The sequence below is a fragment of the Pseudorasbora parva genome, chromosome 22 (assembly GCF_024679245.1).
Source record: "Pseudorasbora parva isolate DD20220531a chromosome 22, ASM2467924v1, whole genome shotgun sequence".
In the NCBI taxonomy this organism is placed as follows: domain Eukaryota; kingdom Metazoa; phylum Chordata; class Actinopteri; order Cypriniformes; family Gobionidae; genus Pseudorasbora; species Pseudorasbora parva.
The window spans coordinates 6,762,580-6,834,668 of record NC_090193.1 but is presented as its reverse complement, the minus strand read 5'-3'; the positions used below and the strand labels follow the sequence as shown (position 1 = coordinate 6,834,668).

Genomic DNA, 72,089 nt, shown 5'->3' with positions numbered 1-72,089 from the left:
AAGATTAACAATTTTTAAGTGTTTAATGACAGTTGAAATGACTTAAAGGGATAGTTCACCCAAAAATGAAAATTATCCCATGATTTACTCACCCTCAAGCCATCCTAAGTGTATATGACATTGTTCTTTCAGACAAACACAATCGGAGTTATATATGGAAATGTCCTGGCTTTTCCAAGCTTTTTAATGACAGTTAATGGCAGCCCAAAATTTGAAGCCCAAAAAAGTGCATCCATCCATTATAAAAGTAATCAACCCAGCTCCAGGGTTAATAAAGGCCTTCTGAAGCGAATTGATGGGTTTGTGTAAGAAAATTATCTATATTTAAAACTTTATAAAGTAAAATATCTAGCTCTCACTAGACCGCCTTACGTATTCAATTTATGGTGAAAGTGCCTATTTACAATTTATGGTGATGTCTGACATCACACCAGTTACACTTTTTCCATAAGTTAGATATGGCAGGCGGTCTGTCGGAAGCTAGATATTTTACTTTATAACATGTTAAATACGGATATTTTTCTCACAAAAACCCATTGCTTCCCTGGAGCTGTGTGGATTACCTTTATGATGGATGGATGCACTTTCACTTTTGACTAAAATGCAATTTTGTTTCAAATGTTGCTTTAAAAAAAACTTCCGCATTCAAGTGTTGAAAAAAAAAGGATACATGAAGCTACAATTATTTTTATTTATTATTTAAACGGAAAGCGTTATATATATATAAAACAATAATTATGAAATACTTATTTTTAAAGTGGGACAATTTAGTCCCAAGCAGTATTGAAATAGAACACTTACACATAAATAAAGTACAACTAAATAAAGTATACTTAAAATATATTTGAACACTTAAATAAACAATAAAATGAACTTGAAGTACACTTCTTTTTCGTAACTTTTGCTATTTTTTAATATAGCATCCGATTTGTCTGAAAGAATGTCTTATACACCTTGAATGGCTTTAGGGTGAGTAAAAATGATGGGGTAATTTTCAGTTTAGCATGAACTAACCCTTAAACATCCAAGTTGATTTTACTTTTAAAATTTAAGGGAGCACATTTTTTTACATGCTAAAGTAAGTGTCCAATGTGCTGAGGTTATATGACAATCCTGTAGTATGCTACTGTTTTAAATGTTTATCTTTACATATTGGATAATGTATTGCATAATGTTTCAGACTAAGTAGTAAACCGTCTTTGGTCAGACTTGTGCAGTAAGCAGAATGCTGGTATTCCAGCAGAGGCATTTTGATGAACAAATGCAATTTAATAAAGCATACTTTTAGGCGGTATAAAAAAGCATTCCATGTTTTACGATTATATGATTATGATATTTGTTCTCTTCAATTACATGTTGATGTTTCAAAAAAGTGTGCACAATGGTGACACACCTACAGGTGGCAGTAATGCTCAGGATAAACATAAAAGCATAATTTCACACTTTGTAAATCCACTGTTTTAGATACGAAGAGTCATTTTCTAAATGAGATCTCTTTCTTTGCAACTGCAAACAAATGTGCTGAAATGTTGTGCAAATAATTTGAGATGACATTGATCGCTTCAGCCTGAAATTAGACTGTGCCTTCAGCCAGAAATAAAAGCGTCACAGCAGTGTGTATCTGCAGCTTGATCCAATGAATGAGCCGCGTGGCTGATCAAAGTCCGAGTATCTTGGTCCAGCGTGGAAGTCTATTTTGTGCGTTAGATCTGAGCTTCAGGAATCTAAATCTCTTTGAAGCCTGCGCGGACTGGATTAAACATGAACAAGCGATGGACTTTATTATCCTGACACAAGACAAGAGTTAATAGTGGATTATCCAAAACCTGTTATTTGTCCTAGGCTTTCAGCTCAGTTTTTCATTTTTAACACAAAGATTTCTTTCCAGTGGAACTATTTCATTTAAATATGCAAGAAAGTCAGTAAAAACACTGATGGTCATCTTGCAAAACATGTCCCATAACAGTTCAAGTTTGTTAACGTTTGTAATAGGTATGCCCTCATACAGTTAATGTCACGTGAATGTGACCTGCTTTCTATAAATAGAAATGTGCGAATAAAGTGAGTTCCGGTTCAACAGAGAATACCGAGTGATGTGTGTGCATTTTTCATAGTTAAATAAAGTTACCGGTTATTATCCACACAAATGGCTGCGTCAACAGGTTATGGGCCCAGGAGAGAAGCAGGTAACCAATGGAGCAGATTGTCTTTCGACGGAGATGAAAAGAACTATGAACTTTGGGAAACAAAATTTCTAGGCCACCTGCGTTTACTAGGCCTAAAGGACATGATTTTATCAGAGCCTCCCGCACGTGGTGCTGATGGAGAAGATAAAGATGCCGATAAAAATGAGGAAGCATATGCTGAATTGATTCAGTACCTGGATGACAAAAGTTTGTCTCTTGTAATGAGAGATGCAGCAGACGACGGTAGGAAAGCTCTGCAGATTTTAAGAGGTTATTATGCTGGTAAAGGAAAACCGCAAATAATCATCATGTACACAGAGTTAACATCACTACAGAAAATGGAGAATGAGAGCGTCACGGATTATATTATTCGTGCAGAAACCGCAATCACAGCGCTGAGAAATGCCGAAGAGAGTCTCGGTGATGGACTGTTAAGTGAAGGACTGTTAATAAAACCATTTGCAATCCACATCACACAAAAGTGATGAAAACATGACGTTTGCAGAGTTCAAAACCAAGCTGAGAAGTTTTGAAAGTACGGAAAAGTTTCACACCAGCGCGAATGATTATAACATGATGAAAGCCTCGGAACAGAGTGGGAGAGAATGACTCACGGACTCGGACATTACGCGCTATAACTGCAATCAAAAGGGGCATAGAGCCTGTGCTTGCCCGACTCAAAATCGCACAAGGTGTGGTGTAGGTCCTGCAAAAGTTCGACACACAAAGATGAAAATTGCAGGTGTAAAAAGAGAAACATTGTAAAACAAGTGATTGATACAGAGGACAATCACAATCACACACTACGTTGAGTTGACTGAGGGGACCAGAGCGAGCGGTGTGGCGCTGAAAAGAGGTGATGCGGAGGTTTATTTGATTGACAGCGAGGGACAACAGGTGAAGACGACGCTGAGGAGCGCGTTGTACATACCATCGTACCCGTAGGACATCTTCTCTGTTAAAGCAGCAACGATGAATGGAGCTTCGATCAACTTTCAACATGGATGTGATGAACTCATTCACAAGAATGGTATCAAGTTTAACATAAAAGAATACAACAGACTCTATTATCTGAACACTGTCAACGAGAACAATGATAGTTGTAACGGATATTATGACATTCAAACCTGGCACGAGATCCTAGGCCAGTGGTTTTCAAACCTGTCCTGGAGGACCGCCAGCCCTGCACATTGACTACGTTTACATGGACAACAATACTCCGATATTAATCTGATTAAGACAATACTCTGATTAAGAGGCTACCATGTAGACAGCGATTTCTAATTACCTTAATCTGATTAAAGTCATAATCTAACTGACCATAAATCGGATTAAGACATGTGGAGTATGCCTATTTTAGTCGCATTATCGGAGACATGTACACACCTTAATCTAACTATTAATGTCGTGACGGAGATTTCGCCGCATTTTGATCACTGCATCCTTTCTATATATATTTTTTTTATTTTTGTTGTAATTATTATGCTCATTGTAAAAGTAAAATACAATAAGTTTGTATCTGTAATCTTGAACCAGATGGGTCATTCAGTGAACGCCTGTGGCTCGACGGCAGGAAAAACAATCCAAATAGTCACGATTTTTAAACCTTTTTCATCATTAATCAAAGCTATTATTCTAAATGTAGGCTGTCAATAAGGAGGAAAAAGGGGCAGTGTCTCTTCAAAAAAACAGAAAGAGACAATACATAATATTACAAAAATAAATCAACGTAAATGTATATAAAACATTATAAAAACCATAAAAACGCATGTTTTGTTATACTTCTTAATGTATAGTAACACTGTCCAACAGCGACACCCGCAGGTGAACTTACAGCGGGTTTCCTGAGCCCATAAAATTAACACACCTGCCAAAGTCACGCTATGATTGGATGTTGGAGAACGTAGCGGCCATGGGGACGTAATGACGAGCCATAATCGATCTATGTTCTATAACATGTAAAACGGGAACATGAACGGAGTACTCTAAAAGCAACTCATGGAAACACCTTAATCAGAATATTGTCTTATTTAGAATAAGGTCAATAATTAGATTACTGCTGTCCATGTAAACGTAGTCATTTTGTATGTCTCCTTTATCTAACACACCTGATTCAACTCATGAGCTCATTAGTAGAGACTGCAAGACCTGAAGTGGGTGTGCCAAATATGGGAGACATATAAAATGTGCAGGGCTGGGGGTCCTCCAGGACAGGTTTGAAAACCACTGTCCTAGGCCATTGCAATTATGATGATGTTTCCAAATTGCAGGATGTTGTTGAGGGAATGAAGCTAAAGGGTAAAATTGACGAATCTAACCTAAACTGTGAAGTTTGCACACAGGGTAAATTTGTTCAGAGCAGAAACAGGGAACCTGATACATGAGCTTAGGCTGCACTTGAGCTAGTGCACACCGATCTAGCTGGTCCTATTGACCCAGAAGCTAAAGACGGTTTCAGGTATGCTTTGGCATTTACTGACGATTACTCGGGAGCAGTGTTTGTGTATTTTCTAAAAGCTAAGAGTGACACTGTAAAAGCTACTGAAAAGTTTTTCGCTGATATAGCCCCTTATGGGACTATCAAGTGCATTAGATCTGATCAGAATTTACGGCAAAAGAGTTTCAGTATTCTGTATTAAGCCGGGTGCACACTGTGCGATTTTGGCCACGATTTGGCCGTCTGGGACAAATTTAGCAAATCCTAAAAGATTCCTCTGATCCTAAGCTAAAATCTGACGTCTTTGGTCGTTAGTTTGACATGTTCACCGGCAGCCGATAAATGAGCGCTGCGATCAAATTTTACCTCAGACGAAATTCTGGCAGTGTCAGAAGATTTGGCACACAATCCTGCAGTGTGACTTCTCCTACGACGACAGTCAAATATCTCCGTTTTTCAAGACAAACTATGACCAAAACGAGAGCTAGATATTTCTTTATAGTCAGCATTTCAGCCCCGCGTGTAATGCAGTTCACTGTCACCGGGTGAGTTTTCTTGCGCACGTCCGTATTTAGCGCGCCTTCACTATCGTGCAGTCTGACATTAATGTCAACTGAGATCTTACAGTGTGATATGGCGATCACGTTCATACAGTCTGACAAGGGACATTCGCAAAGGATTTTGAAAAATCGCACAGTGTGCAGGACCCATTAGACACGAGACCTCAGCACCATATTCACCCCATCAAAATGGGACTGCTGAGAGAAATTGGAGAACCCTGTTCGAGATGGTGAGATGTATGCTCCTTGAGAGCAAGCTACCTAAGATGTTGTGGACTTATGCAGTAATGACTGCCGCAGTAATTCGCAGCAGGTGCTGCAATGGCAGACTACAGCAAACCCCATACTATGCTCTGACAGGGAGAAATCCCGATATTTCAAAAATGAGAGTGTTTGGTTCCGCATGTTACGCACACAAGCAGGACAAAAAGAAACTGGTTGCACGATGTGATGAAGGAATCTTTGTAGGTTATGATGAAAAACAGTCCTCCATACCTGGTCTATTATCCAGACACAGGAAAAGTTATCAGACATAGACTTGTGAGATTTGTTACAAGGAGTGTTACCGAACATCAGACACAGACTGAGATTTCGATGTCGGATGGTGATTTCCACAGGGTAAGATATGTATCCTTACAGTCAAAAGAGAATGTGACTGATCAAACCCCAAAAGAGACTCATGAACCTCAAAATGAGACAAAAAATCCGGGTAGTGCTCAGATAGAGGGAATTGACCCTCTAGAGGGTTTATCCTAAGAGAGATAGGAGAGCGCCCCAATATTTGGCTAATTATGTTTCCGATGTTGAATGTGATGATCAGAATGTGTGATATACCACAAACGTTCAGGGAAGCTTTGAGTTCAAGTGAGTCAGAGATGTGGGCTAAGGCCATGAACGAAGAAATTGACTCCCTTAAGGAAAATGACACATTTACCCTAACTACACTACTAGTAGGTAAACATGCATTGTGGGGTAGATGGGTTTATACTTTCAAAAATAATGCAGATGAGACAAGCATACAAGGCCAGATATAGCAAAAGTCTTTAGTCAAGTGATGGGAGTAGATTACAAAGAGATTTTCTCCCCAACATCAAATATCACTTCTGTCAGCCCGATCTCACGTATAAATAGTACGAGTGTGCAATCTCGTGGAATGTATACGCCAAAATGAGTTTTGCTGTGCATATGGTACGCGGTTTTTCGCGTGCATATGATACGCACTTTATGGCGTATTATACGTACAACCCCCCCCCCCCCCCCCCCCCCCCCCCCACCCCACCACCCTAATCCTACCCAAGAGCGTGATATATACACGCCATAAAGTGCATATCATTAGCCTGGATGCCAGCCGAACTTAGCCCATAGGGTCTATATATCACATAATAGTCGCTTCAACCCGACATAGAAAACAACCCGCAGAAAAAACGCGGACTTGGCAACACAGTGCAGTTGAGCTCTGTTGACATTTGACAATGCGTTGCTTCGTTGCTCTGATTGGTTGTAGGTCTATCCAATTGATGTCTTTCCTGGTTCGGTTGAAACGCCCCATAATCACAGCCCAATGGAGCATCAGACTCATGTTCTGACTAGAATTGAGCATGACCATGTCAGGCTAACGTATCAAATGCACGCAAAAAACTGCGTAACGTTTGCACGCCAAAATTGCCGCATCCATTCCACGAGATTGCCCACTCGTACTATTGATACTGTACGCATTACCATGAGGTCGTGGTGCTTCTGTGGGTGCCTTGATGGAAATTGCGGCAAAATGTGACGATGTAAAAACTGCTTATCTGCATGCTCCAATTGACAGAAACGATGATTTAATGAATTGCGTGAAAAAGATGCTGACGGCAAGATTCAAAATGAAAGATCTAGGAAAACAAAAATATTTCCTAGGAATTGATTTTCATCAAAACGAAGGAGTCATAAAAATGATCTAGGAGAGGTACATTTTAAAGGTACTGGAGAGATTTCATATGTTAGACTGTAAATCCAGATCAACACCATGTGAGCGAAAGCTTGACTACAACAGTGATGGTGATCCAGTTCATTCTAAAAGGTACCGTGAGGCAGTAGTTTGATCTATCTGATGACCTGCACTAGACCAGACATAAGTTGGGTTGTGAGTAAATTATCTCAATATCTGTTTGATCCAACTGAACAACACTGGTCTACAGTGAAACATGTGATTAGCTACTTAAAATGTACAATTGATCTTGAACTATGTTACAAGAAAAGTGAAGACAAACTCAAACTTGTGGCATACAGTGATACAGATTGGGCATCCGATCTAAATGACAGGCGGAGAACGACAGGTTACTGTTTTAGTCTTGCTCAAAATGGTGCTCTGATTTCCTGGAAGTCAAAGAAACAGTCCACAGTTGCTTTGTCTACATGTGAGGCAGAGTATATGGCTTTGGCCGCAACCACACAGGAAAGCATGTACCTTGTACGGTTGTTGAACAGCATGCAAAAAGGCTGTCTGTTGGAGCCAGTACAAATCTTTGAAGATAACCAAGGTGCAATCACTCCGTCAAAGAACCCAGTATGTCGACAAAGATGCAAACATGTTGATATAAAGTACCATTTCATTCAATCAGCACTCAGTGATGGTAAATTGACAATTGAATATTGCCCCACAGAAAAAAATGGTGTCTGATGTTAGAACTAAACCAGTGACAAAGTTTAAACTAGTGTAATGTGTAATGTTATTGTAATGGTATACTGCACAGTATGAGAGCATGTGGGAGTGTTAACGTTTGTAATAGGTATGTCCTCATACAGTTTGTCACGTGAATGTGACCTGCTTTCCATAAATGGAAATATGCTAAATAAAGTGAGTTCCGGTTCAACAGAGAATACCGAGTGATGTGTGTGCATGTTTCCTCCGTATAGTTTAATAGAGTTACCGGTTATTATCCACACAAATTGCTGCGTCAACAAAGTTCTACTGTCTCAAACATAATGAGCATCCCACCGTGACATTATAGGTGTGTCACTGAAAGAGCAACTCATTTTGACCCAACATTACATTTTAAAAATTGTCATTCTATCTGTATCAGTCATGTCAGTCCTGCAAGTAGAATAAATGGAAGTTGTTTGGTCTAATTAACTAAAATGCATATTTTCATCCAATATATGAGTGTTTTTTTGTGATTTTTCAAATATTAAAGGGATAGTACACCCAAAAATGAAAATTCTGTCATTAATTACTCACCCTCATGTCATTCCAAACCTGTAACTTTCGTTCTTTTGTGACTTAATATACAATCATTGATGAACATTATAATTAAGAAAACTATATGAGCGGATTAAAACTGAACATTTGAGACGATTTACTAAAAGTCTACTATTAGACCACTGAGGAACTCAAATATAAGCAGCGGATACGTATTTATTCACTCATGGGAATAATCTCGGGACTAATAATTTTTGACAACAATTAATGCAAATATCGTTCAGAATTTCGTAGAATTTCGTTCACTGATCTGTTTGACCTGGTTATGGCCTTGCTTTGAAATAGTCTATTATTTTAAATAAAAATAAACACATTTATTATTTCAGTATTACATAATGATTTAATTTCTATTGGCCATATTTATTAGTACACAATTACCATCACACACCTGTTGGTAATAGATAGGTGCGAAGGACGAAGGATAACCAAATCCAAAAATCTCAAATATATTGGCAATAAAAAAAAAAAAACATGAGTAAGCAAGAGAAGCCATGTTCATGTTCAGAAGAAACATTAATGTTGAAGAACTGTTAATAATAAAGATTGAGAATATTTGATCAGTTGTACTTTTTTTTTTTGTGGAAAATTTGATGCGGCCCAGCCTGACCCAGAGTCTACCTCCTGCGGCCCCCAGGTAATTTGAGTTTGAGACCCCTGCTCCAGAAGTTTGCGTTCTGCAAGTAAATGACGCCTCATGGTTCCATCCCAAAGAGGTATGAAATCACTCTCACGGACGTTTTCCAGGACCGTTCCCACCTGGCCTGTCTGAATTCGTGCTGCCGAGTCTGTAGCCATTTTCAAAAAGCATCTTAGGACACATCTTTTCCAACTGCACCTGACTAATAAAGACTAGTACTTAACTATCAAATTAAATTGTCTGTTTGTTTGTTTTTTAGAAAAAAAAAAGGGAGAAAAAACTGAGACTTTTTACAGCAATTGCAGGTTGTTGCCCTTGTTTGTTTCGTTGCTCCTATTGCTCTCTCCTTTTTGTAAGTTTTCAAAAAATCTCCGCTTTGGATAAAAACATCTGCTAAATGATTCAATGTAAATGCAATTTACATTTATATTTAATGTAAATTACCCCCCCCACCACCACCACCCAAAAAAAGAGATGCTTTTTGATTATAATTTTTTTATTATTATTATAAATTCATTTTTGAAAGTGTGTAACTCAGGCCCTGTGCGCTCTAGCACCCTGCCGACAGTTTGCACTGTTTCCACTCAATTCCAGAAAATAGTGGAAAAAAATAAGTTTGTTATTGTCATTTATTCTTATTTTACCAAGCATATGACAATTAAGCTACAGCATACAATCATGTTATTGACCACGTGATCAGTCCTGTCACAGAGTGTTTTGGTGTAGGTTCATGTTTCATGTTTTTAGGTTTTCATGTTTACTCGCTGTGTCTCATTTCAGAAGGCTATGTCCTCCAGAGGTCGCATTTGAAGGCCACATGCGTAATAAGGCCGTCTCATTTCAAAAAAGGGAGTAGGACACTCCAAATTCGACCTTCGAATGCGTCCTTCTTTCACAGGATTTCAGAGTGTGCATGAGGTGTAGCTATCGCGGCTGTAGATAACCCACAATTCTTTGCGTCGCCGTTAACAACCATCTTATATTTTTTTATATTATATGAAAAAACTGCACCACTGCCAGATATACATGCGAGCGTATAGTGTTTATAATGTAAGTTCAAGCTTGTTTTTATTTTTTAAGCTCTATTACCTCAAACAGATAGTTGTGGTTAACAGGATTACAACGCTTTAGTAGCCTGACAAGCCAGACCCACATCAAGATGTTTGGTCTGGAAACTCACCATAGACAGCTCAATCTGAGGGGCGGGATAAACGGTTGTCTTTCAAACTCCCTCTGCACGCGATAGGATAGCGCTACAACCAACCAGAGCAACGACGGTGAAGGGGAGCTCGCTGACTGATTCACCGTATCCGGTCGGCTAAACTCCGAACACATCTTCCCTTTTTAAGAATGACTTCAGTGCTGCTCTTTGTTCTTTTCTCAGAGAAAAGCTTAACTCCAAGTCTTCCGGAGGCGCGGGCAGAGCTGATTCGAAAGACCGCCGCCGTTCGCCAGTTTCTGTGTTACTAGAAGCACGCAAACGCAACTCGGGCCGTCGTCATTATGGCCCCGCCCGCCGACTCTATACACGATGTGATTGGGCCGTCCAGATTCTGAGGAATACAGCTCAGATAGGAATTGAGAGTTGCTAGACCACACTTGCGGGCAAATTAAATTTGCTGCCGCTAGGGTGCGTCTAGATTTCTAGGCTAACGCTTTAGTGCTCTTTAAACGTTTAGAACAGTATATTGCTGTCAAGACAAGAAACATTTCATTGTAATTTTTAAGTTATAAATAATTTTCATTAATATAACTGGCGTGAGAGCGCAACGAGGCTGAACGTGTTGGCATAGCAATGTGATACTTCCTGTCTGCGCGTCCTACAAAGGACGTCTCGTTTAATTCTGATTGAGGACACTCCGTATACTGCATCCTACACAGGACGCGTCCTCTGGAGGATGCAGCCTTCGAAATTTAACGAAATGAGACACAGTTACTAGGCTTGTTCGACTTCACCCAGCGATGCGGAGACCGATCGGCGGCTGACTTGAAGCAGTGCATGCTGGTTAGAAATTTTGTCCGAGACAGCGGCGACGGCACGTGACTGTGACGTATGTCAACAAAGTACCGCGAGAGCGATTCGAGAGTAGCCGGCTGATGCAGCCGGTGCAGATTCTCAAGGGGGAACACAAGCTGTGTCTCATTTCGTTAAATTTTGAAGGCTGCGTCCTCCGGAGGACATGTCCTGTGTAGGATGCAGTATACGGAGTGTCCTCAATCAGAATTAAACGAGACGTCCTTTATAGGACACACAGGCAGGAAGTATCACGTTGCTATTCCAACAACACGTTCAGCCTCGTTGCGCTCTCACGCCAGTTATATGAATGAAAATTATTTATAACTTGAAAATGACTATGAAATGTTTCTTGTCTTGACAGCAATGTACTGTTCTAAACGTTTAAAAAAGTACTAAACAGGTAATAGAGCTTAAAAAATAAAAACTTATAACTTACATTATAAACACTACACCTACGCTTGCATGTATATCTGGCAGTGGTGCAGTTTTTTCATATAATATAAAAAAATATATATGACGGTTGTTAACGGCGACGCAAAGAATTGTGGGTTATCTCCAGCCGTGAAGAATACTCCTCGTGCACACTCTGAAATCCTGTGAAAGAAGGACGCATTCGAAGGTCGCATTTGGAGTGTCCTTTTCACTTTTTTGAAATGAGACAGCCTTATGACGTATGCGGCCTTCAAATGCGACCTCTGGAGGACATAGCCTTCTGAAATGAGACACAGCTACAGCAGGGGTCTCAAACTCAAATTACCTGGGGGCCGCTGGAGGTAGACTCTGGGTCAGGCTGGGCCGGATCAAATTTTCCACAAAAAAAAAAAAGTACAACTGATCAAATATTCTCAATCTTTATTATTAACAGTTCTTCAACATTATGTTTCTTCTGAACATGAACATGGCTTCTCTTGCTTACTCGTGTTTTTTTTTTTATTGCCAATATATTTGAGATTTTTGGATCTGGTTATCCTTCGTCCTTCGCACCTATCTATTACCGACAGGTGTGTGATGGTAATTGTGTACTAATAAATATGGCCAATAAAAAATTAAATCATTATGTAATACTGAAATAATAAATGTGTTTATTTTTATTTAAAATAATAGACTATTTCAAAGCAAGGCCATAACCAGGTCAAACAGATCAGTGAACGAAATTCTACGAAATTCTGAACGATATTTGCATTAATTGTTGTCAAAAATTATTAGTCCCGAGATTATTCCCATGAGTGAATAAATACGTATCCGCTGCTTATATTTGAGTTCCTCAGTGGTCTAATAGTAGACTTTTAGTAAATCGTCTCAAATGTTCAGTTTTAATCCGCTCATATAGTTTTCTTAATTATAATGTTCATCAATGATTGTATATTTAGAGCATGGAAACGTTGCATTTTGTGTGCTTTTGTGTGTGTGCAATTTAGTTTTGTGATTTTACCGGAAAGAATAGTCTCTCTTCGCAACGGCATTACGCGATAGATTGACACACGCTCGTGTGTGTGTGTGTGTGTGTGTGTGTGAAGACTGCAACCAATTGTACTGCATGAGAGAGGGCCGAGCTAACTCTCTCAAACACACACACACACACACACAAAGTGAGGCATAAAGCGCGGCACACGCAACGACTCCGCCAAAAATGGTTTTCAGAGCAACGCGCGGGCCGCACTAACATTAAACTTTGATGTCAAGTAGGGGGCCACAAAATATCATCCTGCGGGCCGTAAGTGGCCCGCGGGCCGGGAGTTTGAGACCCCTGAGCTACAGTCATGTTTTGTCATGCACTTCCTGGTTTTGTCATGTGGTCTATTGTCATGTGATTCCATGCCCTCATGTGTTCCTGCCTCCTGTTCCTGTGTCAGGTTGTCAATAGGTGTGTTCGACATCGGCTGCGGCTGGATGCATGCGATCGGCGAGAGTAGCCGAGTGCAAGCGGGGAGGAGCTGCAAACGGAGACGTGAAGTCGGACACTTTCTGCTTCCCGTGGTGACGCTTGAGCTGTGTTTGCAAACTTTATCACAGCTGAAGTTAAATAAATGCAATATTTCTCAAATACACAGATGTTTCAAATGATATTTTCATCCAATACTTTATATACTGCCTAATAAAGCGTCTGTTTGGACAAGTTTAAAGGTTCAACATATAAACCACACTATCAATGAAGTGGTGTCAATGGTTTTGATCAGTTTTAGTTTGATAAACATGACAATATAACATCGCGACTACATGAAAAGAGGTTTTACTGTTATAAATAAATGATTTGTGAGCATTAGCGTGACATAAGTTTTCAGAATAAACACGAAACGCACGTGATCGCTGTCATGCGGCGAATCGGCCAATCGTGGATCAGCTGTGTCGTCATCAGATCTCGTGCATCCACCTGCAGCCCCCCTTGAGAATCTGCAGCGGCTGCATCAGCCGCCTGCTCTCGAATCGCTCTCGCGGTACTTTGTTGACATATGTAACAGTCACGTGCTGTCGGCGCTGTCTCAAGTCGGACAAAATTTCTAACCGGCATGCACTGCTTTAAGTCAGCCGCCGATCGGTCTGCGCATCGCTAGGTGAAGTCGAACAAGCCTATTGGTTTATGGGTTGATCATTGTTCACAGGTGTCCCTTGTCTTGTCATTAGCCCTTGTGTATTTAAGCCCTCATGTTAGCCTTAGTTTTTTTCTCTTATTGAATGTGTAAGCCTGCTGTTGGTGAGTGTCTTCTGTTAAAGCCAAATCTTTGTTGAGATTTGTGTTAAGCCAAGCCCTTTATTTATTTTAAGCTTTAGAGTTTGTTAACTGCTTTTTGGGTTCATCAAAACCTCACCTCCAGCGGACATTGCTACAACTACATTCCCAGGTGCACAGGAGCACATCACCATCCGAATGCACAAGTTTTATCACTGAGGTGGCATGAATTTGTTTTTTAGTTTATCAAACTGAAAAACAATTATTGTCCAAATAGGGCTCAAGACCGCTTTTAAAATTCTGGGACTGCCTCTTTAGCTCAGTACATGAATGTTGAAGAAGAGAGAAGATATTTCAAATTTAAAAACATTTTTGACAGCTAAAACATCTACACCTCACAGCATTCTTTAAAACTCAGTAAGTCTCAATAAGTGTGGGGGTGCTGTCCAGGGTGATAAATGTTCAGCACGTCATTACATGTGATGAGTTAATGATTCGCTTCAGGATAAGCTTGACTGTCAGCTTGGAGATGTTTCTTAACCTTAACCTCATGTAATTTGCAAATGATTAATTATCCCAATTTGTGGTTTATTATCCTTACTTCAGCTCACCATTATTTAAAAAAAAAAAAAACATTGAATTGGTAAAATTCTAATCTACACATACACACACACACACACACACACACACACACACATAAAAAATTAACAAAACTTTAGAAGAAAAAAATATTCACAGTTCTTGTTTTCAACATTTATTTTATTGTCCAATATAGATAAGACAATACATTTTTGTAGTGTTTGTTATGCAGGGGTTTTCAAACTGGGGTCCCCAGAAAATTTCAGAGAATAAAAAGACAAAGCAAAAATGGATAAAGTCTACTGAACATTCTATCAGTTTCAGTTCTACCAGATAGACTCGCGAGAAATACATTGACAATAGTGCATTTATAGCTCAGCAAGCTGATAATGTACAAAGTCATTTGGCGTAGGCCCCGTCCGTAGTGCATAATCCGAGGGTCTCGGATTTGCAATTCCTCCCTGAAGTCAAGGGGAGGGAGGGAGGGAGGGAGGGAGGGAGAGAGAGAGATAGATAGATAGATAGATAGATAGATAGATAGATAGATAGATAGATAGATAGATAGATAGATAGATAGATAGATAGATAGATAGATAGATAGATAGATAGATAGATAGATAGATAGATAGATAGATAGATAGATAGATAAACCGAAAACTGAAACTCATGTTAATCACTTTGTATCCTCAAAGCAAAGCCAAAATAGAAACAAAATGAATTAAAGATGCGGCAACCTCATGTGCATGACATACAGGCGGAGAATGTGTTTATTCTGGTAACATTTTATAATAACTTTAATATTTATATGAATGGTTTTATGAAATTTCATAGCATTACATTTCAGTTCCCAAATCACCATACATTTTGCGTTGGAAATTAACAAAGTGAACAATTTGGAATACATTTTGAGGTTCTTTAGTCTTGCTTATGCATTATATAATTTAGCCTAAATTAATATAATCAGTTGACGTCGCTGTTTCTGATGGAACTGGAAACGTTTAAAACTTGTTTCGCGCTGCTTTCTTGGAGCCCGCGTTGTTCATGCGTGAGATGAGAGCTGAACTGAAGCGTTTTCTTCTGCAGGTCTGTAAAGGAGCTGAGCGTCACTGAAGGGCTCTCCACCAACCGCTGCGCGTAATGCACACTTCGCACAGCAAAGAATGGAGAGGGATACGACCTATAGATCAGTCTAAATTCACAGAGATGCATTATACCAACAGCAGATAAAACAAACTTCAAACTGTCTTTTATATCAACGCGTATCCTTCACTGCATTGGAGAGTTTGGATATTAATACTGTGCGTTTTACGCGGACCTGGACCAGTCTGTTTTAGAGGGGATTTCAGCGAGAACAGCGAGGAATTGCTTTTATTAGAGGCAGTTTGCACGAGTTAACGGTGCATGCCATGTGTTCTCGTCTGGCATTAATATTGGCGCTCTCACTGAGCGCATCATGGGGATGCCAACTTCCCCACGACTGGAGACCTCAGACGGAAGCGTGCCGCGCCGAGCTCGCGGAGATCATAGTTTTTGCCAAGGTGCTCGCCCTTCATAAGGAGTCATACAGCTTGTACAACTACCTGCCGTGGCAGTACGACACGGATCTGTTCTTCTCCGCGGAGATCGAGCTGCTGTGCGATCAGGCATGGGGCAGCATGTTGGAGGTGCCATCCGGCTCCAGGTTCAATGTTAGCGGGTTGGGATATTTCCCCTGCTACTCGTACAGCGTCATGGAGAACAACTCCTACTATTTCTTTTTGAGGTGAGATTAAATGTCAATACGGACTCGTCTTAAAGGTGCACTTAGTAATGTTTTGCTAGTTAAAAAAGAAAATAAGAACACTGAATAAAATGAAGGGATGAAGACATGACAAATCAGTGTTTTATACTGAGGGTCGCCCCCCCTCATGGGCACTGCCATATTGAGATCACATGACTAGCCATGTCATGCAATTATGAAAAGGAAAAAATATATACAATAGTTACTTTATATAGTGCTTTTATTCCGTGCTTAAAGCAAACAACAGGTCATAACATATATCATTACAAAAATGGAAATACTAAAGGCACAGCATATCAATGGAGCCTGAGTATAGTTAATAGTAATGGTATGGATCAAAGTGTATGCAATCCATTGAGCAAGAGTAGAACTAGAAGAGTATACAAAGCACAACAACCTGCAGCTCCTAGGACACAGACAAAGCAAACGATAAACAGCTTTAGTGTGAAGTGACAGCAGTTAGTACAAGACCTAAAGGTGCCAGTAAAAGTCCAAAACCACTGATCCTATTTAGACAAATTCAATCAAACATCGAACTCAATCAGGTCAACTGAGGGAGGGATAGTTCGCCTAAAAATGAAAATTGTTCCAACCCCGTATGAATTTCTTTGTTCTTTTGAAAAACGTCTGTAACCAAATATAGTTGATGGACCCCATTGACATCCATAGGACTTTTCCCCCTACTATCAAAATCAATTGGGTCCATCAACTGTTTAGTTTCCCATATTCTTCAAAATATCTTCTTTTTGTGTTAAGCTGAACAAAGAAATTCATACAGGGTTGGAACAACTTGAGGGTTTCATTGACAGAATTAAAATTTTTGGGTGAACTAACCCTTTAATATGAAGGTTTTCAGTCCAATCTGATTACTTATTATTTCACGAGAAAGGACCGCGCCACAACCATGAATGTTGGATAATTATTTATTGAAGAAGTTATGGATGAATAGGGAGAGGATGAAGAGAAGGGGATGGTAATCAGGCTGATCTGGGCATCTGGTGTTGGCAGCCGGGAGATTCAGAGTGGGGGCATCCTCTCAGTTAAATGTAGGCCAAGTGATTAGGACCCCCCATTTAACAATGAAGGAAAGAGAACAGGGGATGGGAATGATGGTTGAATGGATAAGAGAGAGAGAGGAAGGCAGGGTTTGAGAGAACAAACAGTACTGTAAGGGGCAGCCCGATATAAGAAGATAATATTGGCGGTTGATTGGTTGAGCCGTGGCCCTGCTTCTCCTCAGTTAACTAGTTTAATACCCGAGTTTAACCCATTTAATTTGGGTGCATGTACATGTAACATGTGGGAGAATGAGTCACTATGCAAGCACTTTATATGTGTAATACATTTTTAGATCATTTAATGTTTGTGGCATCTATGGTTATTTCACATAAGGGTAAACATAATGAATTAACAAGCGTTGACCAGGAACATGGCATGAGCTGGCTTCAAAAATACATCTCAGAGCATTGGTGCTTCTAGGCCACAACTGTCTGACATCTGTGCTCATTGTTACCTAAGGACTCGAGAATTTATTTGCCTTTGGTTGGGTTTTGTTAATGCATGGTCCAACAGGGATATTCAACACATAAGGAATACTGTGCCAAACAACCCAGATTTCCCTCTGTTTTCTTTTGTAATGAATGGAAAATTACTAACTTGTGTAGCTAGCTTGTGTATAATGAACATGGATACCGTCTGTGTATAATGATCGAAACTTTTGTCAGACTTAATTAGCGCTGGCTTGTCTTTGTTTCTGTGTTTATAGTGAGAATGAAATCACACTGGCAAATGAACAAAGGATGAGGTAGCTAACAGAAAACAGATGATTATATGATTCACTATTGTTGTGATTTCACTTTTTCCTAAAGACACACATTTCGGAAATGATCGATGTAGTAATAGCACAAGGCTTGAATCTCTTTTTTGCTTGTGTTTCCTGTCTCACCCTACAGTCCAGTCAGTTAAACTGAAGGATGTTTAACTCCCTCATGCAGTGATATACTGGACCCATCCCACTCAGAACTTTTCTGGCCAAGTCGTTTGCTATGTAAACTGGTATCTCTGGGCTGACAATATAACCTGTTTCACTAAAGTAATCTTGCTGGCTGGGTCTGTGACACTGTTTTGACACAAAGTTGTTTCTTTACCTCTTCCCCAACCAACAGTTGCCACCATTTTTAATAATTTTAACACAAAGTTTCATGGCACCCAGGATATTTTGTTTTGAACATGCAACACATTTTTACATTTTATTATTTATTTATTTATTTTTATATTTTATTCTAGCTGGCCTTTTTGTTTTACCAACACTTCAATGTGGCTAAGTTTAATAAAAAGCAACATTTTGAGCAAAAAGCGGAGAAAATCACATTTTTGTCAAAGACTATACGCCTGGATCAGACTCAGAATAATTATCAATCTACAACGAGTCCATCTAAACCCCCAAAGCTTCACAGTCCTATAACTCATAGGTCGACATTTTTGATTTGTACTGTTTAATGTTGATGATCGTGATATTTTACATATATTACATCTGCTTACATGTTATTGCTTGTTTCTGCTACTTTTTCACATGTGTTTTGATCAGAAGACTCAGTAATCTTTCAGAAAATATGTAATAGTGACCCCTACCGTATAACAGTGAAAAAAGAAAATTTCCACCAATGTCTGCAAAGTTTTTATTTCTCACAAATGACAGAAATTTTCATCAATGGCTGGGAAATATTTAATATTATTATGTTTTAATACTATTGTTTTTTGTTTTTTTTTCTAATACGTCATATACCCTAAATTCTCACCTTTAAATAACATTTTACACGTGTTAGATAGTTTAAAAATTGAAAAGAAAGTAAAAAAAATATATTTACTGTAAAACTGTACACAATGTGCAAATTGTTGGTCATGGTGGGAAAACTACAGTAAAAAAAACAATACAAAAATTATATATATATATATATATATATATATATAAATTATATAATAGTACATATTTTTTACATAATAATTACTGTAATGTTTTATTAGTAATTCACTCTATATTTGAATTATCATAGTTTTAGAAATGTAACTGAAATGTAACTTGAAAGACACTTATAGCTTACACAAGAGACGTTTGAAAATTAACAACAATAAATAATGGAGGAACCATAAAAAAAATGTCCCATGGCCTTCTTGTAATCAAAAACATTTTAAAACTATTAATAACTAATTTTAAAAAATGATAAAATAACTAAATGCATCCCCTCAATCATAAAATTCTTTGTAATTGAAGGCCACTAATACACAGAACCATATTGCAATGTATCTTTCTTTTTCTTTTTTAACTGCATGTGACTACAGGGTCAAACCAGGTCGATGTGAATGAAGTCATAATCTTTAACAGAAAGAGAGAGTGAAGGTAGCAGGTTGATTTCGTCATTCTAAAATTACCTGACATTAGTTCTCTGAAAAGATTAGTCAACTTTCATGCCTGTCAAAACACCAAACATAGAAAAGTAAGAAACAATTAAGGAATAATTGACAACAGATGAATGTAAGTACGATACATGTCTGTATCACAGTGCAAAAAACATCATAGCCCTGCAGTTTATAACAAATTATTAACATTGTTTAAAAACATATGTCAACCAGTCAGAATAAAGAACAAAACAATGTCATTGCATAATTTTTATTAATGCATTGCAGCGAAATAACTGCTTCTTATTTATTGTCACAGTGCTGTGCTGTGAACATAAAATGTAGCTTTTCCCAATCTGTGGGAAAGTTAAAAGGTGGCTAATTCTCCCAGACGATTCTCCCAGAGCATTTAAAACAGCCCTGGAATTCCTTACACTCAACTTAATTACACAGAACAGAGTGCTGAACTGCTCGGGTGACCTGAGGGCAGCAGGTTTTAGGTCTAATAGAGTGCTAACAGGCTTTTTTGGCATTTTATCAGGTGTTTTGGGAGTTCAAGTTTACTTTTTTCTGTCTTGTTATCAGTGTTGGGGAAAGTTACTTTTAAAAGTAATGCCTTCCAATATTGCGTAACTCCCTAAAAAATTTACTCTTTATGGAAAGTAATGAATTAGATTAATTTTGCATTCATTTTTTGCTCCCAGGCTGGGCTTGCTTGTTCCTTTTTTAATAATAACAAAAAAAATGAAAAAAGTGAAATGGAGAGCCGAAAGTGTACACACAGTCGAATGCACAGCCTTGCAAAGTATACTATTTTTGAATTGTACGTGTAAAAAAGGCAGATTTGAGAAATGTCTCACCACAAGTTACAACCTATGTTAATACTGCAACAAAATTTAATGTATGCGTGCAATGTATGCACGGTTACAAAAATTCAGTGGTGTGCATTAAGTACACCCCTACTCTTCTAAAGATAAAATACACGTCAACCATTGTACGCACTGTACGCTGACTCTCATGCATGCCTACAAAATGAAGTATGCTTTGGCCTTTAGCCTCAGGCTGAAGGAAATGCAAATTAATGCCTATACAACAGAGGGCGCAGTTTAAAAAAAACTACTGTTTTGCCATTTTGTATAGCAAAAGAAGCAGAGAAGAAAGTTCGACATGCTTACTTAAAGGGTTAATTCAGCGCTGGGAAGATGAATCTGTATTTAAACTGGGCCATTAATATAGTAGAAACGTGAAAATCTTTTTGAATTTGGTGCTTTCTAGACTGAGAAAAGACAGAAAATTTATTTTTGTCTCATGGGGATGAAAGACTACAATTCCCAGAATGCTTCGCTGCCCTACGAGGCCATTCCCAAAGCCACCGCTATCAATGAATCAATGGATTACTTTCCCACCGTGTTCATTTTCATTAAATCAGTTCAGTTAGAGAACAGACACTACAATTAAAAACTGAACGTGTCTAGTGTGTCACACTGGGAGTGTCACAGCACAAACGCAGCAGGAGTCAATGTGATTTCACTCATCATGATGAATGAGCTCTTGTGCTGAGAGCTGAGGTAAACGCGTCCGCGCTCGCGGCAGGCGTTCACAGCTCATGTTCAGTCTGACGCGCTTTCAGTTCATACCTTTGGAAGCTTCATTTTTAATAGGAATTAATTTGAGAAGTTGAAACACTCACTTTGCTCTGTACCGCTCTGTTTACATGAATGCCTGCAGCTGCGAGCTGTGAGTGCGATCTCCTATCCCCATGGTTGAAAACATGTGGAAATAGCTCCTCTGCTGGCTGTAGTCTTTAGCCTCTGGCTAAAAAATGTCAGATGATGCAAATTTTTCCAGAAATAAAATGGGGGGGCATGATCAATCGAATATATTTCAGCGTTTCTACTGGTAGAAAGCCATATGCTAATCACCGAAGTAACCCCTTAAGCAAGAAAACATTTTTATTTTAAACGAAACACAAATGTAATGTTTATTTAAAATAATGTTTGCTTATTTGTGGTTCATGTGGATCATTGAACGTCAGTAGCGAAGGCATTGGTTAATAAAATGTGATTAAATACATAAAACACACAGTATTTTTGTTAATTTATTACATTTAATTATTGCAGGTTTGCATAATGTTTTAAGATTGCATTTTACTGGTTTTATTCACTTTGAGGAATACTGAATCTGTTTTTGTTTGGTTTTTTTGCAAGTGAGATGAGTAAATGCCTGCTCACATTTATTTTAAAACTACAATAAGCATCATGTTTAAACGGCGCACACAACACCTCGGCACTACTCATTATTCTCATAGGGACAAAAGGCAGTCAATACATGGAAAATAACACTACTTATTTGAAAATGTAACATATTTTTTGTAAATTTAAAAGTAATATGTTGCTTTACTAGTTATTTGTAAAAAGTAGCCGAATCTGATTACTTGTAAAGCGTTACCCCAACACCGCTTATAGAATATTCATCAGAAAAGTATTTTTTATAGCAGGTCAGAACTGACCTCACCCCAACATTCTCCACATTACCCTTGATTTAATTTCTCAATAATGGGGTGTTGAGCTTGTAGAGACAGGTATGCCAGCCTCCTTACAATGGCTATTAACTGAATCTTTTGTGAATTTGATAAAAACTAAATTCTTACTAATCTAGATTTCAGAAGCATTGCCTATGTTAGATTGCCCCTCGTTTTTTGATCTCTTGTATTTCACAGTAAAACCATTGATACATGCCCTGATGTCATTCAGTGAACAAATTCACTTAAGGTTCATGAGGTCCTGTTACTCTCCAGCATGTTTCACTTAGAGTAACGCTGAAAGATTCTGTCATGCATCTGTGCTGCGAGAGAACTCTGGAATTGCCATATGATAGCTTTGTTTGAGGAACAGTCTAAGAACAGTCTAAGCAGTTATTCATCTGATGAACTTGCACACAGACCTCGTCCATTCTGCATATTTTTATATTCATATTGTTCACATAACACAAATAAGAACCAATAGGAGTTATACAATAATGTGTTACTTTAGTTTTTTCCGATATTTTAAGATCAATGGCATCTCATTTTACTTTCATTAAATGAACAAGAGCATTCAGGAGTCTGATTTCTTTTGGTGTTCCAACAGAAAAACAACTGTTTATGGTTTTGGAATGGTATGAGGGTAATAATGACAAAAATCCCTTAGATCTAATTTTTTATCCTGTTTTTTATCCTTAACTTTCACTCCATTTTATGAGTGCTGAACTAGTGAACATTTCCATTCTGCTCTCTTGTGACTTCCATATTTCCTGTGAAATGTTCCAAACAAGAGTCCACAAACCCACAGTCAATTCATCATGGCATGCGCTGCCTTAATTCCAGAGAAGACAAAGGGAAACACAACTTCAAAATGGCCCACTTGTTGAGCAGACTTGGACTTTGCCTCAATGCACATGCCAAACTTTTCTTCTCTAACTTTTAATGTCCCATATGACATGAATCTGAGCCATGAACCAATCAGACAGCTGGTTCCAGTTTGGCAAGACAATTCTAACCAGTCAAACCATCAAAGCCTGAGAAACTGGAGACTCTCTGCATGGAAACAATGATCAATGCAATATGGTGCACAGAACAACTACATTCAGGTTTCCTTGAGAGGCTCTTTTTAATAGAAAAAAGCCAGTAAATTATTAAGCTTATATCCTGAAGATGTATGAACATGTGTAGGATATCAGGAGGAACCCTCTGAAAGTTATATAGTATTGGTTTTTATTTAGAATTATGGCAGAATTTTCAACAGGGCTGGTGCCACTTGCAAACACTGCTCTCGAGAAATCTAGGGAGATGTTCGTACCTTAAATGTATAAAAACATGCATTACATTGCACCATAAACGGTGCAAATTGATTTGCCATCATTGATAGATCCACACTTTATCTAAAAATGTGTACCTCAAAACCTTTACAATAAACAGGCACTTTGATTAGACAAGGATTAAGAACTGTCTCAAGTAGTAAGAATGTGTTTACTAAATATTTATCTCTTATTCATAGAGCCTCAGTTTGACACTCCGTCCTTTGGAATGTACTTTGAAAATAAACTCTTGCCTTCGTTTTCCTTTAAGCAATAGTTCTAATTATGTCACCATTTACTTCCCTTAAAAAAACACCAACATCAACGAAAAAAACAGAAAAGAAGAAAATTTGAAGGATGCACACACTCCTGAATGGAGCAAGCCGGCAAGTTCCAAAAAGGACAAGAAATTCCCTTTTACATTATCTTAAATTTGTCTGTACAACTCTATCCATCCATTCTCCCAATTGCTTGTACTAAATATTCTTTAAATGACAGTAATATTAATAGTCTTTCTAAAGCATTACAGATATCATAGAAATATACTTTTTATATTTCAGGTACATAAAAAAGGAAAGTTTACATTCTTCAAAATATTTATTTTTCTCCACAGAAAACTAACAGCACAATGGTTTGCTGAGGCTGAGACTCAAGACTTGGACATTTAGTACAAAAGACTCTGAAGCTCAGTTAAAATCCATCAGATAATTCTGGAACTCTTGTTGGATCTAGATGTTCCAAGTCTAGCTCTGAGCACAGGTTTTGTAAAAGCCCCTGAGCTTGTGATGCCCCTCTAAAGAGGCTGAATTAGATCCAGATGGAGGGACTCTCTGCTGTCAAGTTCCAAGGCCAATGTTTCCGTCAGGGAAAAGGGGCTATAGAAGCCAGGTGGAAAACTATTCACCTCAAACCCATTTCCCTCATTGAGAGCAATGGCATTTGAAGCCAACAAAGCCATGAATAAAGCTTATGTATGACTGTATATGCATAATCATATAGCACCATGGGGGGGGGGGGGGGGGGGGGGACTATTATCCAGACTATTCAATAAACCATTAAAAAAGATGCCTCATTAGAATTCTGGCTTTCTAACAAATGCACATGCATTAACTTCTCATTTTGTTTTGAGTAACTGGTTTTTCCTTTTTCCAAATGATTAAAAGTTTAAACTATACATTGACGATGATTACACATAAGTGCTGCAAACCGTTAAGCTTGCATTTTGATGTCTTAAAGTAGTACAAACACAAATCAGAGGCATGAAATAAGATTTTCCTGTAAGCTGATGGTGGCCAAATTACACACCGAATAAAGGAGAACAGGCGTTTTGAAGAGTCTGTATGAAACGCGTGTCTCATTTCCCCACATTGTGCCAATGTAACCATTTTTTTTTGTTGTTTCATTAATATTTTTACAACCACCCTTGAAACTTTGATAACAGGCTTTCCTCATTTCCTCACCGCTGGGAGGTTTGTGTGCATGTGTGTGTTGATGTGTGAAATTCTGCAAGACTGCAGGCCGAAACAGCACGAGACCAGCCAAAGAGCAGCTTTGACCGCCAATCATAAGTAATGAATTCTCCACTCACATAGATAGAGACACAAGGGAAAGAACAAAGAGAAATGAAAAGCTATATGTATAATTCTTGTGACATCACACTGTATAATTAACCTCTTATTGTTTACTATATATGCTTTCAATATTCACTATTGTTCTTTAAACATAATACGTTTGCTAATACTTTAGGAATACAAACACACATGTAAAGAACACAAATAGAGCTGTCCCAGCATACCCTTCATCAGTACCTCCCCTCTCCTTGGCTTCTTCCCTGTGTAAAAATATATGGGTCATTGACATTAAGTGTCCCAAGTGGTGGTGATTTCTTACAACACTGAGGCCCACACAGACGAAACCAAAATACATGATTGTGCAACTTTTGTAGTGTAGCATGCTTTTCTAGTGCTAAATTTGTTCCTCATGTTTGATAACCTCTGTGGTGAGTATGGACATTGTAACAGGCTAAAGCATTTTTTGCCATTGATGGGTATTCCAAGTGGTAATGCTAGTTAATCACTAAAGCTAAAGTACTAAGTAGCTTGATGGTTAGATGTTACTGGCTCAAATTGGTCAAAAGACCATCCTAAAGCTCTATGATATAGATATGGTTTAAGTTATATATAGAATTTATCATCCTCTTTCTAAAATCATAAATTAAATTGCTTAGAAAAGTAAAAGCACTACTCTTTTCAATATGCCTTCTAATGTATCATTCATGGCAGAGCACATATGGTGTGGAAAGAGTTTAATATTTAGAGTAAGTAGTTTGTTCAAATCATATTCCACACTTGATGATTATTTTTCATATGATGTTGCGTGTGATTCTTCTCAGGATGGACGAAAACTACAGTATCATTCCTCACGGAGTCAACTTCCAAGACCCCATCTTCCCCGACACACCGGAGAACCACCGCATGTTTGCCAGCTTGTTCCAATTTTCCAACTGCACAGCTGGCACACAGGTTCATATGTACACCCCAGACTGGGAGGTCCAGGAGGACAACCGAGTAAGCTACTTTTAATATTATAATAATAATAATAATAATATAAAAAATACATGCACTATTACAGCATGTCCCGGTTTCACTAGCAGGGCTTAGCTTATCTTATCAAATATGACATTTAAGTAACATTTATAGACATGCCTTTTAAAAAAAACATTACTGGTGTGCATCTTGAGACAAAACAATGGCACTAACATATTTTAAAATCTCTCAGTGCAAGTTGCTTTCAAACAGCGCAAACATGCACTTTAGTCTCGGACTACCTTAAGCCTTGTCTCTGAAACTTGGGGTATATGTAAGAGCACTGGTTGGTGTTGTTTTCATTTTTTTGGAGGATGAGAGCATGGCATGCCAGCTGTCCATGTTGGAATTTGCTTAATTTGACTAGAATCTAACAAGTAAAAGATGAATTTATGTCAGAGTATTGTAAAGGTACATTAGACGCACAGACTATTACAGCGATAAAAAAAGATGTGGAAAGTGTTTTTTTTCTTATTAGATAAGATTTTCAACTCATGTTGGGATCACAACCCATCTGTTAAAAACCTCTGTTATAGACTCCTTGGAAATTACTTTCTTTTTTTTTTTTTTAAATGAGGTAACACTTTATTAATACATTTTAGACATTTTACTAACTGAGTTACTTTGCAACTTGTCAGCTACCAGTCTTCAGAGTAAACTGTCTGCTTATATCTGATAAAATTTTATTTTGATGTTCCCCCAACAGATATTCTTATTTTACAAGTACATGTCAACTTATTCTATTAACACTAACCATATTCTAAAAGTTAACATATAGTTGTAAACGAATGAGGTAATTCACTTGTACTTCTGGAGATTCCAGGAAGTTTGCAGTTCTGAACTATAGTGGCACAGGAGACAAAAAAAGGTGAAGAAATAAGTGTGAAGCCATGAGTAACTCGCCTTTTGCAGTTAACTTGTCTCAACCTGTTTTGTTGTTAATTTGTTTTTTGTGACCCTGCTGACCCAGTGAGCTATTCACTGTCCAGTGGTTATTAAATTAATAAATTGTAACCTAAATAAATAAATAAATACTGTCTTAACTTATGCCTTGACATGACTTATGATCTTTGCACAAAGCAGAGAATATTGCTGACAATTCTGTTCTGCTTTCAATCAGAATCCACCTGGAGCACGTTTATTGTAGTGTTAGAGAGAATTTGCCATATCCTTGCTTGGTTGTGTGCTTTACTGTATGCAAATTGATGGATGTTAATAGGGAGACAGACTGACCATATTGAGAAAACCAGAGTGGAATGGCAGTACTGCTTGTTCAGGTCTTTTGCATGTCTGTTTGTGGTTCTCTTGGCTTGTGAAAGGATCAGGGGCTCCAGCTGCAATTTTTTGTGGCTACTGCATGCTGAACATACAAATCAACATTTCAGTGGAAGATGTGTCTAAACATCAGCTGGTCTGCCAGCGAAATCCTGCAAGAATAAGTAGGCAACTTCTCTCAAGAAACCAAACTAACAGAAATTTTCAAACCCATATTTGATTGCTGGGATATTAACATTCCTTGCTGGACATCTTTTCTTCTTTAGCTTTCCACTTGGGAGAACTCTCAGCTTATGACTATAACCCTTGTTCCCTGAGAAAGGAACGAGACACTGTGTCCAACGACACTTTGGCGTAGCGCGTCTGAAGCATGAATTAAATCTATCTCCAATCCTGATTGGTGCTGCGCTACAAAGGGGATGCTGGAACATAGTACAGACAGCTTTTGCGATAAAGCAGGCACTCCTTGTCTGATGAGGGGAGGCGGCGAGATGCAGTGTCTTGTTCCCTTCTCAGGGAACAACAGGACGTCTGCTCCCTGATTTTGATCTCCGGGAAAGAACATCGCTCTGAGAGACGACAGTTTCCCCTGGGACCAAAGGAGGAACTGGTGTGCCAGTTTGCATAGAGGGCACTACCTTAGACTCCTCTGATGATTCAGATACGAAACTACAGACATGTTGTCTGATGACATGGTGGCCAGGGAGGTCTGGGAAAAAGCTCCTCAGAGCCTTGTAGACTGCCAGCATTTCCGGGTAATTTATTTGCCAGGAGGAATTCCGGATCTCCCACAGACCACTCGCAAATCAGCCTTCCATGGCCGTACCCTAACCAGTTAGGGGTGTGTCTGTTGAAACAGTCTTCTGGCAACATGACACTCCCAGCACTGGCCCCTGGGACAGAAACCAAGGTTTCTTCCATATGGTGGGGGAACAAAGGCAACTGTGCGTTACCCTGCACTTTTAGAAAACTACAGACCGGTATTCCTTCTGCCTTTCATTGCAAAGACACTTGAGTGAGTTGTGTTCAATCAACTCTCTATGTTTCTTAAACAGAAAAACCTCCTGGACAACAACCAATCCGGGTTCAAAAGTGGCCACTCGACTGAGACTGCCTTGCTCTCGGTAACTGAGGCACTAAGACTGGCAAAAGCAGCTTCCAATTTCTCAGTGCTCATCCTGCTGGATCTGTCTGCTGCTTTTGACACAGTTAACCACTAGATCCTCCTGTCAACTCTTAATAAGATAGGTATCTCAGGAACTGCTCTCCAGTGGTTTAAGTCTTATCTCTCCTAGGGTAGGTCCTACAGGGTGTCATGGAGAGGTGAAGTGTCTAAGTCACATCATCTAGCTACTGGCGTTCCCCAGGGCTCAGTGCTTGGACCACTTCTCTTCTCAATCTACATGTCATCATTAGGCTCTGTCATTCAGAAACATGGCTTTTCCTATCACTGCTATCTCATGACACTCAACTCTACTTCTCATTTCAACCAGATGATCCTACAGACAGTGTTCATATCGCTGCCTGTCTGACAGACATTTCTGACCGGATGAAGGAGCATCACCTTCAACTCAATCTTGCAAAGACAGAATTACTTGTTGTCTCAACCAACCCAGCACTTCATCAAAATTTCTTCATTGATCTCGGTTCATCAACCATAACTCCACCCAGGAAAGCCAGGAACCTTGGAGTTGTGATGGATGACCAGTTAAACTTCACTGACCACATTACTGCAACAGCCCGGCCCTGCAGATGTGCCTTATACAACATTAGGAAGATTAGACCCTTCCTATCAGAACAGGCTACACAACTCCTGGTCCAAGCTCTTGTTCTCTCCAGACTGGACTATTGTGATGCTCTTCTAGCTGGCTTTCCAGCATGCACTATCAAACCCTTGCAACCAATCCAGAGTGCAGTGGCGAGAGTGGTCTTTAATGAGCCGAAGAGAGCGCATGTTACGCCTCTCTTGATCAAACTGCACTGGTTGCCAATGGCCGCTCGCATCAAATACAAGGCACTGGTTCTCGCCTACAAAGCAACCACTGGCTCTGCACCAATTTTTATTTTTTTTATTTTATTTTTATTTAATAATTTATTTGATAGGGACAGATACCACCAACATAGATCATTTAAACTAAACAATCTGATGTCTGTATCACAGTGTATATAGCCAAAGGCTAATTTGCAACACTTGTCCCTAGAAGGGCCTTTATACAATCAAATACAATAAATACAAAAAAGTATCTAAAAACTGATTCATACAATAATAAAATTCAAACAATTATACTCTATAACTTCCAAACATACAAAATATAATCATGATATTATAAGTGAGTACAAGTCTGATTTATCTTTAACCATGTCTTAAGTCTGGAAGAAAACAATTTAAAATCAGGAATAGTTTTTATATCAGGTGGCAATAAATTCCAGAGTTTAGAGCTTCTAACAGAAAAAGCTGTCTGACCAAAACTAGTCCTGCAGTATGGAATTTTACAATCATGGTGTGTATTACTTCTCGTAACTCTACTGCTGTTCAGTTTCTCCACATATTTACTTAACGGTTCAGGCGTTAAATGATTAAAACATTTATACAATAATTTAAGAAAACTAAAATTAATAAAACTATCAAAACTCATTAAATTATATTTTTTAAGAATAGCACAGTGATGATATCGAATCGGTTTTTTGTCCATGATTTTAATTGCACGATTATATAATGAACCTAAACTTTTAATTACAGTAGGAGCAGCCTGTGCCCATGCTGTTACGCAATATGATATATGAGAAAATACCATAGCGTGCATGTACAACAGTGCTGCCTGGTTTGGGATGTAATTTCTAATTAATTTAAAACACTTAAGGTTACTTTGTATTGTTCTTGAAATTTTCTTTATATGTTTTTTAAATGTAAGCTGAGAATCTAAAACCAATCCAAGATATTTAAAATCTGTAACAGAATCAATTTTTCCATTTTGTAAATTAATAATAAAATTTCCTTTTAAATCATGTTTCCTAATAGAAAAACACATAGAAACTGTTTTAGAAACATTTAAGACTAACTGATTTTGACTAAGCCACTGTTGAATAGGAGACATACATACAGACAATGCCTCTGCAGCCTGTTTAGGCGACTTAGCAGCGATGTAAAAAACTGCATCATCTGCATAAAGTTGACAGCTGGCCCCTGCACAGTGCATAGGTAAGTCATTTATAAAGAGACTGAACAGCAGCGGTCCAAGTATAGAGCCTTGTGGAATACCGATTTTAATGTTTGAAAATGCTGATATATCTTGATCTATTCTAACACCCTGTGCTCTAGACTGAAGATAAGAAGTAAACCACATAACTGCCTCAGTAGAAAAATTAAAACCTAACATTTTAGATAAAAGTAAGCCATGATTGACCGTATCAAAGGCCTTTTTGAGGTCAATGAAGACAGCACCCACCACCATACCCTTATCTAGTGATTTTTTTAATATCAATATACCTAGACTCCCTTGTTCAGACTTACACACCCTCCAGAAGCTTGCGTTCTGCGAGTGAACGGCGCCTCATGGTTCCATCCCAAAGGGGCATGAAATCTCTCTCACGGACATTTTCCTGGACCGTTCCCACCTGGTGGAATGACCTGGCGATCTCAATTCTTGCTGCCGAGTCTGTAGCCATTTTTTTTTTTAAACATCTTAAGACATCTTTTGGAATTGCACCTGACCAATAAAGACTAGCACTTAACTATCCATTTAAATTTTCTATTTGTTTGTCTTAATAAAAAAATATATAAATAAATATATATATATATATATATATATATATATATATATATATATATATATATATATATATATATATATATATATATATATTTATATATATATATATATATATATATATATATATATATATTTATATATATATATATATATATATATATATATATATATATATATATATATATTTATATATATATATATATATATATATATATATATATATATATATATATATATATATATATATTTGTTTGTGTACTGTGCTCGATTAACTGAGAATTCTTACAGCTCTTGCAGGTTGTTGGCCTTGTTTGTTTCGTTGCTTCTATTGCTCTCCCCTTTTTGTAAGTCGCTTTGGGTAAAAGCGTCTGCTAAATGATTAAATATAAAATGTAAATCATATGGAACAGATTTCCCCTCGAGGTAAACCCCTTAGTTTTCAGCCATCACTGTAGGGTGAAGCACACTGTCATGTGTAGCAGGCCGAACGGAATTATGTTGGATGCTCCAGCCAGAACCCCAGCAGTCTCTGTAACTGCTTCATAGTGAGGCTGTGGCCTAGTTTTGCTCTAGAGACCATCCCCTGTATAGACTTGATATGTGCAGGAGATAATTGTGCCTGCATCGCGGTCGAGTCCCATACAACTCCCAGGAACAGGGTTCTCTGGGAAGGCGTCAACACACTTTTTTTGTTGAGTCTTAACCCTAAGCACAGACTACCGGCCAGAACGAAATCTCAATGCCTAACTGGCATTTCTCGTGATTGGGCCAAAATGAGCCAGTTGTCAATGTTATTCAGTACACGGATACCCTGGAGTGAGAGGAGCTAGAGCTGCATCAATGCACTTGGTGAAGGTACGAGGGGAAAGAGCTAGACTGAATGTAAGAACCCGATATTGTTACTCTTCGCTCAGGAACTTCTTGTGACATGTAAGGATGGATACATGGAAGCATGCGTCTTTTAGATCTATCCTGAGAACCAGTCATCGAACTGGATCTGACTCACGATGGCTGGAATTGTGAGCATCTTGAATTGCAAACTCCTCAGAGAACAATTCCAGTATCTCAGATCTATTATTGGATGCAACCCCTTCCTTCTTGGGAGCTAAGAAGTACTGGCTGTAGAACCCGGACTCCCTGTTGGTAAGGAGGCCATAGAACGTAAAATGGAGTGAACTCGAGTGAACTTCCTGTTCCATAACCCGGACCTGCTCTGGGACCACCAAAGTCCTGACCCCCATTGAACTTCGGGGTGGGGAGCTGAACAGCAGTTTGTATCCTTTTTCTACAGTCCGCAGGGCCCATTCAAGGCAGTCTTTCTGATGAGCTAGAGCAGCGAGAGATATACTGCTGGAAAGCCGCTGACTGCTTTTTCACCTCCTGAAACCTCTCTGTGACAGTATTAAAATGTGCCGCCGAAAAGCCCAGAAGGTATATTGGGGAATCCAGAAGAAAGGTCTTCTCTCTCCTTTATCCCCCACAAATTTAGCCACAAATGTCTCTTTACACAGACCATACCATTCATGGGTCAGCCTGGTCAGCCTGCAAGACTGCCACTGTATGCAGACAACTACCATTTCATTCTTCTGAAAGGGAGTCAAAGATCTTGGGGCTGCTTCTGCAATCAAAGGTGAGGCATATGGCAAATTGTGCTCTTCCAAAGGACTCTAAAAACTGGAAATCTGGATGTATAGGAAAGACTTTGAAGCACTAATGATATCTGCTTTGGCGAGCCAAGCTCTGTGGCTTGACAGTTAAATAAGTTTGATGGCATGGTTGATGGTAGCATATTGAGTAAAGAAGTGGAGAGAAGGGATGATATGGTTAATGTTTGGAATGTGAGTGCTGTGATGAGAAGACAAGTGTATTATTAATCTCTTTAAGGATAGATCGGTTGAAAATAGAAATGGAGGTTAAAGGGGTGGTTGATTAATATTTCCCTTTTTAAACTTTAATTAGTGTGTAATGTTGCTGTTTGAGCATTAACAATATCTGTAAAGTTATAGCGTTCAAAGTTCAAAGCAAAGGCAGATATTTTATTTTAAAGAAATGTTTTTTTAAGGACTACAACAAATGGCTGGTAGGGACTACACATTCTTTCTCCCAGGTTAGTGACATCACCAGCCCTGAAATTAACATAAACCCTGCCTCCGGGAACACACAACAAAAGGGGTGAGGTCATGTTGAGAATTTGTAGATTATCATGACAGAATAGGCTAATCAATTATTTGAATATAGTTAACTGCACATCAGGTACATTAATTCTACTAACCATTCAACATCCTGTCTCTGAACAGTTTCATTGCCTGTCTGAGGTATGAGGTAATCAGAACTGCTAATGCAAGCTCTTCAAGCTCTGTCCCGTGAGCAGCAGCTGATTTGCATTTAATGGAACACACAAAAACGGCACTATTTAAGCAATAAAAAAATTATCTGTGGCAGTTTTAAGCTAAAAGTTCACACACACACTTTGAGGACATACAATACTTTTTTTTCATCTTGAAATAAGGGGCAATCAACCACCTCTAGTCTAGACTGCATGTGGTAGAATCCGTTGCATGAGGTTCTGGACTGAAGAGTTAACTGTTTGAGAAATATCAGCGTAAAAGGGAGCCGTATTGCTGTGAACAGCTGAAGGAAGGGAAGAGGAATGGAGGTTGGAGGGATGGATAGATAAATGGATGGGGGGATAGAGGGATTGATGGATGGAGGGATGATGGATAGAAGGATGATGTATGGAGGGGTGTAAATATTTATTTTAAAAAAATCTTTAGCTGTTTGAGGAAAATAAGCAGGAGCCGTATAGATCTTTTGCACCAGAGAAACGTGCGCACAGCTACCTTAAAGGTGTCATGAACTGGCTTTTTTAAAAAAAATTATACTGTGGTCTGAGGTCAACTTATGACGTTTGTATGGTTTTTACATTCAAAAACATCATAACTAATAAGTAATAGGCTATTTTCTACACTGGTTTTGAAGCTGTCTCCTGAATGCTGGGTTTTGATGGGCGTGCCGCACTGGAGACTTAGAAGTAAACGCCCACGGCTAGGATTGGATAAGATTTGCATATTTAATGAGCTTCAACTCCCTTGTCAGTTCACAGGAGAGATTGTTTTGAAAGCGGCATCCAGAATAATTCTCTGACAGGGCTCTCAAAACATATTTATCAAACAAACACAATGATTTATCTCTCATCCACCTGCAAAACTACTGTGAAGCTTTGGGTGTGTTGATGGACTCAATCTTCTACACAGGGACGTGCACAGGGGGGTTGCTCAGGTTGCCCGGGCAACTGCCCATATGCCCTTCTCGACTCACGTTGCCCTTCCGAGGTGGAAAAAAATAAATAAAAAAAATCGTACAATGGATGCAGAATTTCACGTAGGCCAAGATACAAAAAAAAAAAAATCGCAAAGCCTCGTTCACTTCCATATTCGGGTACCCGTCCGAAAGTGAAAGTCAAGCAATTGCTTGGGGCACCGAGCTGGCCTGGGGCCTCAAGACAGCGACAGGTTAAGCATAAAATGCAACGACAAACTGCTTGAGCGCCCCTTTGATAGTCAATGCAGTAAAGTGCAATGACAGTTATCGGAATCCCCCTCAAGGGGGCCCTCTCAGTCGTAGCTGACAACAGCCACCCAACCACGCAATCTCTGCTGCCGGCAAAATACAAAACCTCCTCGGCGATCATGAAGCGGAATTATGCTTTAGGAAGCCAGAAAAGAAAAAAGAGAAAAAACAAGATAGTGGTAAGTGATCAATTACACTATATAAAATAGCTTTATTTGTACAAAAATTGTGTAATTTTGCAGCAGGTAGGCTAGCAAAAATATGTTTATGTTAGCTAACGTTACCTGCCTGGCAAATGCTGCTTGTAACGAACAGTTAGTGCAACTTTTTTTTCGAACGGATGGAATATGGTTACATACTGTAATATGTTTTTTTAACGGGATAAGGAAGACGCAGATCTGTTCCAGAATAACTGTTTATCGTATTTAATGACATAAAATTGCTATAGCTTTGTAATAGGTTTTGATGAAAGTGGCATAGCATGCTATAGGCTACTAACTATTTTTATGCTATGCATAAATAACCTGGAATAGTTAATATAGCATTAACTATTATTATAAACATTATTTAACCAGAAAGAGGCAGAGGAACATGATTTTTTTCATAGCTTATCTTAATGTGCTAGTGTCAGGATATATGGTAGTAACAGTTTATGCAAATATTATATTATTTTTATAAGTTACCAATGGATGTTGAACAGTTACTTTATTCGGTGTGGCAATTTTTACACTGTTGCATTTTGAAGTACAGTATCAGGACAACCCACATGTTTTACTGTTACTGTTTATTAACTATTTAACAGGTATTATAGTCATCTGTTGCAACTTCATAATAACCATCCAGATAATGTTTATAGACAGTTTACAAACCAACTAGTAACCCTTAACAAAGTGTTAGGAATATTTGGTCTGTCTATCTATGTAATGTTTATAGATGTTTTAAAAATGGTTTCTTAAAGTTTTACAAACATTTTTTAATCATTACCCGTTTATCTGTAGAAAGTTAGCCATGTCCATTTTGCTTGGGCCCCCCAAAAACCTTCTAACCGCCTTGGCTGAGCCTGCATGAGTGGCACTAGAAGGAGATTGTCGCCGTTGTCGGGTGAGACTTAACGTTGTCGGAAAGGTATAACAAAAGGACGATCATAAACTGTTGATGGCAGTTAAATTAATATTGTCTTTTTTTATTAGACTATTGATATTGACTGGTTTGAGTTCTTTATTGGTATAGGCAAGGGAAATGGCCTCAAACGCACCAAAATGCAGGAAATCACATCTACGAAATAAAAAAAAATTCTTGGGGGAGAAACCCCCAGACCCCCCTGCAAAAAAATAGCCCCACCTATAATATTTTTCCTGAGCAGAACATAAATACCACTAGGGGGCATTGCAATAATAATGATAATGGCAATAACAATAATATGTAATTGGACAGATCATGGTGGGTGGTTTCGGTTGGGGGGGGGGTCTCTTTTTTAGGTCAGAGCAACTGCCCCTCAAAAATCCTGTGCACGTCCCTGCTTCTACATCTGTTTTGAACATGGTTCTGAATCTGACCAAGGCATAGTTATTGACAAAAATTAAATCTAAGACCCAGAGAAGCATAGTGAAGCATAGAGAAGCATAGTCTCTGTGGGAACGGTAGCATCCATTAGATGTCTGATTCCTAAATTCATATGAAATGTTTCAGTTGTGGTAATGCAATATGAATGGATTGAAAATAACGGTTTGCATCATCTTACTGTGATTCCATACTCTTAACATTAGTCCATACTCTGCACCTGCACAAGTAGAATGTAAGCATTAAGCAGGGTTCTCCTACAGAAGCAAACACATAATCTGTGTTCACTCTAATCTTTAAGTTTAAAAGACCCCTATGGGTCCATGAAAGCAGACCCCAACTACTGAGTAGGGTGGAGGGGAAGGATCCTAGCAAGAGAGAAATATGTTTCCTTCATCTCTGACCCAAATTACTCCTTCAACCCTCAAAGACCCCAAGAGAGGGATATATTTCCTGAAAAGCTGCTGACTGAGATCACGCCTCTGTGATCTTCTTTATGACAGGTCAAAAGAGGCCAGAGTGCAAAATCATAGCATCAAGGAGAAAGGATTCTCCTTATCACAGATGCATCTCTGTGGCAACTGTAGCATCCATTAGATGTCTGATTCCTAAATTCATATGAAATGTTTCAGTTGTGGTAATGCAATATGAATGGATAGAATTATTTACATGAATTGCCCAATTTCTGCTTGTATCACTAATCGGTACAAAGACAAAGGTGATACAATATACAGCCTCCTTAATGATTCAATTTATATGACTTATTCCATTAAAGCAACATATATCCTGAAAGTAAAGGACAAGTTCTCAGTTGTTGTTTTCCCATTGTTTAATGTAATGTACAGGCAGTTGACCCATAAATAAAACATTTGAGATTAATAATTTACATTATTTACTCTGCATCAAGTAGTTTGAAGCATATATGACTTTTTTTCTTCTGTGGAACACAACAGGAGATATTTAGAAGAATACAAATAATGAAAAATCTTTTCGTTTTTTTAATTATTATTATTATTACAATAGAATGGTATGAATGTGATTAAATGGTGACACAATTTTCATTTTGGGTGAACTTTAAACTGTAGTCATCCAAGCAGTCTTGGCTGAAACTGAAACCGGCTATCATAATTAAGCAATAAAAGTTCCCATGTCTGTGAGAGCTGTCAACAAAAGATTGCTTCCTCTGGGAATTGAAAGTAGCAGCAAATGAAAATCAACCCTGTCTTCTTTAATTAACAATCATATAAAGAAAGTTTTGGGGGTTTTGCAACAATGAAGCACTTTTGTATAATCTCAGTATGACCTCTCTTTAGTTTCCTAAATATATTCCACATTGATGAAAGCCTTTAAATGTTTATATCACACAAATCTACAATCACATCTGACCTACACACAGTTTCTGGTGCAAGCATGATGTTTAGAGCTACCCAGGAAATCTACACTTACAGAAAAGGCCCAGCTGTGACTAATTTTCAGATGTAAAATCTTTTCGGGCTAGACTCAGGGACACATATGTGAGAGGCAAGCATCAAATGCTTTGCTTTTCCCAGGATTATGAAGTTACCGTTACGTATCAAGAACAACAAATGCTTTCAAAAGTTTCAAATGAGTTCCAGCTGCTTTGATTTCCAACTGATAATCAGAGCCTGATTAAAATACAGCCAAATGAATAATGTTTTCTCTCTACATCATGCGCCTTGTATATAAGCCACATGCCTCATGCACAATAAGTCAAGCAGTAAAGGAATTTACACCAAGCTGTACCTCCAAAAAGAAAAACAAAATGCACCACATAGCTGTAAATTAAAAATGAAATAGCTATGTTTGCTTTTGGTGACTGAAAGTTGCTTCATACTTGAAACTTTTAAAGTTCATTAATATTTTATTTGCTTTCAATTGCCACAAAGCCTTCAATCTGCTTCTGAAGTATAGATCATGCTTATAAGTATAGGAGCCAAACAGATATTTTATGCATTTTGTACTTTCTGTTTAGTAAAATGTACTTCCTGTTTACTTTCCTTTAGCTATGGTGCTCCAATGTGCAGAAGGCCTTGTTTGAGGAGGAAGAGAAAGTCAAAAACCTCTCTCAGAAAGTGAAGATCCTGGAAAAGGCCAACAATCACCTGAGGGACAAGGTGAAGAACATGAAACGTCTCTTGAGGCAGGCCAAACGAGAGACCAAAGAGCCGGTTCAAAGCTTCAAAGAGCTTCACGAAGCCGAACCAGAATTACCCCATCCACAACAGGACACCACCCAGGACCAGAAGCCTACTCTCAGGAAAATCCTGCCCAAGAAGCTCAAGAACTAAAAGCCGTTCCTGCACTAAAGGAGCATTGATTGAAATGTTGGAGTATTGGCAGATCTAGACTAATGCTGAAAGGTCATAGGGATCTATGAAGATAGTGTAGCCTTAAGCTGGTTCTCGTGTGCAACGAACCTTCTACTGTGTTATGGATAAAAAAATAAAGCCATCTTGCAGAGGCATTAGACTAGTTAAATTTAATGAATTCAGACGGTTAAAACATACAGCCTTTCATTTAACTAAGGCTACATTCACACTGCAGGCAAAAGTGGCCCAAATCCGATTGTTTGTGATGTGATCAGATGTGATGTGAGATCTGATTTATAACAATGTGAACTGCACAAACCACATGGAATATGGTCTTTTTTATTCTGATTTGGGACACTTCGGCTGTGTTCTGACTGTCAGTCAAAATTCGATTTTTGTGCATATCCGATTGAAATCCGATTAGATTTAGCGAGTGTGAACTGCTAAAAATCACATGAAATGTGATTTACAAATCTGTTTCAAGCTAAACTGCAGTCTGACTGCTCTGATTGGATTGTGCGTGGTTTATGTGACTTTCTCACACCACGTAAAGCATAAAGTCAGACGTTGATGTAGGAAACATGCTGAAAGTTACTGCAGAAACAAGGTTGTGTTGTTGCAAAGTGCTGGACTAGCAGAAAATGACAATACAATGACATAAGACATGTTTTTTATAACTCATTCAATTACGTTATATAAAGCCTTTAAGTTCTGCGTAATTAAGGGCGTGGTTACTTTGAATGACAGGTGGATAGCCATTTATCTGCCGTCTATATTCATTGCGTCACCTAAGCTCCACCCACTTCCTGCCTTTTTGCCCATTTTCTGTTATCCGGGAGTGACACGCGATGACTCGCAAGATGGCAACGCCCAGCTTGCCCCTACTTTAAGTTTCAGAACGGCTTCAGAATGTTTAAAACCAGCGGAAACAAAAAGCCACGGATTAAAGCCGCTCATACCAGTCTCCAACTGTTCAGTCATTGCCAGCAGTTGTTGTAGCTGTTTTTGGCTCATGCCCACCAACATAATGGCATTACCATAGAAATTAATGCAGATATTCGGGAAAACAAAAGAGCTACATGGACACACAAATCTGATCTAAACAAATGCGATACACAGTGTGGACATCAATAATTTGAGATCAGATTCCAATCGGATACGCAAATAATCAAATTTGGACTGACAGTGTGAACATAGCCATGCATATGTGGTCCTAAATCTGATACATGTCAAATGTTTTGCAATGCGACCTCAGTCTGAACAGACAAATAGACATTTATGCAACATTTACGCCACTCTAGACCAACATTCATAAATGCTGACTTCAGTAACCTCTCTCCTTACTTTCTCATGACAGCTTGCTGCTCTTTGCTATCATTCTTTTGCGCATGTGAAGTTTCAGTTCAGGACCACTACCAGTTCACACTCTAATCTGATATTGGCCATGTTTAAAAGATAATTTTAACTTCCAAACAAAAACAAAAAACAGATCTGAGCAATAAATCAGAATTAAGCATTAAGGCTTGCAGTGTGAACTAAATATATAAAATAAAAAGGCAAAATAACTAAGTCAAATAATATTTTGACTTCATAATCTTCACCGTTTCATGATCCTTTATCAAAATGTGAAAATACTGATATGCATTACAACTACAGCATGATGTTTTTAGGCCAGTAAAATCCAATGATAATTGAAAATAATGTTTTTGTGAAAGCAAATTTGGTCTTTCTGCATAGATGCAGATGTAATTGTTAATCGGGCAGAGCCTGACAAGATCACTGATACAGATGTCTTGTGAATTTTTTTGTCCAGGTGTTTATATGAAAATTATTTTGGCACAGTGTAGCAGCCTTGACTTTAAGTCCACAAAAATGTCACCATTTCACATTACTCTAAAAGTCTTTCAGCTGAAACTCCAAGAAACATTAATTATCTTGCAAAGGCTTTTATTTAGAAGTTCCATATGTAGTCTTATTTGACCATTTATGGCTAAAATATTATCTGACCAGTAAATGTACATTATGAATCTCCTTGTTTAGGACCAGCTTTCCCTTTTCCATTTGAATCTTTTTTATGAGTTTTATAATTGCAAACAGGGTGTTGAGCACCTGATATGTATAACCTTTACTCAGTGAAGCTAACGTGAAAATGTTCCCTATTAAAGGAACCATTTACTAAAAATGTTTTTTTTAATTGTAAAATAATATGTATTATCATTTTCTGTTTAACACATTCACATGTATTCCAATGAGTAATTGAATAAACGTCACATTTCCATTCATATTTATCTGTAATTTTTTTTATATGTTTAGAATCTAAAGTAATGAATCTAAAGCAATGTTTGTTTCTTTTAAGAGATAGTTCACCCAAAAATGAAAATGTGATGTTTATCTGCTTACCCCCTTTGCATCCAAGATGTAGGTGTCTTTGTTTCTTCAGTAGAACACAAATTAAGATTTTTAACTTCAACTGTTGTAGTCTGCCAGTTTTAATGCATGTGAATGTGAAAAAACATGCTTAGACAACATGCACAAAAACCCTGCTGCTCGTGACGACACATTGATGTCTTAAGACACAAACCGATCGGTGTCTGTGAGAAACCGAACAGTATTTATGTATTTTTTACCTCATATCCAGACGAATCTCATCTAGTGTTACCATCTCTATTATTACTTCCGTCTGGTAAGGTCAAACTGGCGCGATATATATATATACAGTCTTGTTCAAAATAATAGCAGTACAATGTGACTAACCAGAATAATCAAGGTTTTTAGTATTTTTTTTATTGCTACGTGGCAAACAAGTTACCAGTAGGTTCAGTAGATTGTCAGAAAACAAACAAGACCCAGCATTCATGATATGCACGCTCTTAAGGCAGTGCAATTGGGCAATTAGTTGAAAGGGGTGTGTTCAAAAAAATAGCAGTGTCTACCTTTGACTGTACAAACTCAAAACTATTTTGTACAAACATTTTTTTTTCTGGGATTTAGCAATCATGTGAATCACTAAACTAATATTTAGTTGTATGACCACAGTTTTTTAAAACTGCTTGACATCTGTGTGGCATGGAGTCAACCAACTTGTGGCACCTCTCAGCTGTTATTCCACTCCATGATTCTTTAACAACATTCCACAATTCATTCACATTTCTTGGTTTTGCTTCAGAAACAGCATTTTTGATATCACCCCACAAGTTCTCAATTGGATTAAGGTCTGGAGATTGGGCTGGCCACTCCATAACATTCATTTTGTTGGTTTGGAACCAAGACTTTGCCCGTTTACTAGTGTGTTTTGGGTCATTGTCTTGTTGAAACAACCGTTTCAAGGGCATGTCCTCTTCAGCATAGGGCAACATGACCTCTTCAAGTATTTTAACATATGCAAACTGATCCATGATCCCTGGTATGCGATAAATAGGCCCAACACCATAGTAGGAGAAACATGCCCATATCATGATGCTTGCACCTCCATGCTTCACTGTCTTCACTGTGTACTGTGGCTTGAATTCAGAGTTTGGGGGTCGTCTCACAAACTGCCTGTGGCCCTTGGACCCAAAAAGAACAATTTTACTCTCATCAGTCCACAAAATGTTCCTCCATTTCTCTTTAGGCCAGTTGATGTGTTCTTTGGCAAATTGTAACCTCTTCTGCACATGCCTTTTTTTTAACAGAGGGACTTTGCGGGGGATTCTTGAAAATAGATTAGCTTCACACAGACGTCTTCTAACTGTCACAGTACTTACAGGTAACTCCAGACTGTCTTTGATCATCCTGGAGGTGATCATTGGCTGAGCCTTTGCCATTCTGGTTATTCTTCTATCCATTTTGATGGTTGTCTTCCGTTTTCTTCCACGTCTCTCTGGTTTTGCTCTCCATTTTAAGGCATTGGAGATCATTTTAGCTGAACAGCCTATCATTTTTTGCACCTCTTTATAGGTTTTCCCCTCTCTAATCAACTTTTTAATCAAAGTACGCTGTTCTTCTGAACAATGTCTTGAACGACCCATTTTCCTCAGCTTTCAAATGCATGTTCAACAAGTGTTGGCTTCATCCTTAAATAGGGGCCACCTGATTCACACCTGTTTCTTCACAAAATTGATGACCTCAGTGATTGAATGCCACACTGCTATTTTTTTGAACACACCCCTTTCAACTAATTCGACTAATTGCCCAATTGCACAGCCTTAAGAGCGTGCATATCATGAATGCAGGGTCTCATTTGTTTTCTGATAATCTACTGAACCTACTGGTAACTTGTTTGCCACGTAGCAATAAAAAATATACTAAAAACCTTGATTATTCTGGTTAGTCACATTGTACTGCTATTATTTTGAACAAGACTGTATATATGATCACGCCAGTTTGACCTTACCAGACGGAAGTAATAGCGGATGGGATGAGCGGAACACTAGATCAGATTCGTCAGATATGAGGTAAAAAAAATAACATAAATACAGTTCTGTTTCTCACAGACACCGATCGGTTCGTGTATTAAGACTTAAGACTTTACCAGAATCCTCACCCTCTGATTTTCTGATTTATCCAACACGGTTTCTGATACATTAAATCAGCAGTCAAAGGTTTGATCTGAACAAGCTGTAAAGTGCGGTCTTGCCAATGAACTAAAAGCAGGAAGTAGCCTACATTAATGCAGGTCAGGTTTGATTGGCATATTTAAATTGACTAGAAGAAGAAGGGATATGTTCCAGAGTACAAAATGTCATTGAGTCCAAGTCTTGTCACTAGAATGAAATTTAGTCCATAAGGCTTCTGAGGCCTGAGAAAGATCATTTATCTTCTCAAGTCACATCCCAGGAATTTGAAGGCCTTGGAGGAACATTGTTTCCAAACACATTCACATGTTATCCAAATTTCTGACTCAGACATGTAATAAGAATCAGTTTTAGACCTTAAAATAGGCTGAACTTTACTGAGGATACTGAAGGGATCATAAAGGCTGTCTGGATTTCTCCCCGTGCTTGAGAAACCCCCAATCTAATGACCATTTATGACTTGTGCAATGTGATGCTAATCCAAGTATAAAGTACAGAGCGAAAATGTTTCCTCACATCCCAATCTCTTCTCTAAGTTTTTTTTTTTTTTTTTTTTAACAAATTCAAAGAAAAATCATATACTTTATTGTAGAATTTTATTGGCAGACCCATTGCTTGATATTTTTTTCTCAACACTATTTCCAGGAGGTTCAAACCCAATCATTTCCATATGCATGTGACTGTTCCTGAATGGGGGAGGAAGCAGGGGTATGGGTTTAACTAGAACAACCGAGTCTTAAAAACTTTGCAGTGAGTTGTCTTTTGTAATCATCTGAGTAAATGATATTGTGGTGAATGTATGAAGGGGAGAAGTGTGACAGACATTTATAGACTTTTTACATATGTCCAAGCCCAGAGCACGGAACTGGCATTTTTAACAGGATGCAGACATTGAATTGGAAAAGTTGTGCCAATGACCTCCTTTTAAAGCACTACATCATAGTAGTGCTGCACCCTTCAAGAATTTGTCATTACTCCATGAACGCATTCCAAAAAAAAGATATACACACACTGCGTTTTAAACATAAACCATTTTCTCGGCCAAGCTGCAGACCAGATGTCTTGACAATATGGTGTGCTGCAGTGATCTTCCGTAGAGACTTCACGCTTGTTTTAGACATGACTGTATATGTTTTATTTTTATTTATGTTTTTGAATTCCATTCAATTCAGCAATTTGGAATTTCCTACTTGGTTTCACTAGAAATCTTTCATAGAAATATGCTAAGAAAATGTTTGTTGAGATGGTGCTCTAGTAAATTGCAGATGTAATGCGTAAACAAAGACTCCGCCATAACAAGATTAGCAAAATAAAGAGACATTTAAAATAGTTTACAATTTATTACTTTAACAAATAATGAACTTCAAAAATATTCTGATAAAAATATTTGTCTGCATTTACATAACTTTTGACATGCCATATCTTTGTCCTGCGCTATGATGAGTGACAGCTGTAAATAGAAACATTTGACATTCTCCAGAGAGCTAGAACAAATATGCACCAGAGTGTTTCCAAAACAGTTTCGCCAATATGATATTACTACAATATCAACTGACGGTGCTCTTGCTTTCGTTTGAGGGTGCTTAGCAGCCACAAGCACCCCTGTAGAATCGGGCCTGACCAAATATAAACATATCTTTATAAAAACTCTGCTTCTGTGAGCAAATTATAACTGGGCTAAGGTGACACATACGAATCAAATGCCCCTAAAACATTTTAACATGCTCATTACACAATGATTAATTAGGGGCCAAGCACCAAAGGTGCGGAGGTACCTATTGAAATCAGTATATTTCTTATTATTCCGCCATGGGAGTCTATGGCAGCCCATAGAATCGCTTGGGGGAAAGTTATCAGGCACGCTGATAGAAAAAAAGGTGTTTTGTTCATATATCATACTTCCCCTGTCATATCTGAATTGACTTAAACTCTACATTCAAACTTGATCCGGTAACACTTTATTTTAAGGTTCAGTTATTAACTATTAACTAGTTGCTTATTAGCGTGCATATTACTAGGATATTGGCTGTTTATTAGTACTTATAAAGCACATATTAATGCCTTATTCTGCATGACCTTATTCTACATCCCTTAATCCTACCCAATACCTAAACTTAAATGCTACAAAAACTACCTTACTAACTATTAATAAGCAGGAAATTAGGAGTTTATTGAGGCAAAAGTCGTAGTTAATAGTAAATATGTGTTCCCCATACTAAAGTACCCTTGATCCTAAACCCCAACTCTTAGACTCTATAGCCAATTCAAAATGGGAGGTAGCCCTCAGGCATGTGGTAAGAATACAAATTTTCAATTTTCCAACTATAATTAGGCTAGGACTAGGCTATGATTATCCAGAAACCCTATATTGTCTGATGTTTGGCAAGCCATCCCCTCTCTTTCTTGATTTTTAAAAATAATATAAAACATGAAACATGACAAATGCTTTGGTCTTTATCTTGGAGTGCACACTGTACTTGGCACTTTTTTCTCTCTTTTTTTAACCAGTACTTTATAATGGTTTTATTCAGAGGTGGACAGTAACTAAGTACATTTACTTGAGTACTGTACTTAAGTACACTTTTTGAGTATCTGTACTTTACTGGAGTATAATCTTTTTTGGAAACTTATGACTTTTACTTCACTACATTTGAAAGACAAATATCGTAATTTTTACTCCACTACATTTCTATCAAGGTCCTCGAAGGCGAAAGTAGTTTCTGTAGCAGCTTTGAAAGTCGGAGGACTTTTTTCCTTTTTTAAAAGTTTTTGTTGTTGGTGTTGTTGTTTCAGACAGTCTGTCAGGAATCTCAGATGTGTATCAGTGTATTGGATCCGTGCATTCGGCCTTAAAGTGACAGCAGCTTTGTAAAGAGCTTTGTAACTTTTCTACAAGTATTTAAATGAGTTTAAGTTAGTCGTATGCTAGTATGTCAGATGGAGCATCACTGATTGGCTTAAACCATGATGGCATAATGTGCATTTATACAACAATAATAAAATAATGCATTGGCATAAAAAAGGAAATTTACTTTTATACTTAAGTACTTTTGAAAACAAATACTTCTGTACTTTTACTTGAGTAAAATCTGTTTTTACAACTTTCACTTGTAACAGAGTAATATTTGACCAGTAGTACTTTTACTTTTACTCAAGTAATAGAGTTATGTACTTTCTCCACCTCTGGTTTTATTTATTTATGTTAATACGTTTGTTATAGGCTTTTATACAACAGTTTTGAAAATATTGTGGCTCCCAGAGTATTGTCAACAACATTAATAATTGAAAATATGCATTGATACGTTTTGGTAATTTTTAACAAGATTTATTTTCATGCATTACCATCACTAAAATATATGCTGGGTGTAAATTATTAATTTTAGAATGTGCTTGATAAATTATATGTGACATAAGTGAAAAGTGGGATATGATGATCCTGTGGGTAAGTTGACCCACCCCCTGTATCCAGGCAACAGTCAATATTTTTGTCATGTGATCAGGTAACCGGAAATTACAGTATCTGTAATTTCTATCTGGCTGTAAAGAGCACATGGAAAAACAGTTTGGAATTAAAAGGGGACCTAAAAGTCTTGATACTGGAATGATCGCCTCATTCCATTGTAATTCTACTAAACTGCATAAATATAATTTTAAATTAAATGTGAAATGGTAGGTAATAAGTATGCTAAATATAAACTTAATTTCAAGATGCAATAAACATTTTAAACAGTTGTATGCTGTCACAACTATGGTGTTATGTTTAATTGAACAAGTAGCATTTAATTCAATCTCAAAAATGTCAGAAAAGAGATCTAGTTCAGTCTTCTACAAATAGAAGGTCACTTGCCTTGTATTTGTCACAAGGTCACAAGCTCATTGCATTGTGGGACACAGTACCTATGCCATTATACTTTACGTTATGTACTGCACAATTTGTCAAATGCAGCAGGTTTTCTGTGAGTACTACTTCTTAATACTACAGGAATAGAGTATTTTACACTACCCTGCATGCATACATCCCTGGTCTCAAATCTTCAATAGGTACTAAATTTGCCAGTCTGAATATGTTGAGACAGGCTCACTGACGGAATTAATGATTGTAGAGCAGCAGAAACTAGGAAAGGTTCAAGTTTGTTCCTAATTTTGTTACACTCACTCTTAGACATTTGGTACACTGCTGTGGGACAGAAACGTCATCTAAAATTTAAACATACATGAATTTTCATACCCTTACACCTATACAGTAAAACTACTGCAAACTCATTTTCATTTTTCTTGTCCAGAAGACTATTTATTTTAACCTTCAGCTGTAATACATTTCTATAAAATGCATTTCTGAGCCACAGTATAAGTTGTGTACCTTAGCTACAGAGACTGAAATACTACACAGAGCAAGAATTCATCTGGGAAATTAAAGCTTTAAGGAGTATTGGTGAGATGGGGCAACAGAGGGGGGCTATGAATGAACAGAGTCTTGTAACCTTTGGGCCCTTTTTCCCTCAACCCGAGAGACAACAAAACAACAAGACTGCCAAGAAAAGCAGTGGAACAAGCTGCATTTTAACACAGAGCCACAGGCATAACAAAGGCAAACACAGCACACATATAATTAAAGAGTAAATTAGGGTCGGACCAGTGCCAGGACATTCTGCTCAGTTGCAGATGGGAAAAGAGCAAACCTGCTAGATTAGCCTATTGTACATGTGATTAGCGAATGTTTTGTGGGTGTCTGTGTGTGTGTGCAAAATCTGGTCTATAGACACAGCCTTCCAAGCATGTTTTATGGCCCTCTGCATCTCAGACAGACAAGAATGCTGGCAATAATACGGTCTCTGAGAGCTGATGTGTTTAACAGTTTTCACAGATTTTGATTCAGTAGGTGTAGGCTTCTATTCCCAGAATTTCCCCAATATTGTTTGGTTTATCTTTTGAACAGAAGCAATTGTAAATATAATTAAAGCTGCGAGCAGCATTTAGCGGGGTTCAAGCCATTTAAGGTCTTTAAGCATTTGACGCCTTTTGCATGAAAGGCTTTTAAGCACTGAATGAATTTGAGAGATATCAGGTGAAATGAAGTGATAAAATGACAAAATGTGATTTTAAATATTATAATAGTGACTTTATAAAGTCTAAATATGAATTGATCAGGAGAGTGCAGAGAATCATACTGCTGTGGTTTGGTTCCGATCAGGCAAAAAACCTAGCACTAGTTTGCAAAACGAGGTTTTTAACATAATTGTGAATATTTAAATAAAGATTTGATTGACAGTATTGGTTATAGAGGCAAAGTTGTTCAGTATGAGAAGATCTATCATAACATATGCATATTATGTGGCGGTTTTAACCCCACCTGATTACAGAGATTCACCATAGGGAATACATGGTTTTCAAAGCTTTTTAACACTTATAGCGCCCCCTATACTCCGATCTCCATAAAACTTTGCATGTGTCTTCAACATGTTATGCCACATATACCCAACAATTTTCGTGAAGTTTTGAGTTTCCCCTTAGGATTTATAGGCTTTTGAGTGTATTTTGCCACGCCTCTTTTCTAAATGGCCCTGTTATAGCCATCCAAATGCAAAAAAATCAACTTTTTTTAATAATTATTGATCTAGAGAGTCCAGAGAATTGTCCTAGACTGGTTTGGTTCTGATTGGGCAAAAAACCAGGGACTAGTTCGCAAAAGTAGGTTTTCAACATAATTGAAAATATTTATTTAACGATTTTATTGACAGCAATGGTTCTAGAGGCAAAGTTGTTCAACATGAGGAGATCTATCATATAATATGCATATTTTGCCGATGTGTGCAACACCACGTGATTGTAGAGCCATAAAACTCGTTAGCGCCAACTAGTGGCCAATTTCTTTCAAAATTCTTACAGACCTCTAGGACCATGAGTTAAACATGCCCACTGAGTTTCGTTCCGATGGACCTCCGTTAACCCTGTCTAATAGGTGCTCAAATTTCATTGGCCGATGGCGGCCATGTTTTTTGAGATACGCCAATGTTCTCATAGACAGACATGGTACCTTGGGCCAAGACACTGTTTACCAATTTTCAAGTCAATCGGACTAGCGGTCGCGTGGTTATAGCCCTTTTTGTGTTTTTTCCATGTTATAGCGCCACCAAGTGGCCAATCGTCGCAATTTTTTTATCGTGACCAAAGACTGAGCCCATAAACATGTGTACCAAGTTTGGTGAAGATATCTCATTTCTTGCTGGAGTTATAGCCTCTTTAATAAAATAGGCTCCGCCTTAAATGTACATTTCCACGCCCCTTTTCGTTCATGAGTCAAAATTTCTACTTTTTTTTGATAATTATTGATATTCAGACTAGAGAGAACATTTTGGCACTGGTTTGGTTCCGATATGTCAAAAAACCAGGGACTAGTTCGCAAAAGTAGGTTTTTGACAAAATTCAAAATGGCGGAAAAATTTGCATACCGGAAATGAAATCGGAGATATACGTTTTGTTCGTCATGGTCTCAGCTTTCCAATGATATAAGACACTTGACCCTTGGAAGCAACGGTTTAGGAGTTATGAGCCATTTCGCGTTTTTGGTTGCTGTAGCGCCACCTATTGGCCAATCTGGCTCATAATTTGATAACCTCTCCTCGATTTTTGGACTACCTATTGACAAAGTTTGAAGTCTCTAGCATTTACGGTTTGGTCTGCACGATGAGTTTTACGGCAGAATAATAATAATAATAATTAAAGCTGCGAGCAGCATTTAGCGGGGTTCAAGCCATTTAAGGTTTTTAAGCATTTGACACCTTTTGCATGAAAGGCTTTTAAGCACTGAATGAATTTGAGAGATATCAGGTGAAATGAAGTGATAAACTGCCACATATACCCAACAATTTTCGTGAAGTTTTGAGTTTCCCCTTAGGATTTATAGGCTTTTGAGTGTATTTTGCCACACCTCTTTTCTAAATGGCCCTTTTATAGCCATCTAAATGCAAAAAATCAACTTTTTTTGATAATTATTGATCTAGAGAGTCCAGAGAATTGTCCTAGACTGGTTTGGTTCTGATTGGGCAAAAAACCAGGGACTAGTTCGCAAAAGTAGGTTTTTAACATAATTGCAAATATTTATTTAATGATTTGATTGACAGCAATGGTTCTAGAGGCAAAGTTGTTCAACATGAGGAGATCTATCATATGATATGCATATTTTGCCGATGTGTGCAACACCACGTGATTGCAGAGCCATAAAACTCGTTAGCGCCAACTAGTGGCCGATTTCTTTCAAAATTCTTACAGACCTCTAGGACCATGAGTCAAACATGCCCACTGAGTTTTGTTCCGATCGACCTCCGTTAACCCTGTCTAATAGGTGCTCAAATTTCATTGGCCGATGGCGGCCATGTTTTTTGAGATACGCCAATGTTCTCATAGACAGACATGGTACCTTGGGCCAAGACACTGCTTACCAATTTTCAAGTCAATCGGACTAGCGGTCGCGTGGTTATAGCCCTTTTTGTGTTTTTTCCATGTTATAGCGCCACCAAGTGGCCAATCGTCGCGATTTTTTTATCGTGACCAAAGACTGAGCCCATAAACATGTGTACCAAGTTTGGTGAATATATCTCATTTCTTGCTGGAGTTATAGCCTCTTTAGTAAAATAGGCTCCGCCTTAAATGTACATTTCCACGCCCCTTTTCGTTCATGATTCAAAATTTCAACTTTTTTTTGATAATTATTGATATTCAGACTAGACAGAACCTTTTGGCACTGGTTTGGTTTCGATATGTCAAAAAACCAGGGACTAGTTCGCAAAAGTAGGTTTTTGACAAAATTCAAAATGGCGGAAAAATTTTCATGACGGAAATGAAATCGGAGATATACGTTTTGTTCGCCAAGGTCTCAGCTTTCCAATGATATAAGACACTTGAGTGTGGACCAAACGGTTTAGGAGTTATGAGCCCTTTTGCGCAATTGATTGCTATAGCGCCACCTATTGGCCAATCTGGCTCATAATTTGATAACCTTTCCTCGATTTTTGGACTACCTATTGACAAAGTTTCAAGTCTCTAGCCCTTACGGTTTGGTCTGCACGATGAGTTTTACGGCAGAATAATAATAATAATAATAATAATAATAATAATAATAAAAATCAGCACAAATACAATAGGTGTTCAGCACTTCGTGCTTGAACCCCTAAAAATCAGTACAATTACAATAGGGTTTCAGCATTTCATGCTTGAACCCCTAATAATTCTATCTCTATTAGTGATGATTCATTCATTTTGAACGAATCTTTAATATGACTCGAGATCGACGGGTTTTCTCAGTGAGCGATTCCAACCTGATCTCACAGAGATCCGTAAAATGAACATGGACCCTTAACTCAATAATCCGTGGTAGTGTCACGGAATCGCCGAAAATTCCGTGATGGGTTCACGGAAGTGATGCCTATGTAAGTTAATGACAGGCAGCATCCATGGTCCACACACGGATTCCCTGTTCCAACACCTTATATTCGTCAGTTTGATTCAGTCAGCATCATTTATTTACATTTATTTTTCTTTTTATTCAGACACGTTTTGAACACTTAACTAAATCCCTTCCCTAAACCTACCCATTTGTGTATTATAAAAAAACAGGATATAACAGGCAGATACACAGATACGACTGAAGACACAATTTATTCAGAAACTACAAATATTCCAAGTGTTCCGAGGCCAAATGATTGATTTCTGTGAAGAAAATCCCCAAAAGCTATCAGAACGTCGAGTCCATCCGCCGAATATTAATACATTTCAAATATTGCCGCCGGAAGAAACGTAACGTCAGCTTTGACAGCATTGGCTGTTGTATGTCGCGTGACCAATTGCGTCATACGTCAGCTTTGATTGTAAAATGCCATTGGCTCTCGTGTGTCTCGTGAGAAATATGAACGAGTGCGTGTGTGGAGCGTGATCATCATTTCAGCGATTAAAACATTAAGATCAACTCTGTTCTTCAAATGAAGATATTGCATGACTTCAGAAGACTTGGAATTCAACATGAGTACTTTGAAAATACTTTTATACTGTTTCTGGTCCGTTTTTGCAATAAATAACTGTGACTGTATATTTATTTGCCTGTTATTGTTGATAAGTGGGTAGGTTTAGGGTAGAAGTGGAGTTAGTTGCTCCGAAATATAAAAGTAGGCTATAAATATTCATAAAATCATGTCTACTTTTACAAATATAAATAATTAAATGTAAGTTGGTAATCCGTGTGTGGACCACGGATGCTCTCTTTCATTGACTTAGATAGGCATCACTTCCATTAACCCATCACAGAATTTTCAGCGATTCCGTCAAACTACCACAGAGTTTTGAGTTAAGGGTCTGTGCTCATTTCACGGAATTCTGTGAGATCAGGTTGACGATTCATACATTTTGTGTTGACCGCTGTTACGGCCACCACTGCAATACAAAAGAGCGCGTTCTCTAACTCTATCTGTTTTTCTTTTAGTGCCAATTCCTTCAACCGCACGGACGTCGCACCGACAGAAGGATCAGCCAACTCTTGTACCAGACTAACGTTCTCTAAGGGCATTGTTAAAGCACCCAACTCAATAAGACTACCTTTTAATATATTACGCAAAGTCTCTTTTAAAATCTTATTCCTAGGAGCTATTTCTACTTTATACAAATCTGCAATTTGCAATAACTGCTCTTTAGTATACGATAAGAGCAGCTCCTCAGATGGAGACTGCTGAAAAAACATCCACTACCGATGCCATTTACACAATTCGAATTACAAAAAAAAAAAAAAAATGAAATCACAGACGGTCTCTTTTTTCCACCGATACTTGTACTCACTACACGTAAACTGTTAACTCGCTCTCACCGAAAACAATTCACCCAATTAAATCACTCGACGACTATATTAAATTACCACAAAATCATATAAGTTCTTTTTCTATTTGTAGTGGAGATGAGTGGTACCCGGTGGGGTCTTCTGCTGTTGTAGCCCATCCGCCTCAAGGTTGTGCGTGTTGTGGCTTCACAAATGCTTTGCTGCATACCTCTGTTGTAACGAGTGGTTATTTCAGTCAAAGTTGCTCTTCTATCAGCTTGAGTCAGTCAGCCCATTCTCCTCTGACCTCTAGCATCAACAAGGCATTTTCGCCCACAAGACTGCCGCATACTGGATGTTTTTCCCTTTTTACACCATTCTTTGTAAACCCTAGAAATGGTTGTCCGTGAAAATCCCAGTAACTGAGCAGATTGTGAAATACTCAGACTGGCCCGTCTGGCACCAACAACCATGCCACGCTCAAAATTGCTTAAATCACCTTTCTTTCCATTCTGACATTCAGTTTAGAGTTCAGGAGATTGTCTTGAAGCAACTGCCATGTGATTGGTTGAATAGATAATTGCATTAACGAGAAATTGAACAGGTGTTCCTAATAATCCTTTAGAAAAGTGAACATCGATGCGCAATGTTTTTATACAATATTTTATTAAGCCGTTTCATTGAACAGTTTAACATTTCAGTTACTGTGTGTGATGAACAATACAATATCTAGAACAGTGTTGTGATCTAACAGACGCCTGGTAGAAAGTAACACGATTTACAGCAATAAACACCAGCAAGACAAAGTCATTTTATGAGAAACCATAGACTGTTATCTACAGATCAAGCATAATAACAGGAACAATACAGTTTGAAGCTGAATGAAGTGACTGAGCCACAGCAGAGGCCGGAGGGAAGCATTGACGTGAACTTGAATTGAATGACTTATATATTCATCTGTCCCTCACATTAAACTATGGAATGGCTTTAGAACACTTATAATATAGTGCACAAATTGTTGATGATGCTTTATGTTTTTGTGCCCTTTGTGGGGCACTAGGGATTAACAATAACACAGAATATAATACGCACAGTATCGATTTTGGATTGGTCCTTTCTGATCGATTCCCGATCTGGCAAATAATGGCAGATCGGAGCCGATACCAATACTGAGTATCGGATCGGTGCATCCCTAGTTCAGATAAAAAAATCAGACAACAGTGCTGGTTGTTCTCTCAATAATGTCTGTTAGATGATTCCGTGAGAGAGAGAGCAGTCCAAATTCATGCGAGTTGATTCAGAACATTTTGCAAACCCATTTGACCAGCAATTCATACTTTAGAAAGTTTTTTTAAGCGTCAATATGTGTGCAGTTCAGTTACACAGCTGTTAAACTGGATATATGAAGCAAAGCAAACTTTTCAAAAATATCAACACAAACAACAAATTGTTCATCACTACAGCAACAGTAGACCTCCGTCACTATAGTCACCAGTTGTTTCTGTAAAATGCAGTGACCCATTTGCTTCTCATTTCTGTAGCTTTCGGCATTCTTTAAAAAATATACCTCAGATGTCTTGTCAAATCTATTTATACAATCATTCTAACAAATCCAATAAAAGCTCTTTCCCATTTAAGCTTTGTTTTTGTGGCATTCACGTTGAAAACCAATGCTGCCACTCTGTCCTTTTGCCACTCAGTGGGCGCAAGTGCAGCGACTCGGGCTGTTGTGATGTCATGTGCATACCCTCTAGAGATTAATGAGATTGTAAACAGATTTTGTTAAGGACTTTTCAGCCTTCGCCATCTAGAGTTCCATGACGCAACATTGTATTTTAATTTTCTTGTATGTTCGTTTAGTAAAAATATTTGGAATCACCACTGCATCTTCATCACAACCTTACTTATAAATGTCCAGCAAGGTTTCTCTTGTACAGGAAAGGACCTCAGCTTCTCTCACCTGTCCGTCTCTCTCTCTGTGCTAACAGAAACAATATAAAAGTCTGAGATTTTTCAGTGTGGTGAGATGTAACATCTGGTCTTTTGTGTCAGACGGCTATCACCTCCATGCTGACGGATGTGGTAACCACACAGACTCTTGATGACTGACACACACAATGTGCTGCTGTTGAAAGGTAAGTCTGCTGTGTGTGTGCGTTCATTAATCCTGGAAACATTCATCACATTGTGGTCTCTGACATGGCTGCATGATTCATGGTACACAGTGAAGACAGAGGACTATGGTAATGATCCAGAAAGACCCTCACATACTCCTTTATTCTGTGATGAACACCTGCAAAATGTAACATATTGATTTAAATATTGTTTTTGGGGTGTGTGTGTGTGGGGGGGGTGCTTTGTCGCGAACAAGTTTTTCTTGAAGATGAACACTTTGTCTCGAATATGTTTGCATGATTAAGTCTAAACCTTTTTAGTTTTTGTTTAAAATAGATAGCAACACAGATAGCAAGGGGTTGCCAATGTTATTGCCATTCGGTTCAATCAAAAGAGGACCAGTATCAGCGTGGCGTTTTCACGATGGCGAGAGCTTCACAACAAACTTCGACTTGACAGAGATGCCGTTCTTGCACATGCTTTATTAGACAGATGAGCAAATGTACATCGTAAAATGTATAATAAAAGGAATCAATGCTATGTAACAACACAGTTAAATATTAGAATATCATGAGTATGATGTTCTAATGTTGATTTAGCTTACTGCTAGTTCATATAGCCAACAAACTAACACACAGAATAACATTATAGCGTTCAACACACTCAAATGCAGTTTAGATAGTGTAGACCAAGTAAACCAGCATTGCGTTTCCTTACAATTTTATTTGGTTAAATAAACTGAAGAATTGACAAAAATGTAAAATGTGTACCTTGAATGCAATGTAAGTCGCTTTGGATAAAAGCGTCTGCCAAATGCATACATGTAAATGTAAACTGACCTGTATGAGTATAATTCAGCACTTGCGTTTAATTCGGTAGAATGAAATGTCCTCATTTGTTTAACGTTATTTCCTCCGGCACTCATGTGTGGCGCTGATTCCTGTCTCTTATTAGTAATCACACCCTTGTTAGTGTTTCATACCACAGTTATGTTAAAAAAAAATATGAATGCATTCACTCATCCAGAAACATTATTAGATCCATCGGTATGACAACAAGTTCCGAGATTCCACGCTCATTCGCTGCGTCATTAATCTACACCTTTGTTATTGCGACCCCTAGCAGCAAAAAATTACACAGTGTTGCTTTAATCAATAGAAAACTGCTCGGTTTGAAATTGACTTCTGTGTAAGCAGTGCTTCATCCATCGCTACACTACTGACAATGACCAGTACCTAAAATATAACTATGCATGTTTACTGTGATCTAGACCAGCCGCGCTCTGTCTCCAAAAACTGATTGATTGACACGAATCACATTTTAATTATTTGGCACTTGCATGGGAGCTGTCATTATTGCTGGCTTAAATAAACGTCTGTGACCATTTGAGTGGATTTCCTGGCCACAGCTGCCTTTAAAAGAGGCTTTCCTGTAGCTCAACCAGTAGAGCGTGGCGCTAGCAACGCGAAGGTCATGGGTTCGATTCCCAGAGAAAGCAAGAAGTGACAATAATGTAAAAGGTGTACCTTGAATGCAATGTAAGTCGCTTTGGATAAAAGCGTCTGCCAAATGCATAAATGTAAATGTAAAGTCTAACAAATAATGACGAGGTTGACGGTCAGACATCCAGAAAAGGCCTTGTTCGTGTTTCCTAAAGCAAATTGATTTATTTAGATGATAATATTAAATTCTTTGTTTTCTGGACAAAATGCCTCTGATTAGCTCCAAACCGATCTCACAGCATTTCGTCATATTTTACAAGGTGGCTAATTCGTAGGAATTTGTATGACCCCACTCTTTTACTGAACTGTACATATTTGATGAGTTGATCAATTTGTATAATTTCATACTAGTGACCTAACCTCAAACCCCGCCCCTATAGACCCTTTTACAGCCCACGTGATCAAAGAGTTGCGCGCGCATTTTGGCAACGGAAGTGGTGTTGTTCCCTAGTGGTTCTAACGTGTGAGCAACTCCGAATGTTTATCAAAATGGTTTCCCAGCATCAAAATGTATTCCCAGCATCTGGCTGTTGCGTTTTTGGTTGCACTTATCGCTATTCCACCAATGGGCTTAAGTTTTATAGGATTTCGACAGGATCACGGCCGTTTCATAAAGAACCGGCGGTACGCAGGCGATTAAATGCATTGATTGGAACGAGGACATAAAAATGCTCGCATAAAAAAATCATTTGTAAAACATTTACTGCACTTGAAACTTAATTATTTATAATAAACCTCCCAACATTGGCTGCCACTGGTGTGTATAATGTACCCCCCACCCCCAGATTATCATATCAATAATCACAGTACTTATCAATTTCATTTGTAATGATTTTATTAATAGTTTAATTGCAAAATAACCATCTGAGAAATGTATGCAAGCAACATAGTTGCTATTAAAGTACTATAGCATTACAAAATTAAACTTTAAACAGAAGTGTCGACATGAATCAATGACATAAAATGTAAGGAAAGGATAAATGTATGTCTGTGTGAAGAATAAGGATAAATGTAGAAAATTGTATTGGACATTCTGTACATGCCCACAGACAACGTATTCATAAGCATCCATTGATTTATATGCGTGTCTCGGGTGTAACTTACACGCTCGGTTTCTCAATACGTATATATCCGACCACTAAGTTATATCTGGCCATCTGCTAACGTCTTCTATCCACTCCACTATAGTACACGGATCTGGTAGCCGAATACCATTTGATAAAGTCAACTTTTTAAAATGACTTTCTCGGTTTGTGTTGCTTAATCCGCTCACGTAGCTTGACATGCTGCTGATTCTCGCCCCAGTTTGTTGCCAAAATGCGCGCGCATACGTTGCTACATCATCATTGTATACAAACAGTAAAAGGGTCTATACCTACCCATCACTGCAATGTAGACAAATTGTACAAATTCATTATGAGTGAGGTACAAATACAAATTGGTTAGTTCACCCAGAAATGACATTTGTGTCTTTTATTCACCTTCATGCCATTCAAATTAATTATATTCTATTTTGTACAATGAATGTAAATGGCTACCGAAGATCCAAAATAATAATAAAAAAGGCACCATAAAAATATTCTAAGCTTTCAGAAACCATATGACAATGTTCTAAATTTAAACCATTGTCAAATTTGATACATTCCAAGCAGTATGAACCAAGAAACTATACAATACCTTGAGAAAGCTATCTGTTAGCATTCCAATTGATCTCAATGGCTGTTGCATGGAATATATAAGGCTGCTGTAAAGGCTGCTTTTTGGCAGCAGATTAGTGTAGTTACTGTAGCCTGTCTAAAAGCAGTGGCTGTGGATTGGACCTACCCTAGAAATCTAATCTGCCGCGAGTATCTCTAACAACTCTCAATACACTTCTGAGCTGTAAAAACCAAACTCTGGTCAGGCCAATCATATGGAGTATAGAGTGGGTGGGCGGGGCTTAACATAATGATGGCAGAGTTGTGTGCTGTTTGTAAACACAGAAACTGGCGAACGGCAGTCTTTCGAATCAACTTTGACAGCAACTCTGGAAGACTTGGAGTTAAGCTTTTCTCTGAGAAAAGAACAAAGAACGGCACTGAAGTCATTCTTAAAGGGTCATGAAACCCCCCTGCTGCAGCGGTGTTTTTTCACATCTTTGATTTGAAAAGGCTTGTTAAAAGGGGAGTGGTTGACTGTGAAAAGGTGGGATGGTATTGTGTGGAAAGAGGGAATGGTTTGCATAAATAGGGGAGTGTCAGTAGGTGCATTAAGATTAGCGATACCAATAGCAGCCATTACAGCAGTTCTGAGACATGTTCTTGGTTCACGTTGGCATTGTTTACCACAGTGAGATGAGGGATGAGTACAGCGAATGAGAGAGCTATGAGTGGCGTGCAGCAGAGATTGCAAATCATTCAGCTCTTCAAACCAGCAAAATTCAGTAAATATTATTCTGCATGACGAAATATTTTGCAAACGTGTTAAAACTATATTTGTCCAAATATGCACGCTGTTTGGCAAGATGAAACGCACGCCGACGTGATAAGAGAACGTGAACCACCCAACATGCGATGCGACCTACAGTCTATGGATGCGACAGAGATGTGTAGATCGGGGTAAAAGCGAAGGGGTTTGAGGCTAGTCTCGACGGCGCATCTGAAGCAAGAGCGACGCGCGCTGGGTTGCCGTGACGATATGCGTGGTCACTCGGCAGCTAAATCTATATCTGTCCAAATATGCACACTGTTTCACTAAGAGCCCGAACACATGCGGTTTAGTGCATGGCTGTGACCACAAATAAAACGGAGAGGACGTGGCTTTTGTTCATTAGCCTACAGATTACAGATTGGTTATTTTGCACTCCTGACATAAATTAGATAGTTAACGCTTGCAGGTTCGGCGTGCGATTCCTCAGGTTAATTTTACTTTACCGAGCCTTTGTAGCAAAGGCTTCCACAGACGGCGCCGGTTACAGCTCGCTCGGCGCCCTTTACGTTACTTCGTATCAGCACAACGCCTAGCTTTCCTCCGTGACCTTTCCGCACGCTGCTTCCAAAACTTCCCCACCATATCTCTACAATAATTATGGAAGACGAGCCTGACAGAAGTGACTGTCTCATGCATATTAACTAAATTATCTTGTATGCATACTACAGCGCAGGGATTGGACTGAATGAGCTTTATGTCATGAATATATATCGAGAATTGCTCAGAGCAGTAGACGTCAGCATGTGCCCAGCTGCCCATACTTGGGCCGAAAAGCCCGAGCTGACGTCAGCATTTGTGACGTTGCTCGACTAAGCTTTTCAAACCAGGAGACAGAAATCGCTCTGAAAAATGCAAAAATAACTATTTTCACATATGAACACCATTAATGAGTACGCTTAGTGTTTTCAATGATGTGCAGCCTATACATATCTGTTTACATCTCAAAAAAAATGTTTTGGGGTTTCATGACCCTTTAAAAAGGGAAGATGTGTTCTAAGTTTTGCCAACCGGATACGGCTCCGGAGACCGCTTTACGTTGCTCTGGTTGGTTGTAGCGCTATCCTATCGCGTGCAGAGGGAGTTTGAAAGACAACCGTTAATCCCTCCCCTCGGATTGAGCTGTCAATGGTGAGTTTCCAGACCAAACATCTTGATGTGGGTCTGGCTTGCCAGGCTAGATTAGACCATGTTAACATGTCAAATTTTATTACCTTATTGTGGACTACTGTTTGAGGTCATACTTTAGTTAAGGTCCCATTTTCACTATTAACTAACTTTTTAAACACCAATTTTATCTCAATAAACTCATAATTACGGTTTATTAATAGTTGCTTGGCTAGGCAACGTGGGGGAGAGGACGCTGGCGTTGTCTGTTCGCCGCTTCTCCACCCACAAATCATGTTACTGTACTATTAGATTTAGATTTTATTTTATTTCCTTATGTTTGTGACTAGTCTAACAGTCAGAGCTACAATTGGGACTGTTGCTGATTGCTGGCAGCCACTGAGAGGACGTTGTTCGTCGTTTCGCCGTTTTCAACCGCTTCTCTGATGTTTATGTTTGAATTGCTGCGGTTGGTTCTGGTTTGGAGGACATTTGATGTTTCTCGCCGCGGCTGCTCACTGGTGGTCTCCCTTGGGCTTAAGCTGCATGGTGGCTGAAGTTTGCACCGGGCTAGCATCATCAGGGCCATCGGCGTCCGGCATGATGTTGGGATGTTCCGCTTCTTGGCTGCGCCGCTGTTCCGTCCTGCATTGCGGCCGTGGAGCGGCTTGGACTTCTGCGCCGACCCCGGTGTGTCCACAGAAGTGCCCGGAAAAATGTTCTGCCTCCTGCATGGTGCTGCGGCGATCCCCATCGTTTGAATCGTCATGAAGACCCATCATCTGGTCTTCAGCTGTCCTGCCTCGGCGATGTCATCGGGACACACTGCCGCTGGGGGAAATCTGAAACATGGAGTGGACCACAGTGTGCTGCGGAGCTAACAGAGACTTCCACCATCAGCTGTTTTCTGTTCACCATCAGCTCTGTTTCTGTTCACCATCAGCTCTGTTTCTGTTCTGTTTTCTGTGTTGGTTGATTGTTTGTAGTATTCTATATTTTTACTTGTTATTCATTTTTTTTGTTATTTTTTCCCCCTTTGTTGCACTTTGAGATTCTTCGGAATGAAAAGTGCATTATAAATAAAATCTATTATTATTATTATTAGGGGTTCAAGCACGAAGTGCTGAAACCCTATTGTAATTGTACTGATTTTTAGGGGTTCAAGCCTGAAGGGCTGAAACCCTATTGTTATTGTTAATTTTCCCATGATGCATCATTCTCCATCTAAAACTGATCGGGCAGACCAAACCGTAAGTCGCAGAGACTTGAAACTTTCAGGGCTGGTGGTACTCACACCGACTACCTACGCCACCGAGGCACGCCCCGATCGGCCTGACGGGGGCGCTACAGCGAGCAAAAGTACGAAACGGCTCATAACTCCTTAACCGTTAGGCGTGGGCTCAAGTGTCTTATATCGTTGGAATCCTTGGCTCGGGACGGACAAAACGCATGCCTCGGATTGCCTCGTCACCCTGGGAAAAATTTCGGGAATTTTGGCATTTTCCAAAAACCTACTTTTGCGAACTAGTCCTAGGTTTTTGGCCCGACCGGAACCAAACCAGCGCAGCCAGATTCTCTGGAGTCTGAATGTCAATAATTATTAAAAAAAAGTGCAAATTTGGGTTCACGGTCCCTAAGGGCCGCCAAAACGTTTGAGGTGGGAGGGGCCCCTTTTACTCAATTGGCTATTACTCGTCAAGGGAACGAGATATTGTCACCAAACTCAGCACGCCTATGTAAGAGCTCACTCTGTGGCTGCGTGAAAAAGGACACGGCGGACCGCCACTCGGTGGCGCTATAACAACTAAAAAGCTGTCAAAATGATGCATTTCTATGGAAAATCCCATTCAATGGCTGAAAGCGGCCCTCTTCCTGCCTGATTTGCATACAGCGTCACCAAATCAAGCGTGCGCATGCGTCACGTGATGCTAAAGAAGCTGGCAGACTTTAGTGGTGCTTCAACTCTTATAAAGGGGGAAAATGCTCCATATTATTCTGTGCAAAACGACCTTTAAATGACCGAAAAAGGGTCTGCTCTGCGCAAAACTTCACCAAATCGGCTGAGGACGTGCGCCATATTATCCCAAAGAAGCGTGCAAACTTTTACGGAGATCGGGCCATCGGTAGAGGTTTTACAGTTTTAAAGGTTAAAAAAAGCACCACATTCGCATGATAAATGAGCTGAAAATATGAAAATCGACATTTTTCCCCCCCGATGGGCATGTCAAAACGCTTGATAAAGTTTTTGTAACCAGCAGCCCGAAAATCAAGTTCTCAGACCCTATCGTTGTTTTTTTATAGGCTTTTTAAGGCTCTTTTTATGCCCTTTATTATTAGGGGTTCAAGCCTGAAGGGCTGAAACCCTATTGTTATTGTTAATTTTCCCATGATGCATCATTCTCCATCTAAAACTGATCGGGCAGACCAAACCGTAAGTCGCAGAGACTTGAAACTTTCAGGGCTGGTGGTACTCACACCGACTACCTACGCCACCGAGGCACGCCCCGATCGGCCTGACGGGGGCGCTACAGCGAGCAAAAGTACGAAACGGCTCATAACTCCTTAACCGTTAGGCGTGGGCTCAAGTGTCTTATATCGTTGGAATCCTTGGCTCGGGACGGACAAAACACATGCCTCGGATTGCCTCGTCACCCTGGGAAAAATTTCGGGAATTTTGGCATTTTCCAAAAACCTACTTTTGCGAACTAGTCCTAGGTTTTTGGCCCGACCGGAACCAAACCAGCGCAGCCAGATTCTCTGGAGTCTGAATGTCAATAATTATTAAAAAAAAAGTGCAAATTTGGGTTCACGGTCCCTAAGGGCCGCCAAAACGTTTGAGGTGGGAGGGGCCCCTTTTACTCAATTGGCTATTACTCGTCAAGGGAACGAGATATTGTCACCAAACTCAGCACGCCTATGTAAGAGCTCACTCTGTGGCTGCGTGAAAAAGGACACGGCGGACCGCCACTCGGTGGCGCTATAACAACTAAAAAGCTGTCAAAATGATGCATTTCTATGGAAAATCCCATTCAATGGCTGAAAGCGGCCCTCTTCCTGCCTGATTTGCATACAGCGTCACCAAATCAAGCGTGCGCATGCGTCACGTGATGCTAAAGAAGCTGGCAGACTTTAGTGGTGCTTCAACTCTTATAAAGGGGGAAAATGCTCCATATTATTCTGTGCAAAACGACCTTTAAATGACCGAAAAAGGGTCTGCTCTGCGCAAAACTTCACCAAATCGGCTGAGGACGTGCGCCATATTATCCCAAAGAAGCGTGCAAACTTTTACGGAGATCGGGCCATCGGTAGAGGTTTTACAGTTTTAAAGGTTAAAAAAGCACCACATTCGCATGATAAATGAGCTGAAAATATGAAAATCGACATTTTTCCCCCCCGATGGGCATGTCAAAACGCTTGATAAAGTTTTTGTAACCAGCAGCCCGAAAATCAAGTTCTCAGACCCTATCGTTGTTTTTTTATAGGCTTTTTAAGGCTCTTTTTATGCCCTTTATTATTAGGGGTTCAAGCCTGAAGGGCTGAAACCCTATTGTTATTGTTAATTTTCCCATGATGCATCATTCTCCATCTAAAACTGATCGGGCAGACCAAACCGTAAGTCGCAGAGACTTGAAACTTTCAGGGCTGGTGGTACTCACACCGACTACCTACGCCACCGAGGCACGCCCCGATCGGCCTGACGGGGGCGCTACAGCGAGCAAAAGTACGAAACGGCTCATAACTCCTTAACCGTTAGGCGTGGGCTCAAGTGTCTTATATCGTTGGAATCCTTGGCTCGGGACGGACAAAACGCATGCCTCGGATTGCCTCGTCACCCTGGGAAAAATTTCGGGAATTTTGGCATTTTCCAAAAACCTACTTTTGCGAACTAGTCCTAGGTTTTTGGCCCGACCGGAACCAAACCAGCGCAGCCAGATTCTCTGGAGTCTGAATGTCAATAATTATTAAAAAAAAGTGCAAATTTGGGTTCACGGTCCCTAAGGGCCGCCAAAACGTTTGAGGTGGGAGGGGCCCCTTTTACTCAATTGGCTATTACTCGTCAAGGGAACGAGATATTGTCACCAAACTCAGCACGCCTATGTAAGAGCTCACTCTGTGGCTGCGTGAAAAAGGACACGGCGGACCGCCACTCGGTGGCGCTATAACAACTAAAAAGCTGTCAAAATGATGCATTTCTATGGAAAATCCCATTCAATGGCTGAAAGCGGCCCTCTTCCTGCCTGATTTGCATACAGCGTCACCAAATCAAGCGTGCGCATGCGTCACGTGATGCTAAAGAAGCTGGCAGACTTTAGTGGTGCTTCAACTCTTATAAAGGGGGAAAATGCTCCATATTATTCTGTGCAAAACGACCTTTAAATGACCGAAAAAGGGTCTGCTCTGCGCAAAACTTCACCAAACCGGCTGAGGACGTGCGCCATATTATCCCAAAGAAGCGTGCAAACTTTTACGGAGATCGGGCCATCGGTAGAGGTTTTACAGTTTTAAAGGTTAAAAAAAGCACCACATTCGCATGATAAATGAGCTGAAAATATGAAAATCGACATTTTTCCCCCCCGATGGGCATGTCAAAACGCTTGATAAAGTTTTTGTAACCAGCAGCCCGAAAATCAAGTTCTCAGACCCTATCGTTGTTTTTTTATAGGCTTTTTAAGGCTCTTTTTATGCCCTTTATTATTAGGGGTTCAAGCCTGAAGGGCTGAAACCCTATTGTTATTGTTAATTTTCCCATGATGCATCATTCTCCATCTAAAACTGATCGGGCAGACCAAACCGTAAGTCGCAGAGACTTGAAACTTTCAGGGCTGGTGGTACTCACACCGACTACCTACGCCACCGAGGCACGCCCCGATCGGCCTGACGGGGGCGCTACAGCGAGCAAAAGTACGAAACGGCTCATAACTCCTTAACCGTTAGGCGTGGGCTCAAGTGTCTTATATCGTTGGAATCCTTGGCTCGGGACGGACAAAACGCATGCCTCGGATTGCCTCGTCACCCTGGGAAAAATTTCGGGAATTTTGGCATTTTCCAAAAACCTACTTTTGCGAACTAGTCCTAGGTTTTTGGCCCGACCGGAACCAAACCAGCGCAGCCAGATTCTCTGGAGTCTGAATGTCAATAATTATTAAAAAAAAAAGTGCAAATTTGGGTTCACGGTCCCTAAGGGCCGCCAAAACGTTTGAGGTGGGAGGGGCCCCTTTTACTCAATTGGCTATTACTCGTCAAGGGAACGAGATATTGTCACCAAACTCAGCACGCCTATGTAAGAGCTCACTCTGTGGCTGCGTGAAAAAGGACACGGCGGACCGCCACTCGGTGGCGCTATAACAACTAAAAAGCTGTCAAAATGATGCATTTCTATGGAAAATCCCATTCAATGGCTGAAAGCGGCCCTCTTCCTGCCTGATTTGCATACAGCGTCACCAAATCAAGCGTGCGCATGCGTCACGTGATGCTAAAGAAGCTGGCAGACTTTAGTGGTGCTTCAACTCTTATAAAGGGGGAAAATGCTCCATATTATTCTGTGCAAAACGACCTTTAAATGACCGAAAAAGGGTCTGCTCTGCGCAAAACTTCACCAAATCGGCTGAGGACGTGCGCCATATTATCCCAAAGAAGCGTGCAAACTTTTACGGAGATCGGGCCATCGGTAGAGGTTTTACAGTTTTAAAGGTTAAAAAAAGCACCACATTCGCATGATAAATGAGCTGAAAATATGAAAATCGACATTTTTCCCCCCCGATGGGCATGTCAAAACGCTTGATAAAGTTTTTGTAACCAGCAGCCCGAAAATCAAGTTCTCAGACCCTATCGTTGTTTTTTTATAGGCTTTTTAAGGCTCTTTTTATGCCCTTTATTATTAGGGGTTCAAGCCTGAAGGGCTGAAACCCTATTGTTATTGTTAATTTTCCCATGATGCATCATTCTCCATCTAAAACTGATCGGGCAGACCAAACCGTAAGTCGCAGAGACTTGAAACTTTCAGGGCTGGTGGTACTCACACCGACTACCTACGCCACCGAGGCACGCCCCGATCGGCCTGACGGGGGCGCTACAGCGAGCAAAAGTACGAAACGGCTCATAACTCCTTAACCGTTAGGCGTGGGCTCAAGTGTCTTATATCGTTGGAATCCTTGGCTCGGGACGGACAAAACGCATGCCTCGGATTGCCTCGTCACCCTGGGAAAAATTTCGGGAATTTTGGCATTTTCCAAAAACCTACTTTTGCGAACTAGTCCTAGGTTTTTGGCCCGACCGGAACCAAACCAGCGCAGCCAGATTCTCTGGAGTCTGAATGTCAATAATTATTAAAAAAAAGTGCAAATTTGGGTTCACGGTCCCTAAGGGCCGCCAAAACGTTTGAGGTGGGAGGGGCCCCTTTTACTCAATTGGCTATTACTCGTCAAGGGAACGAGATATTGTCACCAAACTCAGCACGCCTATGTAAGAGCTCACTCTGTGGCTGCGTGAAAAAGGACACGGCGGACCGCCACTCGGTGGCGCTATAACAACTAAAAAGCTGTCAAAATGATGCATTTCTATGGAAAATCCCATTCAATGGCTGAAAGCGGCCCTCTTCCTGCCTGATTTGCATACAGCGTCACCAAATCAAGCGTGCGCATGCGTCACGTGATGCTAAAGAAGCTGGCAGACTTTAGTGGTGCTTCAACTCTTATAAAGGGGGAAAATGCTCCATATTATTCTGTGCAAAACGACCTTTAAATGACCGAAAAAGGGTCTGCTCTGCGCAAAACTTCACCAAATCGGCTGAGGACGTGCGCCATATTATCCCAAAGAAGCGTGCAAACTTTTACGGAGATCGGGCCATCGGTAGAGGTTTTACAGTTTTAAAGGTTAAAAAAAGCACCACATTCGCATGATAAATGAGCTGAAAATATGAAAATCGACATTTTTCCCCCCCGATGGGCATGTCAAAACGCTTGATAAAGTTTTTGTAACCAGCAGCCCGAAAATCAAGTTCTCAGACCCTATCGTTGTTTTTTTATAGGCTTTTTAAGGCTCTTTTTATGCCCTTTATTATTAGGGGTTCAAGCCTGAAGGGCTGAAACCCTATTGTTATTGTTAATTTTCCCATGATGCATCATTCTCCATCTAAAACTGATCGGGCAGACCAAACCGTAAGTCGCAGAGACTTGAAACTTTCAGGGCTGGTGGTACTCACACCGACTACCTACGCCACCGAGGCACGCCCCGATCGGCCTGACGGGGGCGCTACAGCGAGCAAAAGTACGAAACGGCTCATAACTCCTTAACCGTTAGGCGTGGGCTCAAGTGTCTTATATCGTTGGAATCCTTGGCTCGGGACGGACAAAACGCATGCCTCGGATTGCCTCGTCACCCTGGGAAAAATTTCGGGAATTTTGGCATTTTCCAAAAACCTACTTTTGCGAACTAGTCCTAGGTTTTTGGCCCGACCGGAACCAAACCAGCGCAGCCAGATTCTCTGGAGTCTGAATGTCAATAATTATTAAAAAAAAGTGCAAATTTGGGTTCACGGTCCCTAAGGGCCGCCAAAACGTTTGAGGTGGGAGGGGCCCCTTTTACTCAATTGGCTATTACTCGTCAAGGGAACGAGATATTGTCACCAAACTCAGCACGCCTATGTAAGAGCTCACTCTGTGGCTGCGTGAAAAAGGACACGGCGGACCGCCACTCGGTGGCGCTATAACAACTAAAAAGCTGTCAAAATGATGCATTTCTATGGAAAATCCCATTCAATGGCTGAAAGCGGCCCTCTTCCTGCCTGATTTGCATACAGCGTCACCAAATCAAGCGTGCGCATGCGTCACGTGATGCTAAAGAAGCTGGCAGACTTTAGTGGTGCTTCAACTCTTATAAAGGGGGAAAATGCTCCATATTATTCTGTGCAAAACGACCTTTAAATGACCGAAAAAGGGTCTGCTCTGCGCAAAACTTCACCAAATCGGCTGAGGACGTGCGCCATATTATCCCAAAGAAGCGTGCAAACTTTTACGGAGATCGGGCCATCGGTAGAGGTTTTACAGTTTTAAAGGTTAAAAAAAGCACCACATTCGCATGATAAATGAGCTGAAAATATGAAAATCGACATTTTTCCCCCCCGATGGGCATGTCAAAACGCTTGATAAAGTTTTTGTAACCAGCAGCCCGAAAATCAAGTTCTCAGACCCTATCGTTGTTTTTTTATAGGCTTTTTAAGGCTCTTTTTATGCCCTTTATTATTAGGGGTTCAAGCCTGAAGGGCTGAAACCCTATTGTTATTGTTAATTTTCCCATGATGCATCATTCTCCATCTAAAACTGATCGGGCAGACCAAACCGTAAGTCGCAGAGACTTGAAACTTTCAGGGCTGGTGGTACTCACACCGACTACCTACGCCACCGAGGCACGCCCCGATCGGCCTGACGGGGGCGCTACAGCGAGCAAAAGTACGAAACGGCTCATAACTCCTTAACCGTTAGGCGTGGGCTCAAGTGTCTTATATCGTTGGAATCCTTGGCTCGGGACGGACAAAACGCATGCCTCGGATTGCCTCGCCCTTCGGGCGCCAATTTCGAGATATTTTGGGTTTTTTGAAAAACCTACTTTTGTAAACTTCTCCCACATATTCTCCCTGATTGGAACCAAACCACTTCAGAAATGTTCTTTGGAGGGAGACTTTTAATAATTATGAAAAAAATTCAATTTTCCAATTCATGGTCGCTAAGCGGAACCAAAATGTTCAACTGGTCGGGGGCCACTTTTACGAAAATTACTATAACTTGTGAATGGAAAGAGATATTTTCGCAAAAGTTGGGTCACATGTCTATGAGCTCATATTTCGGTCACTTGATAAAAATTGTGATGATTGTCCACTTGGTGGCGCTATTACATGAAAAAAACACAAAAACGGTTATAACCGCACGACGACTAGTCCGATTGACTTGAAAATTGGTGTGCGGTGTCTTGGCCCAAGCTACGATTTAGACCTATGAGGACATTGGCGTATCTCAAAAAACATGGCCGCCATAGGCCAATGAAATTTGAGCACCTATTATGTTTATGGGTCTGTAATCACGTGGTGTTGCACACATCCGCAAAATATTGCATATCATATGACAGTTCTCCTCATGGTGAACAACTTTGCCTCTTGGGCCATTGCTGTCAATCAAATCGTTAATTAAATATTTGTAATTATGTCAAAAACCTACTTTTGTGAACTTGTCCCTGGTTTTTTGCCCAATCAGAACCAAACCAGTCTAGGACATTTCTTTGGACTCTTTAGATCAATAACTATCAAAAAAAGTTGAACTTTTGCATTTAAATGGCTATAACAGGGCCATTTCAAAAAGAGGCATGGCAAAATACACTCAAAAGCCTATAAATCCTAAGGGGAAACTCAAAACTTCACGAAAATTGTTGGGTATATATGGCATAACATGCTGATGAAGCATGCAATGTTTTTAAAGAGATCTATAACTGTAACTGTGAAAAAGCTTTAAAAACCATACATTTCCTACACTGAAAAAAATTTGGAGTGACATTTACTTAAAAAAAGCTAGGCAACTTTTTCCACACAAAAAGTGCTTGTAATATTTACTCGGGCTATTCTAAGTAATATTTACTTACTAGAACCACTTATTTTTTATGTAAAATACACAAGTAAATTGTACTGGCAATACTCATCTATAGATTGTAATTTTCACTCAGATTACCATTGCATCCAATTCCAAACCCAAGTGAACATTGCTGATATTTCTGAGTTTTGCATGATGCCCCCAGAATGCATTGTGGCAGGAAGCATGTCACCATTGTTGAGATTCTTAGGCTGAATCTTGATATCTGTGTGTGAGAAAAGCTTGCAGGAGTTCAAGTGCTTAGTGTACAGTCTGTTATAAAACTTATTTAACTTTTCTGGTTAAAACTGTGATGGATCTTTTCTAGAATAAAACAAGGTTAATAGTATATTGCTCATACTCAGGTATAAGATTGGTGAATTAAGCCACTACACAATGATCTTTGAGCTACAGGAATGTCTTTCCTGTAGCTCAATGAGTAGAGCATGGCGCTAGCAACGCCAAGGTCATGGGTTCGATTCCCAGGGAAAGCAAGACTTGACAAAAATGTAAAATGTGTACCTTGAATACAATGTAAGTCGCTTTGGATAAAAGCGTCTGCCAAATGCATAAATGTAAATGTAAATGATCATATTCTGATCATCAAGCGGCCAAAAGCATCTGATCGTGTTTTCTCTGCTTTTCTTGCCATAACAAACCCAGATACAGCAATGAGAGAAAAATTAACATTAAAAAGTAATCAAACTGCCCAACTAAAGAAAACACTAATCGCCATAATGGTGACATAAAAAAACTCTCTTAATTCTCAATAAGAGCTTATGTAGCTTTAGCTATCGTTTTTGTGATTACAACTCACGTTCAGTTAAAAGTCAAAACTTATTGAGAATAAGTCAGCCACATAAAAAGCAACATCCCGAAATGACCATCTCTGCCACCACTGAACAAGTGGGATCTCTGCGAAAAATCTGTGCGCATTTTCAAATGCACTTTGCTTTTCACATTTAAATTTACTTAATATTTTAGGTGCATGTGCTGTGACTATAAAACATTAAATATTATTTATAAATATATGATAAAATTCACTCTTTTTTCTCAGTTAAGTTATTACATAGACTGTACATTTTACTTAAGATATATAGTTCCAACTTAAACTTGATTTTACAACGTAATATTCACATGAATTAATGTAATAGATTTTACCATACCACAAAGTCATTTTTATCAGTGTATGGTAAATTGCCTATATTGGCTGTAAATTGACTTTTCCATCTATTATTTCAGTATAAATAAACTTAATGTCTTTAATGCCTCTGTGCTTAAAAGGCCTTAAAAGCTTGAACCCCGCTAAATGCTGCTCGTTATTATTAGGGGTTCAAGCACGAAGTGCTGAACACCTATTGTATTTGTGCTGATTTTTATTATTAGGGGTTCAAGCACGAAGTGCTGAACACCTATTGTATTTGTACTGATTTTTAGGGGTTCAAGCACGAAGTGCTGAACACCTATTGTATTTGTGCTGATTTTTATTAGGGGTTCAAGCACGAAGTGCTGAACACCTATTGTATTTGTGCTGATTTTTAGGGGTTCAAGCACGAAGTGCTGAACACCTATTGTATTTGTGCTGATTTTTATTAGGGGTTCAAGCACGAAGTGCTGAACACCTATTGTATTTGTGCTGATTTTTATTATTATTTAGGGGTTCAAGCACGAAGTGCTGAACACCTATTGTATTTGTGCTGATTTTTAGGGGTTCAAGCACGAAGTGCTGAACACCTATTGTATTTGTGCTGATTTTTATTAGGGGTTCAAGCACGAAGTGCTGAACACCTATTGTATTTGTGCTGATTTTTATTATTATTAGGGGTTCAAGCACGAAGTGCTGAAACACTATTGTAATTGTTAGGGTTTTTATTATTATTATTATTCTCCCCTAAAACGCATCGTGCAGACCAAACCGTAAGGGCTAGAGACTTGACACTTTGCCACATGGTAGCCCAAAAATCGAGGAGAGCTTATCAAATTATGACCCCGATTGGCCAATAGGGGGCGCTACAGCAATCAAAAGCGCGAAATGGCTCATAACTCCTAAACGGTTTAGTCCACACTCAAGTGCCTTATATCATTGGAAAGCTGAGACCATGGCGAACAAAACGTATATCTCCGATTTTATTTCCGTCTGGAAAAATTTTCCGCCATTTTGAATTTTGTTGAAAAACTACTTTTGCAAACTAGTCCCTGGTTTTTTGACCAATCGGAACCAAACCAGTGCCAAAATGTTTTCTGTAGTCTGAAAATCAATATTCATTGAAAAAAAGTTGAAATTTCGATTCACGGAAGATAAGGGGATTCAAAATGGACGCTCAGGGCGGAGCCTATTTTACTAAAAAGACTATAACTCAAAAATGAAATGAGATATCTTCACCAAACTTGGTACACATGTGTATGGGGTCAATTTGAGGTCACGATAAAAAAATCGCGACGATTGGCCACTTGGTGGCGCAATAATGTGAAAAAAACCTGCAAATAGCTATAACCATGCGACTGCTA

The 72,089-nt window shown here is 39.2% G+C and overlaps 1 protein-coding gene across 2 annotated transcripts; it reads left to right on the top strand.

The window, feature by feature from the left end:
- The first annotated feature begins 13,759 nt into the window (after positions 1–13,759).
- Positions 13,760–40,686, top strand: ccdc3b (coiled-coil domain containing 3b). Of its 2 annotated transcripts, none has more exons than XM_067431326.1 (4): positions 13,760–13,770; positions 15,409–16,087; positions 25,728–25,902; positions 38,120–40,686. In XM_067431326.1, exons 2-4 carry the CDS (start codon positions 15,732–15,734, stop codon positions 38,402–38,404), a joined length of 816 nt encoding a protein of 271 aa, XP_067287427.1. In that variant the 5' UTR covers positions 13,760–13,770; positions 15,409–15,731; the 3' UTR covers positions 38,405–40,686. The 2 variants fall into 2 exon arrangements, with proteins under 2 accessions (XP_067287427.1, XP_067287426.1); XM_067431325.1 differs by lacking the exon at positions 13,760–13,770 and adding an exon at positions 13,808–13,918.
- Positions 40,687–72,089: the final 31,403 nt, after the last annotated feature.

Excerpts from the sequence above, each read along its gene's own strand:
- ccdc3b (XM_067431326.1), top strand. The coding sequence starts at position 15,732 with ATGTGTTCTCGTCTGGCATTAATATTGGCGCTCTCACTGAGCGCATCA. Across the intron at positions 16,088-25,727 it reads TCCTACTATTTCTTTTTGAG|GATGGACGAAAACTACAGTA; the intron begins GTGAGATTAAAT and ends GATTCTTCTCAG. Across the intron at positions 25,903-38,119 it reads AGGTCCAGGAGGACAACCGA|CTATGGTGCTCCAATGTGCA; the intron begins GTAAGCTACTTT and ends ACTTTCCTTTAG.